The sequence below is a fragment of the Rhipicephalus microplus genome, chromosome X (genome assembly GCF_043290135.1).
Source record: "Rhipicephalus microplus isolate Deutch F79 chromosome X, USDA_Rmic, whole genome shotgun sequence".
Lineage (NCBI taxonomy): Eukaryota > Metazoa > Arthropoda > Arachnida > Ixodida > Ixodidae > Rhipicephalus > Rhipicephalus microplus.
Window position 1 is genome coordinate 256,492,430 of NC_134710.1, and position 72,089 is coordinate 256,564,518.

Consider the following 72,089-nt stretch of genomic DNA (forward strand, 5'->3'; position numbering starts at 1 on the left):
TTGAGATCATGAAGGATGAAGGAGTGTCGGCTGAGGAAGTTGATGAGGCTTGGGTGGATATCAAAGCACGCCGCGAGGAGGCCGAAAGGCGAGAAGCTCGCGAACGTGAAGAAGCTGAAAGGCGATAAGCTCGCGAACGTGAAGAAGCTGAAAGGCGATAAGCTCGCGAACGTCAAGAAGCTGAAAGGCGAGAAGCTCGCGAACGTGAAGAAGCTGAAAGGCGAAAAGCTCGCGAACGTGAAGAAGCTGAAAGGCGAGAACGCCGCGAGGAGGCCGAAAGACAGGAGCGCCTCGAGTTGAAACGAATAGAATTGGCAATCCTACAGTGTTCGCAGGCGCCTAGCGTAGCTTCTCCGACGATTCAGGTCAGTGGTTATAGAATTCGGGACCAATTGCCACCGTTCATAGTAGGCGAGCACATGGCGAAGTATCTCGTCAAGTTTGAACACGTCTGTGAGCGAAATGCTTTGGAGCGGTCTCTTTGGGCGCGGAACCTGTTAGCTCTTCTTCGCGGCGAAGTGTCCGACGCGATAACTTGCTTGTCGAGGGAAGCGTTTGAGAGCTTTGACAAGGTTAAGGAAGTGCTCTTGAGACGTTATAAGTTGTCACCCGAGGCTTTCAGGCAAAGGTTCCGGTATGCTAAAAAGGGGAATGAGTCACACGTTGACTTCGCGATTCGTCTTACAGCTGATTTAATTGAATGGCTCAAGGGCGAAGGTGTTTGTGACGACCGCGATAAAGTGGTGGAATGCGTTGCATTGGAGCAATTGTACCACTGCATCGAGGAGGATGTCAAACTTTGGCTGCAGGACAAACTTGGTGAAGTACAGCTAAACAAGGCAGCAGAGTTAGCTGAGGAGTAATATACTCGCCGAAAGTTGCATAGCAGGGCAGTTCGCGTTGAAAAGGATGAAAGGAAAGAGGGCTTTTCAAAGAAACCTGATCAACGGAAACCCGCTCCGCACCGTAATTTCAAGAAGGACCCGTCTCTTACGAAGGATACTGTAGGGGAAGGGCAAAAGGAAGCGGAGAAATGGAGTGAGGTTCCTAAACAACGCACTGATACCACACGGGTGTTTGAATCACGGAAGCCGCTAATCGGCTACAACTGCAAAAAGAAAGGGCACATCGCGATAAACTGTAAGCAAAAGTTTGCTTTTGCAATAATCCGAGAATCGGAAAAGAACATGCGGTTGTTGGAGCCGTATATCCAAGAAATTAGTGTGAATTGGAAAACGTGTCGAGCATTTCGTGACTCAGCGGCAACCATGGACGTTGTCCATCCTTCATTGGTGTCTCCGGATGACTTTACAGGAGACTGCGCGTGGATCAGGCAAGTCGCCGAGGAGCAGAGTGCTTGCTTACCAATCGCCACGGTTGTCATTGAAGGCCCATTTGGTAAGCTTCGCACCGAAGTGGCTGTGTCTGCCGCACTTCCCGATCCTTTTCCTTATCTTTTCTCTAACAACTCAGAGCAGCTTCTCAAAGAGCAAGGTAAATCGTTCTTCCCCAACTTAGCGTACATGGCCTTCACGCGATCGCAAGCGCGGAAGCTTTCGCAGGAGCTTGATTTTGTTCAATGCGGTGAACTCTCAAGTGACCTTGTCGGCGGGTCGACGGAACCTCCGAGAGGAAATTTTCCGCGTGAGTGATGTGAGCAGTCACTCGAGCAGCCCGTCGCCGAAGCGACCGGCGCGGTTTACGTAGCACGGGGAGACGACATGGCACCATTGACCCAGAGCGAGAGGGCTGCAACGCTCTCGCCTGTAGAGGAAAGTTGGAGTGAGCTGTCGAGGGTGGATCGAGAAATGCTCATTCTAGAGCAGCGTGATGACCTCTAGATTAAAGCGCTAATGGAAAGTGTAAACTTGGGAAAAAAGAAAAAGAATGTTTCTTTTTTTGAGAAAGCAGGGCTTTTGTATCGGAGCTACACAAATGCGCAAGGTCGCAAGTATGAGCAGCTCTTGGTGCCACAAAAGTATCGTCGCCAACTATTGGAACTGGCGCATGAAAACGCATGGGCAGGGCATCTCGGCATAAGAAAGACCAAGGCTAGAGTTTCCCTTGAGTTTTATTGGCCGAAATGCTGTAAGGATATCGAAAACTTTGTACGCTCATGCGACACTTGTCAGAGAGCGGGGAAATCCACGGACAAGTGGAAGGCACCCATGAAGCTTGTGCCAAATATCACAGAATCTTTTCGACGCCTAGTAATTGATATAGTCGGGCCATTGCCAGAGTCAAGGCAACGTTGCCGGTACATCCTGACGGCTCTCTGTGTAGCCACAAAATTTCCGGTAGCGATACCACTTAAGGAGCTCAATTCTCCTCATGTCATGGATGCACTGCTATCTATATTTGCACGCGTCGGATGTCCTTCTGAAATCCAATGCGACAATGGTAGTGTCTTCACCAGCTGCCTTACCTCTACCTTTATGGATAAATGTGGAATAAAAGTAGTGCACAGCTCGATCCATCACCCGCAATCTAATCCGGTAGAGCGTATGCATTCGTTCTGAAACAGATACTGAGAGCTCTCTGCTACGAGCACAAATGCGACTCGGAAGCGTGTATTCCTCCCGCTATGTTCGCTTTGAGATCAGCTCCTCATGAGTGCACTGGTTTTAGCCCTGCAGAGCTTGTGTATGGCAGGAGTTTGAGAACATCATTGCGAATGCTACGCGAGTCCTGGGAGGGATTCGATGAGGACCCTAATGTAGTTGCGTATGTTTTAGACCTCCTTCAAAGGCTTGGAAAAACGTAAGATCTTGTGGAAAGCCACATGAAGGCTGCACAAAAGTTGTCGAAGGAGTACTACGACAAATCGGCGAAGAAGCGCACATTTGAAGTTGGTAGTCAAGTAATGCTGCTGTGGCCGTCCAAAAAGAACAAGCTTGAGGTTCAGTGGGAAGAGCCCGCCAAAGTAATATTGAAGCTTTCGGGTACCAATTATGAAGTGAAAGTAGGAAGGCGGCCAAACAAAATTTACCACAGTAACTTGATGAAACCATTCGTTCAACGTCAAGTGGTCGTAAATCTGCTGTTGAATACTTCAGAGGAAGAGGGAGAAGAAATTTTGAGTTCTAGTGATGTAATCGAAAGGGGATCGGAGGTAATCTTGAAGCAGTTGAACCTAGAGCTTAGGTTAAGTGAAGTCCAGAAGGAGGACCTGATAAGAATAGTTTCCGAGTTTCAAGACGTGTTTTCGGACCGTCCCTGAAACACGACGATGATCGAACACGATATAGAGCTAACTTGTGAGGAGCCAGTCCGTAGCAAGCCGTATCGTTGTTACCCCGTGCAAAAGCAGATCATGAAAGAGGAGATCGATAAAATGCTGGAGTTGGGAGTCATAGTACCGGGCGAGAGTGACTATACATCCCCTCTAATATTGTTTCAGGTGCCAGGAAAAGATTCGAGGCCATGCATCGATTAGCGGCGTCTTAACGCCATAACTCGAGACCAAACCTACCCGATACCAAACCTAGAGGAGAGGGTGGAAACTGTGTCACAGTCCAGCTATATTTCCACGTTAGACCTCGAGCGAGGGTATTGGCAAGTCCCCCTTACAGAGCGTGCTAGCCGCTATGCCGCATTTCTTTCTCCATTTGAAACGTATAGTCCACTTAAGCTGAGCTTTGGATTGAAAAATGTACCCTTTTGTTTTTCAGGCTTAATGGACCGCGTTCTTAAGGGCCTCTCCGAGTTCACCCTGCCGTATCTTGACAATGTCGCCATCTTCTCCAACAACTGGGAAGAACATGTCGAGCAAGTACACATCGTGCTGAACAGGTTGAAAGAGGCCAGCCTTACCGTGAAACCTACTAAATGTCACCTAGGGTGTGGCGAGGTGTCTTACCTGGGGCACGTTGTGGGGCGTGGCCGGCGTAGACCTTCAAAAAATAAGGTAGCCACCGTCGTGAACTATCCACGACCAACCACAAAATCTGAGATAAGAGCATTCTTGGGCCTGGCTGGATACTATCAGCATTACGTGCAAAATTACTCTAGCATTGCCAGCCCTCTAACTGACGCACTTCGAAAATCCGAGCCGGTTAAAGTAGTATGGGACTCAGAAAAGGAGAATGCGTTTTGCCAGCTGAAACATGCCCTAAGCGAAAAGCCCGTTCTCATGGCACCCGATTTCTCTAAGAGATTTGTCATTCAATCCGACGCGAGTGATCGCGGCATGGGAGCTGTATTGTGCCAAGAAGACAGTGCTGGTAACGAAAGGCCAGTTTTGTGTTTAAGTCGAAAACTCAGCGGCAGGGAAGAGGCGTACAGTACCTCTGAAAAGGAATGCGCTTGCCTCGTGTGGGCCGTTCAAAAGCTAGCTTGTTATGTCTCCGGTTCGAGGTTTGTGGTTGAAACGGACCACTGTCCTCTAACCTGGTTAAATAACATGTCGCCTTAAAGTGGCCGGTTACTGAGGTGGAGCATGATACTCCAACAGCACAACTTTGACGTTCGCTACAAAAAAGGAAAGCTAAACGCTAATACAGACGCATTGAGCTGTGCATTTAGTTAGTACCTTCTCCACCTTTCGGTTTCTCGCTGGCGATTCGGGGCAAAATTTTGTCCTCATCACGGCCTTAGCTGAGCGCTCTCGTCCAGAATGAGCTCAAGGAGCTAACTTTATGTTCTATTCTATTTCGTTACGTTGTTGTACGTTAAAAAAAATTGAGTTCTCATTTTAAGAGTCTTGTGTCCCACATGTGCCTCTTGATGTAGAGGGAACGAAATTCCGGTAGACACGTAGCTATGTATATGTTGTACTATACTTTGTCTGGTGTTCTGTCGGGTGACTGAGGGCACTTGCTTGTGTCGTGTGTTGTCTGTTGTCGAACCGTTCTTGACAAGTTGCAGAACCATCGACAAGTGCTGAAACCAAGGATCGTCAGAAGAGACGAGCGAAGCTGGTCGACAAGTTGGGGCGACAAGCCAGTGGAGCTGGGATCTGTCCTCAAGAATGGGATGTGTTCCCAGAACAGAGTCTGGAGGTGCATTCTCCCCATGGCCCTGGAGGCGAACCTGGAGGGACCTGGCGAACGAGCGCACCTGACATCCGAGCCACGTGGAAGCAGCTCGTCTTTCCGGCGCATTGTCTGGCGGCGGGGGTGCTGTTATGCCTGCGAGTCCACAGCGAACGTCCATGCCTCTGAAAAAGGCAATCTGTGTCAAGGCCAGCCCGCGAGCCTGCCTAACGCGAACAACTCAACGGCGTCAACACGCGGCGGTGCCTCTCTGCCGCGCACGCACAGTGAGTCACCTCAGCCAGCGAGTCCGTCGAGCAAGCAACCGGCGCCTTCCTGTCTGGCGGGTCTGACGCAATGCCTGGCGACGTCACTCGTCCTTGGGTGAAGCCACCTGCAGCGCAGCCTCTCCAGATTCGATGAGAATGACGCGGCCCAGCGGCAACCCCATTGGAGGAGTCTGACCTCACGACCAGCATTGCTTCTGGTTGGACATTTGGTTACTCAAAGAATCCACTCGGTGCATATAAAAGAAGCCCTGCGGCGCGTCGCGACCAGCAGACCCATTTGAGAGCAGACCTATGTGTTAGAGAGGAGAGCTCGGCTCTTCGGGTCTGCTGTCGGCCCCAGTGCCGAATTCGTGATGCATCTGTGTATATGCTGTACATAAACCTTGTTTAACTCACCGTCGTCTCGTCCGCTCGTCTATCAGCTCTACGCAGAAGCAGTCGCGAGCTGAGAAACCTACGCTACAAAACGGCTGGTGACCTTCCCGGCGGAGTTCGAAGCAGGGGCGCCTTCGGGACCGTGTTGGCGTCGCCGTCTTTCGAAACAGTGGTTGCAGCGGTGAGATTCGTGGCGCCTTTCGTAACGTCGTCGGAGGCACGCTTCGCGACAGTAGGCAAAGTTATGGAGAGGATGATCCTGGGACGCCTGGAGTGGTTCTTGGAGTGTAAGAACATCTACCCAGGTGCCATGGCAGGATTTTGGCGTGGTCGGATGTATCGCTGGATACGTAGTTATTTGTCAATGCGATCCTTCTTTGTGAGCACTGAAGACGGTCCAACCTCTCCACATTACAGCCACCGTGGCGTCCCCCAGGGTGGCGTACTCAGCCCTGTGCTGTTCAATCTTACGTTAATTGCTCTCACTGAGCATCTGCCAAGCACCGTCAGGCTATCAATGTACGCAGATGATATCTGCGTTTGGGCATCGGCTGTAACACGCCTGCAGTTACGAGGGAGAATTCAAAAAGCTGCCACTGAAACATTACGCTACCTACAAAATCGAGGCTTGGAAATTTCTTCCGAGAAATGCGCCCTCGTAGCTTTTACACGAAAGCCTATGAATAAGTACCCTATAAGCATCAATGGTCAAACTGTACCATACGTTTGATCGCACAAGTTTTTGGGCGTCATAATTGACAGGAATCTATCATGGAGCGATCACGTTTCGTACATGAAGAAACGGTTAATGGACATCTGTATTATACTGAAGTTCTTTGCAGGAAAGACTTGGGGAATGTCTCCCAGTGCAATGCTACAGCTGTACAGAGTACTTTTTCTCGGTTTCCTGCGGTACAGTTTACCGGCATTGACCAATGCAAGCAAAACAAGCCTTCGAACGCTACAGAGTGTTCAGTCCCAGGCACTCCGGATTTGCCTCGGCTTGCCTCGTAGTGCGTCGACAATGGCTACTATAGCTATCGCCGGTGACCACCTCATCACGACACATATCGACGTTGAGGCACTCAGGACACATATAAGGCATATTGCTCGGACACCCTGCCACCACCTAGCCTCTTTACCAGCAGACAGACCACGTTCGTCATTTGGCCAAACGGTCACCACATACCGCGTTTCTTTGCCAACATGCTTCACACCCGCTGCCAGGCCTTCGACTCCTCCCTTGTGCCTGACTCAGGCTAATATCAGGCTAACTATACCTGGCATCAAGAAAAAAGCAGATATGTCGTCACCTGCTCTTAGACAGCTTGCTCTGCTCTTGTTATACGAAACGTATCAAGGCTGTATACACGTATACACCGACGGCTCTGTTTTACAGAATAGTTCAACGGCATCATTTGTTATTCCGATAAAAGACACGACAAGAAACTTCAAGACCTCCCACCTTACGACATCAACGGGAGCGGAGCTCACAGCTCTTCGTGCTGCATTGCAATTCATTAGAGATCAACAGCCACAAAAAATGGACAATTTTCAGTGACTCAAAGATGGCACTGCAATCCCTTCTATCACATTTACGCCACGGTGCGTACGAACAGCTGGTATTTGAGATTGCAGAAAAAACTCACCAATTCATTGAGGAAGGACATGAAATTGCCTTTCAATGGCTTCCAAGTCATTGTGGAATAACTGGCAATGAACGGGCCGATCGAGCTGCCCGTTCTGCCCATGCTGAAAGCGATGAAATATCAATTCCGCTTTCCAGAACTGACGCTGCACGGAAACTCCGCATGCTTGCTCGCAAGCGCACCACGTCACAATGGAACGAGTCACATTTTATTCATTCATGGTTAGGTACTTTAGACCCAACCCTCAGTCTTCGAATTCCTGCGGAATTACGCCGACGAAACGCTACTATGTTGTGCAAATTATGGTTGGGCGTCGCATTTACCAATGCGTACGCGTTCCGCATAGGAATGGCTGACACTGCTGCATGCGACCATTGTGCCAGTGATGAAACAACTTGGCACATTTTGTGTGAATTCCCACAATACTGCTCGCAGAGACAGTCACTCTGCAATGCACTAGATGAACTGGACAACCAGCCTCTTTCGGAAGAAAGAATTCTGCGCTGCCGACAGGACTTTATGTCGCAGAAGAAGGCTGTGAAGGCGCTCCTGCGCTTCTTGCGTTCAACCGGTCTGTCCAAACGACTGTGATCGGAACTCCCTGAATGTGTGCGCATGTGTTTTTTCTTTTATATCTCTCTATAACTATCCTCTTTCCGACCCTTTTCCCTACCCCCGTACAGGGTAGCAAACCAGTTCGTCTAGGTTAACCTCCCTGTGTCTTCCTTTTAATTATTTCTCTCTCTTTTTCTTTCGAAACAAGTGTGAGTGATGAAATTCCAATTCTCATTCCAACTTATGAAATATAAGCATGTGTACATTTAAAAAAGTACACATCATGCAGCTTGGCTACCCTGATTATCATACAGGCATATTCTTCCTTGGTCAGTTTTGCGCAGGGTGGCTACAGTATTTCACAGTATTTTTTTCGTCGATTCCCCAGGACGTGAGCAACAAGCCTTATAGAACCTCTCAAGTTAAATTTTCGTTCACGGTTTTACCACACATATATCAGCACCTTCTCTCTCGGTAAGGGAGAATAGCGCGTCCACAAATAAAAGTAAGAGTTTCTGCGCAAGCAATGAATGCGATAGTAAGAAATTGGATTGTTAGCGAAGAACAAGTAGCTTGCTGCTTTCAGCATATCGCTGAAGCACAAAGAAAGACGCTCGAAAAGCACGCATGCAGAGGGATAGACGGGACGAGCATGAGCTAAGAACTGTGTGAGCTTTTACGCCTTTGTGTTGGAGCAACGCGCTTGAGGTGTCTACAATGCAAAATCCGATGCCCTTAGATATTCCTTCTTTTAAACTGTGGCGCTTGGAGCGACTTCTCTGCGTCTTCTTTCACTTGGTAGCATCCGACGCAAATGGTGCCTGGTGTTTTTTTTCTTTTGTTCCACATTACGAGTGGGTACAGAAAGGGGCGACTTTTTCATACGCCTCTCAACGACAGTTTTCAATTAGCAGGAAAATGTGGGAGCATTGGATGAAAGCAAGCACGCTCAAGCTCCTCCGAGATCTGCATACCACCCGCGATAAATGGTGCACATGCCCGCCATAGCTACGCGAACGCATGCATGGCGCACGGTTGAATTGTTTATTGCAGCGCGCTTCGGAGCGAGGGGTCGCTGGAATCCAGTGCTTCGAATTTTTTTAGATGCGAAGCCGCTTTTTGGCTAGCCTGTGGAACGCTTCTCCTCCGTCCGCACTCCTCCAATCACTGCAGCTGTTGGAGCGGTGCCAAGTAGGTCACGCTCTTCTAGCAATGCCCGGTGGCGTTTCTCTCCCTCGCCTGCCGTACGCTCGCCACGTGTCAGCTCCCTCTCACTTCACTCTCTCAAACGCTCGCAACGCTTGAGCCCACTCCTCACCGGGGGGTCATCACACCCACGCCACCTGTTCCTTTCTGTCAGTGAAAAGCGAGTGTGCCAGACATGCCCCTGCAAAGTGGGGGCTATATATACCCCACGCTTACTTTATACTACGCGTATGCGTACAAAATGGTGAACTTGTTAGGTCTATGTATTATTCGCGTTCATAGCACACTACGCTTCATTACCCGAAGTTGTCTAGTAATGACACATTGATTGACCAATATTAGTAGTGGAGAAATAACATGCCAGAATGAATAAACAAGGTAATTTCGGTTACTACTTTCTTCTTGAAACCTTTAAATGTTACTACCGATGGGTGGTAACGGCTACAGTAACAGTAACGAAATGCTGGTCGTAACAGAAAGGTACTAATAGTTACCCCCTCGCCCTTGCTAACTGCGCTTACTACCAGGGTTGTAACATATGTGACGAATCATTATAACCCTAAAGTTAGCAAGTACTACAACCTTTTTTTTTCTGAGAGTGCATACCTTGTTACTTCGTGTGCAGCTAATGAACTTGTTTTGGGGGTTGTACTGTTGTGCATCTTGATGCTGCTGATGACAGATGCACACGCGCGCGACCTGTATGGCTTCCTCGGCGCGCTGAGTGAAATCTTCGGCGTCTACATGGATGTCGTCACACGCACGTGGCAACATGGCGTTTAATGTTGTGACTTCGCGACCATGGATCAGACTGAATGGTGTCATTTCAGCGGTTTCTTGTCGAGCAGTTTGTAAGCAAAGGTAAACGGCAATATCTGATCCCAGTTCTTATGTCCATGTCCACGTGCATGCAGATCATGTCTGTGAGGGTCCTATTAAGCCGATTCGTCAGTCCGTTTGTCTGCGGATGGTATCCAGTTGTTCTCCTGTCTGAGAACCGACTCCAAAAGCTCGGCGGTGAATCCAGGTCCTTTGTAATCACTGCTGTAGGAGCGCCATGCCGAAGGACGATGTTCTCGATGAGGAACTGAGCGGCTTCTGCTGCTGTGCCACACTGCATAGGTTTAGTCTCTGCACAACGGAAGAGGTAATCGGAGGCCACAATTATCCATCTGTTCCCATTTGCGGAAATTCAAAAGGGACCCAGTAAATCCGTTCCAATCGGGGTGAACGCCTTTGCTGGTGCTTCGACTGAATGTAAAAGACCGGCTGGCTTGCTGAAAGGCAATTTGCGTCTTTGACAGTCGGTGCAAGTTTGCACGTGATGTTTAACCGCAGCAGGTAGCTTTGGCCAGTAGTACTTGCATCGTAGTCGGCACAATGTTCGGGTGTAGCCTAGATGACCACAAGTGGCTTCATCATGGCACGCTTCCATAATATATTTTCGAAGGAATACAAGAACGACGAGAAAGTGCCTGTTGCAGGTTTGAGAGAAGTTTTTATTGTAGAGAACATCGTTCCACAAGCAAAAAGATGGCAGCTGTCCTCTATAGCAAATAACCGCGGCACGTATTTACGTCGTCCTTATAAATAATCAATTATTTGATTGATATGTGGGGTTTAACGTCCCAAAACCACCATATGATTATGAGAGACGCCGTAGTGGAGGGCTCTGAAAATTTCTACCACCTGGGGTTCTTTAACATGCACCCAAATCTGACCTAATAAATAGTCAATGAGTGGTAACAGCTCGTGGTCAGTGCGCTGCTCCCGTGCAACTGTGGCCGTGCTGACAACTTCTAAGAATGCCGCATCGATGTTTTCGTTATCAGAAGTGACAGGCGCGACTGGCGACCGTGAGAGACTGTCGGCGTCGGTGTGCCTCTTCCCAGATTCATAGATGATGGTCATGTTGAACTCTTGAAGCTTTAAACTACAGTATGCCAAACAGCCAGATAAATTGTCAAGGTTGGTGAGCCAACACAGAGAGTGGTGATCGCTAACAACCTCGAATGAGTGGCCGTACGAATACGGACGAAATTTGATGATGTCCACACCGCGGTGAGGCACCCCTTCTCAGTAGTCGAATAGTTCTCCTCATGTGAGAGAGAGTTCTGCTGGTGTAGGCAATTACTTTTTCACAGCTGTTTTGCCACTGCACCAGAACGGCACCCAGACCCACACTGCTGGCGTCAGTTTGAAGTGCTGTAGGGGCTTCCTGGTCGAAGTGCGTGAGGACTGGAGGTGTTTGCAAGCGTTGCCGTAGTTCATTGAATGCCACTTGCTCCTGTTCACCCCAATGAAATGGGGGTCCTCACGTGCGAGTCGTGTCAATGACGCCGCAATCTACGAAAAATCCTCGTTAAATCATCAGTAACAAGCGCACAACTGCACGAAGTGCCTCACGGCCTTTTTGTCGCGTGGTGCAGGAAATTTCGCTACGGCGTCTACATTGGCCGAGTCAGGCTGAAAAACCCTCGCGACTGATGACGTGGCCTAGAAAGCCGAGTTTGTTGAAACTAAAATGACATTTTTCCAGTTTTAAAGGAAGACCGGCCGAACGTGTGGCTTGGGGGACAGATAATAAACGGCTTAGATGTTGCTAGAATGTTGCCGAGAATGCAATAACATCGTCTAGATAGACCAAGCATGTTTGTCACTACAGGCCTGATATAGCACGGTTTATGAGGCGCTAAAAATTGGCTGGTGCCGAGCACTACCCAAAAGGAAGCACCTTAAATTCGTGAAGGTCATCGGGCGTCAGAAAGGTCATTTTTTCATGATCTCTTTCGCCGACCTCTATCTGTAAGTAGCCGCTTCGTAGGTTAATTGATGAGAAAGAGCACGCATGGCGCGGCTGATTGAGCGAATCGTCTATACGAGACAGTGGATATACGTCTTTCGTTATGACTTGGTTTAACTTGCGATAATCGATGCAGAAGCGCAAGCTGCCGTCTTTTTTCTCGACCAAAACCATGGGGGACCCCTAAGGAGTTTCTGAAGGCTGTATGGCGCCATCCTCAAGCATCTTCTGTACTTTCTTCTGAATCTCCTCGCGTTCTTTTGAAGCCACATGGTAGGGGTTCTGCCGAATTGGTAGCGTGTTGTCTTAAATAATGATGCGGTGCTTGGTCAATGGTGTTTGCTGGACCTTTGACGTACAAGAAAAGCAGTCTTCTAATTGGTGTATATTAGTTTAAGCAGGCGCTTCCTATCAGAGGGCGGCAGCGTAGAGCAGATGTCCACTGACAAAGTTGCCGAGCCCCCGCCAGGCAAGGCGAAACAATCTCCGACTTGATCCAAATCATCGAAGCAGGCAATTGCGGTGCCCTTCTGAATTGGACGGCACTCGTAGCTGAAGTTTGTGAGGAGCACTTTTGCCTGTCCATCAGTAAGCGCCAGGACGCCTCACGCGATAGAAATGCCTTGCGTGAGCAAAAGCACAACTACGTACTCCGCTATCACATACTTATAGCAAGGCCACCTACAAGACACCGACAAAAAGCAGCAGGATCTCGGTGGGAGTGTCACGTCGTCGGCTATTCGCAAACGGCCGTGTGGTTCGTCACTGCTGTTGTCGACATACGGATGTGCGCAAAACGTCAGCATACGTTCAGGAATGTTGAGAACAGCGCCATGATCTTTAAGAAAATCCATGCCCAAAATTAGATCTCAACTGCAGTCTGACAACAGGACAAAAGTGGCGACGAAGCTGCAATCCCCAATTTGAAGTAGAGCATTTCATTTACCAGTCGGAGTCATCAGCTGGCCACCAGCACTCCTTAAGTGTGGCCCTGTCTACGGTGTCTTGACCTTTCTTAGGTGGTCGGCGAGCTCTTGTCGCATGATCGAGATGTCAGCGCCAGTATCAACCAGCGCTCTGACGTGACGTCCTTCTCTGAAAACGCCTAGATTGCCACGTAACACTTCATCGGCATAACTATTCGTCATCAAATCCATCGTTGTTGTCGTCGTCATATTTTCTTGCGGTGGTAGGGAGGACTTTTCGGTGCCTCGACGATTGGCAACGTTGCCCTCGGAGGTCGCAGCAGTTAGTTTTTCCGGCACGGGCTAGGCGAACGGCCTCTAGTGACATCCACGTAGCTCTGATGGTTCGGGGAAGTGTGACGGTCAGGTTGCCAGCGACGCGGTGGAGTGGCTTGGCTGGTCAGTATTGGCGTCGTGGGCACTATGGTCTTCAAAGTGGAAAGAAGCGGGACAATAAAACTTGCTGAACCCGGAATCGCCATGACGGCAATAGCAAGAAATTTGACCTGGTTTTCCGCAGCGGAAGCAAATAGGCCGACAGTCAGCCGTGCGCCATTAATCAGTTCAATGAACTGGTGGTCCTCTCACAGAATCCTGTTGACACACACGGAAGTGAGTCGTGCCTGGAAGGGCGGCGCCTCAAATGACGGTGGAGGACGACGGACCACATCAGCATAGCTGGTTGGATGTTGCTCAGGACTTGGCGCGGGTGGTGTACAAGGGCTTGCCTCAACTCCTGGCGGACGACTTCGGCAACAGATGCGACAGGTGGTTGGGTAGGAGGAACACAGAGGGCCCGAAGCTCCTCCCGCAGTATTTCCCTGATCATTTGTCGCAGAAAAATTTCGCAGACGGCTGTGTTCTGAGCAGCAGAACTTACTGCCGTGCGGTTCGGCAGGTGGTCAAAGTGTCGGCACCATTGTTGCAGTGCGCGCTCGATGACAGTCGCCTCTCTTATGAATAATCTACTGTTGTCGGTGGATTTCGCACGATCTAAGCTCGCGAATACTGGCTCCTTAAAGCCTCGCATTATGTGACGCACCTTCTTCGCCTCGGGCATGTCAGGGTAAGCTCGTCGAAAAAGACGGATCATGCCCTCTGTGCACATGGCGGTTGTTTCGTTAGGTTTTTGCATACGGGCCTCAAAAAGTTGCTTTGCACGATACCATCGTTTCAAGTTCAACAATGTGTCGAGGAGCTTTCGACGAAAATCTTCCCAAGGTCCGAAATTAGCCTCGTGGTTTTCATGCCACGTGCGAATGCTATTTTTTAGTGGAAAATATGTACGGCCTTTTTTATGTTGTTCACTCCAGTGATTGGATACAGCGACCCGTTAAAACTGTTCAATCCCGTCTTCTACACCTTCATACTCTTCCCCACGGAAAATTTCAGGAACGCGAGTATGTTCCACAGTCACCTGCGAAGGAAGGGCTGTCTGCGATGGAAACATAACTGTGGATGTGGTAGGAGCTGTCATGCCGGTAAGAGGCAGAACGGGTCTGGATATGGGATTTAGGCCTTGTAGGTGCCTTCTGAAGTGGTGCGCTGGTGTCGTGACGAGGGGCTGAGTCTACGGACTAGGTGAACGGGTCCGAGCAAGGCTGTCCTCTATCAAGTTGTAGGCTCCAGCACCTCTACCAGTGTCACGACGTAAAAACAGAGGTCTTGCCACAGAGATCAAGATACCACAAACAGGTCACTCTCTTGTTTAATAGAACGCACAAGCGAGTTCTTCTTCCTCATCCTTTCTTTTATCCTTATAGCACACGCATACCTGTCATGGTATTTTTTGCCGCAAGCATGTGACAATATGAGTGAGGGATGTTTCTGTTGTGGTGTTGATTCACAGGCCAGACGCTAATTTCTCGGAAAGCATTGCCGAGCTTTAAGAATAAAGGTTCTTTGCTAAAGAGCGTTAGCTCTAATTTGCTTAAATGAGCACGCCGCTACTTGTATTTGTCCCTCTATAGGTTGTATTCACGTGACGTTAGCTTGGCTGGCATGGCAGCGAAAAGTGCGCCAGCTGTGCTGGCAACCACGTGGCCACCATTTTGAAGGCCACCATACCGGTGGCCGGCAGCATACCGGAAGTTCAGTCCGACGGTTCCAACAGGTGCACACAAGTTACTGCAGGCACGTTGCTTTTGTTTTATTTTATTTGGATTAAGAAGGTGCGAGATTTACCATTTGTGAGAAATGGTAAGGTGAAATTGGTTGAAGCTGCTGCAGCCATGTGTGATGCATGCTCGCCTCGCTTGAGCATGTACGACTAGAAATTGAACGCCGATGCTGAACAGCGATACACGGACAAGGTGGCTCCCTGCAGTGTGCGTTGACCCACTCAAACTGACGATCAAGGAGGCCGCTTTTGACACCAGACTTGTTTCGAAGGTGGAACTCTAAGACATAAAGGACTGCTCAGTGCATATACGACAAGTTTTGTGACGCTCAACGACTAAAAGCCAAGAAATTGTTGAATGCTTGAAGAGTGGTTTGTCCACGAACATTCGCTGAAAAGTCACGGTGACTACGTCATTGTGGGTGCTAAGGTAAGATAATCTGAAGCTATATTCTATCTGTAAGCGCTAAAGTCGGGTTTATCCATAAATTTGATACTAGTGGGATGTTTCACGAATCTAGTTTATTTTTTGGATACCCTAAGGGCCCGAGGGGCATTATATAGAGGGGGGATTTATAAGACATGAAATACAATCACATTTCAGGAATACATCAATTGAAAAAGTAAACTAGAAAGATATTGAAGAAACAATAAAATTTCACAAACAACTAGTAACATTTCACGAATAAACCTTAACATTTCACAAATGAACACAATCAAAGATCAATACAAAATGCAATTAGGTGACCTATTGAAAAGTGTCATTGCCCTCGACAAACGAGTGGAGCGCAACTTGAAAAGACTGATGATCGTTGATAGTGGTAATGTTACATGACAGTGCATTCCATTGTTGTGTTGCTAGTGAAACAGGTGAATTCTGGTACTTTTCAGTGTGCGCAAAAAATGGTTTGACACTATAGGCGTGGTCCAATCTAGATGAGATGTGGTGGGCGGGCATAATATATGAGATCGCGAAAAAGACGTGGTGCTATGGTAAAGGGTGTGAAAGAAAGATAACCGGGCGAGTGTTCGACGCAAGGTGAGTGAATGCATATTAAGAGGGCTTTTTAGTTTGGTGACACTTTGAAATCGAGAATAAGATGATAGGATGAACCGGGCTGCTTTGCTTTGAACCACTTCGAGGTAATTAGACCAAGTGACATGATGTGGATGCCAAATAATAGATGCGTATTCTAATGAAGGATGAATGAGTGAACTATATATCTTAAAAAAATGGAGTGACGTACTCTCCATTTAGGGAGGAACGGCGATGTCTCCAATGTTCGTCTTCAAATAGAGAAACGTTGCTCCCTCATCCACGGAGAAACACGTTCCTCCTTATGAAAATCAACATGGCTGCCCCCCGGCCAAGCGAGTAGGCTTAGCAAATGCAATGATTCTCGACTGGTAAGGAGTAAACGGCACTGAAAGTTACAAAAAGCGGTCCCGCTGAGCTTGATATTGAACGAAATGATTATAAAAACAAGCAGACGAACCTGTGGCGGTGAACACATCGTGAAAGAGAACGATGGAGCAAGTACGTTTCGTTCGGCCAGCGAAGCCACGTTCACTCCGAAAGACACGGTTTCTGCAGAGCCCTCACCTGAAGAGTGCATGCTAGGCTTGCTGTATTTATTTCTCGCAGATTCACATAGTGTAGCGACGTTATCCATGCGCTTACGGGTCCGCAGGTCACGAGATGTGCCTCCAAACCGTACACTCGATCGCAGCGAAACCATTCCGAATCCGTAGTGCAGCTTTGATAGATAGATGTTCAACAATATATAAATGGCTGGAGGTGTGAGAGCGTCATAGCAATGAAGTAGGTGGTATGTGGTGCCGTCTGGAGGGATTGAACAAAATTAAAAAAAAGTTGACTGCCGCGACGGTTGTTGTTATTACCCACTATCACGGCTCCCTTGCGGATTGTTCACGCATCAACCCATTCAAGACCACTTACGGACACCAAAAGCCTATTAAGTGCTGATGCAATCCATATAACTACACATGCACACATGGTCACATAGTACACAAATAGTACGCAACCAACAAGTACACTAGCGTATACGCTAACAAATAGGCAACAAAAGCACAATCGACCATTCAAACCGACGGCTCACACCTCGACGTGTTTACTCACACTCTACTATGAAAGCGCGCCAGCTTATATAGCGATGAATTTCAACTGACCTGAGTGGCACAAGTTACAAGTAGGTTTTCTTACACTTTTTTTACGTTTTTTATCAATACCACAACATGCGCACACGTAAATATATTGTATCTGATGCTTAGGCAAACCTTAGTTAATCAATGGTTGCACAATAATGAACGGAATAATTACTAGAGCTTATCAGGTTTTCACGAAGGCGGATGCCCCAAACCGTGCTTGGAATGCCCATGATGATGATGATGATGATGATGATGTGATGGCGGCCGGCCCCTTTGCAACGGGGGAACACACTCAGTGTCCTGGCCTCAAAAAGAAAAGTGGGAAAAGAAAAACAAAAAGCACAGAGAAAAAAGAAAGGACCAAGAAAAGGATCCACACTCTTGAACGACACAGGCAAGAGACGCGCACACAGTGGTCTAGGTCCTAAGTCCGCCGTATAGTTGCCCACCACTCAGTAAGCCGCCTTTTCGTGGCTGCGACCGCGTACCGTCCCCCCCCATTGTCGCTGCTTCCATCTTCATCAAGCCTTTGAAACCCGAGCGCCTGTGGGAGGGTTGCACCCTCCACCTGAGAAGTTGGGAGACTCCTGCAGTGAAGGACGAGATGCTCCTGTGTCTCACTCGCTACGCCGCAAACTCTGCACAGGTTGCTGACCACAGTGGCATCAAACTTTCTGCGGTACTCCAGAGTGCGAAGAGCCCCAGCTCTCGCCTCGAACAGGAGGCTGCTGCCAATGCTATTGTCATAGAGGCGCGACCCACAGATGCTGTCCTGGTGTTTCCTGTAGCACTCGAGAGTGGACTTCGCCTCCATAGCTTCTCGCCATCGGGTTTCTTCTGCTTCTCTGACTCGCATGCGGACCTCGACCGTCCACTTGGCTGCTGTTTCAATAGGACTGGCTTCTGCAAAGAAGCCATACTTCTTCTCCAGCTGGTAGAGTCGTCGTGTCCAGTCAGTCCTCATGCATGTTGCCGAAAGGTACTCGAACACGCGGCGCGCCCATCGAGTGCGTCGCATGAGCGTGAGACGACCCCGATAGGCAATCTTGCTGGCGGCTTCCCGAGCTTCAAAGCTGGACCATCCGACGTCTCCCTGAATCGCCTCGTTGGCCACTCGATAATGGCAACCGAGCGCTGCACGGCCGACCTCTCTCTGCTGACGCTCCAACCACTCCCGTGTCGTTGGCGATATGCACACTACCGCGTTTCCAAACGTCAGGCCCGGCACGTGAACCATCTTCCACAGGTCCCGGATCATCTGAAATCGGTTGCAACCCCATAGGCATCGGCGACGAAGGATTCGTTGAGCCTGCAACGCAGTCTGTCGAATCACAGTCTCGTGTAGACTATATTTTGCTGCATCCACACACAGGGTGACGCCCAGGTATCTGTAATCGTTGCGTGTGGCCAGCAGTTCTCCTCCTAAAGTCAACGCTGCTGCATCGGTACTCCCTCCAGTTAGACGGACAACCGCCGATTTCTTAGTGTTGAATCGAAGTCCAAGACTCGCGAGTTCCGTCTGGCAGATGTCGAGGAGGGATTGCAACTCCTGGTTACTCTCTGCCATAACCACCAGATCATCTGCAAATGCCAAACCAGGCAGGTGGAAGTTCTCTTCAGCACTAGTTGTGCTGAAACGCATGCTGAATCCGAGGTTGGAGTTCAACAAGGCCCGCTCTATTCTGGATGCGTATAGAATGTACAGCAATGGTGACAGTGGGCAGCCCTGCCTCAGACCCTTATTTACATGAATTGGGCCAGTAGTTATGGCACCCAACTGCACACTCACTACATTGTCACTGTACAACCGTTGTATAGTGGAGATTAGCAGCCGGGGCAGTCCAAGGTCAGACAGGCATGCAAAGAGAGGACCGTGCGGCACGCTATCGTACGCTTTTTCAACATCGAGGAAGCAGCACAACAGCGTTCTCCCTTCCCTGCGAGCTATTTCTGCACACTGTGTGACGACGAACAGATTGTCATCCAGACGTCTGCCTGGCCTGAAGCCATTCTGAAGCTCGGTCAGTAGTCCCTTGGTTTCCGCCCAGCCACTCATCCATGCTTTGATGACCCCCGCGAACAAGCGATACATAACACTGGTGACCGTTATTGGTCTGTAGTCCTCTATGTTCCTCGCATCTCCGCCCCTTTTGGGGATAAGAATCACCTTCCCTTCATGCCATTCTTTAGGGATGGGCTCGCCTTCGATGATGGCCGTGAGGATCTCTGCGAGCTGTTCCCTCGAGTCTTCTCCCAAGCACTTTAGTACGCGCGCTGGCATGCCGTCCAGACCAGTGGCCGTTCCAGCCCTAATCCGCTTCAACGCCCGTTCAACTGTGAACCTTGAGAGGGCCCAGGGTGGTTCTGTTTGGCTTGGGGGGCGTTCGGTATTAGGACTGATTGCCTCCTCTTTACTAAGGGTGGTGTCTGTATTCAAGTCTGAGGTCCCGAAAATCCGGGAGAAGTGCTGTGCAATGTATTCACAGGGCTCTCCGACTGGTTGCCCCGTTGCCGCATCTATGAGAGGAGGTGGCGGGGGGGCGGCTCTGTCCAAGGACCTAATGTATGTCCAAAATTTGTGTGCTGCAGATCTTCCTTCCTGTCTGATGGACTGGATCAGCCTAAGGTTGTAGTCTGCTATCTTGCACTGAATCAGGGTCTGTACCTTGTGTTTACGGTCCAGATACACAGCCCACTTCTCTGCACATACCTCAGTGTCAAGGCCTTTGACAAATCTTCGATGTTCCCGATTTGCTTGGCGGCGCTCCTTCCACGCCACCTCCACTTCTTTGTCCCACCATGGGTTCTGTGGCCTGCGTCCCGGCCTCTCCTGGACCATCTGGGTACGCATTACAGCGTCCAGTGCGCGCATGAACTCACTGTACGAGCGGGATTCCCGCCGTTGAGGACTACTTTCAAAATCCTTGGCGACCCTCTCCACGGACTTGCTCGGCAAGTACATGCCACGCCTGGGTGGAGGTGACATGCAGCCTGTTCGAAAGCCGCCCTTAGAGAACAACAGCCGTATGCGATTATGGTCACTTCCAAGGCTGAACTGGCCCTCTTCATCAATATGCACTTGTGCTATGCGAGCGGCCAGTTTTGCAGTCACCAGAGCATAGTCTATGGTAGAGCGGCTGGTACGAGCGCACCATGTGAAGCATCCCTCACAGTCAGTGCGAAGGTTAACGATTTCCAAAGAGAGCTGCTCCGCACATTGCAACAACAGCTTCCCATTGTAATCCAAGTACCCGTCAGTGGCCGGGATGTGTCCGTTAAAGTCTCCCATCAACAACACCTCGCGGTCTGCACCCCACCGTTTCACATCTTCAATGATACACTGTAGGACTTTGTCGTTACCGTCATGTGGTCCACTAGCCACCGTTAAATACACCACACCAAAGAGAACTGGCTCACCAAGAATAGTCCCAGAAACCCAAATGTGCTCGGCACAAGGACCCTTCATTGGCATCCAGGCTGTATTGCTGCGCCACAGCACACCAGCGCCGCCTCCTTTGCGGCAATCCCCTGTACGATTGCAGCCCACCCACTGCCATTCGGGGTCAACTGGTGGCTCTTCCAACTCTCGTAGGTGAGTTTCCACCACACCATACAGAGCGATCTTTTCGCTATTCAGCGTCTTATACAGCTCAGCCCACTTAGCTGCCTTTCTCGCCCCATGAAGATTGAGAAAACCAACGTTTACATTGGTGGTTGTGCGTTTGCGGTGGTGGTGTCTTCGACGGCTCTTCAGAATCATTGGGTGGTTTGACTCGGCATTATTATTTGGCGCATCATTTGCTGGCGGACCATTTCCCCAACCATTTGATACAGCTCGGGGCTTGCGCTGAGCCTGAATGCTTGCCACGGGGTCTTCGTAGGGTGTGCAGTGCCCAGATGTGGCCCCCATGTTGGCGGAGCCAAACTCGTCCCCGGTGGACGGGGTGTGCTCAAAGGTGCTAGCTGTGCCATGTTTGCTGCGTAAACCGGCTGGGTGTGTTCGCGGAGGGTTTGCCCTGGGGTGGTCCGTACATCGGCCCTGATTTCCCCCTGGTGGGTGGTCACGCTTGTGGTCTTGGGTGGTTCCGGGGATGGGGAATGTATCTCCAGGGCGGGCATGGGGACTCTCGATCCTATATTTGGAGGTGGTCTGCGAGTTGGCTTGCCCCTGTTCCCGTGAGGCTCGCGTAGTCCTAAAAAATTTCGTGTCTCCTGGACCAGCTGGGTCGCAACTTCACGTGTTGTATGTGCCAGGTAGTGAATGCCGTCCTGGGCTAGTCGTCCTTCTCCTGCCAGCATCCTAGAGAGGTCGACAAACTTTGCCTTTACGGCTCCACTCATCTTCCTTAGCTCTGCGTTTAGGAGCATTGCTCTTGCCTGCGTTGCCTTGCCTCTCGTGTTAACTTCAGGGACGGAGCAGATGACCAGCCTCTTCGCATACGGTGTCACCGCCTGCCGGATGTTCTGGGCAATATCTCCATGTTGCACTCCTTTGAGAACATCGTGGACCCCTACGTGCACGACCACCAGCTGTGCGCTGTGGCCTTCCCCTTCACTGCGGCTCTGAAGCAGGTGCTGCAGTTTGTCCGCCGTCATCCTGCGCTCCGAGACCTGCCTCACGAGCACACTGTTGCCCCAGATTCTTCGGAGCTCACCCGCGATTCTTGGAGCATTGCCATCACCAACGACTAGGACCTCGGGTGTGTAGCGGCAAGCAGCCTTTTTGTTTTTCTTCCACTTTCCCGGTCTTTGTTCATTATTTTGAGCGTTTGTGAGAGACTGGTCGTCAGCTTTGCTCCCGTCGAGTCCAGCAGCAGTCCCGTGCTTCAGATTCATTGTCTCGCCGACGCCACCCGTCTCGTGGGTCCGTTCGGGAAGACCCTGCGCCTCGCCGGTGGTATGAGAGGAGCTGCCGCCACCCCGCTGCGCACCCTCGCCGCTCTGTTCACCAACGACCGCATAGCTCAACTGCTCCTGCACCGACTGCAGTGGCCGGCCACCCTCCGACTCCACCACCGCTTGATCCCTTTCCTGCAGGACATCCACCGAATGCGTCTGCGCTGCTGTGGATGCAGTCAGTACCGGCCGGGAAGGACAGCTGTGCTCGGCAGCTCTCAGCGGTTCTCGCAATTGCTCCTTTACCGCCAAGATCACTCCTCGAAGTGTGTCAATCTCAGTCTCCGAAGCACGCATCCTTGCCTGAAGCACTTCTATCGTGCTGCAGAGGTTGCATACAAACTCTGCGGCATCTGCTGCTTCCATTGATGGAAAGCTCGTCTCATCTAGGTAAGCCCATCTCCGACACTTCTCACACTGTACCATTGGTTCCTCCCGCTCTTTCCTCTTCGCCCTCTTCGCCATCGCACCCAGGTGTAGAAGGGGGGCGCCACCTTTCGTCCACAGCTGGTACTACTACGCGTCCGCGCTGGTGCTGTTTGAGCAGCTACGACGAGAGCGGCCAGTTAGGCCTCATTTCAACACAGACAACACATCGCGACGATGCACTGACATCGCACATGGCATTTGAACGCTGCGCCATCTGTCGACCACTACAACAGTTACTTTTTTTTTCTTGAAGCCTCTGAGAGTGCAAACACTTGCCACGCGTTAGCCATTTCGGAGGTCACGTTTTTTTTTTCTTCTTGTTACTTGGAGAGGGCGCAGCATGCAGACCAAACTTTGTCTCCGTCGTGGTAGGTGTTCTGTGGTCACGTCGACCTCGTTTAGTTGTTTCGTCTTAACGTTGGCTTATATTCTTTTTACGTGCGTACCACAAGTGTGATCGTTAGCCATGGATATAGTAGGTACACCACTAGCCCTTCAATGACAATGTTTTTGATGCGGTAACGACCGTCCTAGCAGTGTATACGTACGTTACAACGCGGGTCTTGCGAGATAAATAAGCGATGACCTCGCATCCGACGGTATTTTTTCGTGAGCCATGACAGTGGCTGTTGGCGTCGCGGCAGCTCTCATACTTGAGTGGAGGAACTATCGCTGCAGTGCGCAAGTTTACTATAACTTTATAGAATGTTGTGCCTGCATACTTTTCTGCTTCAAATGCCTCTCGCGATTCGCCTCGCGTGTCAACTTGCAATCATAGTGCGTGCCACAATTTTGTTGTTAGCGCTGTGGCTGTGGTGGTTATACTCTGGATTCGGAATACTTTTTTCACAAAGGTGAGTGAGCGTTAGTACTTACTTGCTGTGCACAGCTGCTACTAGAAGTGCATTTTGTGTTGAGTTTCGCTCCGTCGGACGCTCCCTGGATTTCTTGCCGACCGGTTGTGCGCCCGCGCGCTCGCGACCTTCGGCGTCATCGTAGCGCTGGCCGACTGGGCTCGTCCTACGTCATCTCCTGTCGCCGACGACCTTCGACGACAGCGCAGCTCTGATTTACTGGTCCTGCTCTACGCCATCTACAGACGCCGACACCATCTCTCGCAAGTGTACCCCGTCCTCGGACTCCAGTGACCGTTCTTCCATCTTTCCTGTCTCTCCTATCCCCTCAGTTTGTTGTTGCTTCTTCTTCCTCTTTCCTATACCTTTACTTCTACCCTTTTATCCCTCCTTACCCCCATCCCTTTGTGAGCTCTGTGGCGGTGTCGCTCACTGAAGCAGACAATAACGGGGCTCACTTTTCTCTTCCTTTCTCTCAAGAACCACTTCAGTTTCTCACGACAAAGGAGAATCATGGACAAGAAAGACATACTGCTCGCGTGCATAATTTCTTCCTACTTCTCAGTGCTGGCATGGGCAATTCAAAACGAATGCGATTGAGAATTCGGTTTAACCTACAGAAGTCATTGGTTCACTTTTCACAAAAGTTTAGTTATGATGATGTTTAAAAAGTTTCTGATGGTTGTAATCTAGTCTGGCGAATAAACGCTCGGTGAAACTTCGCAGCCTGTTTCCCTTTGTGCTTTCACCTGCCGTGGTAGCATAGCCTTATTGGGTGTCGTGTGACTATGCTGATGGACGCAGGTTCGACTTCCGGCCACGGCGGCCGTATTCGAATGGGGGTAAACTGCAAAGAACATCCATATGGTGGTAGTGGCACGTATAACTCTATCAATTGTATATGATCGTACTTTCACGCATGGACTGTAGAGTGGTATCAGGTTTCCTACACTATTGAAAAAATAAGTGTGATGCTTTTTTACGCGCCTCGTTGAATTCATGAGTGCTGTTGGTGCCGTGCGAAACTAAAAATGCGTGGGCTTACCAAGTATGTCGACACCGAAAAAAATCATTATTTTTTTACACTCTAAGGTAATCGATAAAGCAAGACTGCTTGGGAAGCAGAGCTCCTTGTATTCGTGACAAATTGGTAGTATGAAACAACACGAGACACACATGCAAGTGTGCGGAGCATCGTGCGAGTGCCTGACGATAAAAAAAAGAGATGCTTTTACTCTATACTAATAAAACAAAAGAAAACGTCATTCCTGCATTGCTTACAACAATCTTAGGTAAAAGCAATCGCTCGCGACTGGCCGCGGCCGGCTATAGGCTTGGCGTGCGCATGCGCGCGAGCAAGACCGCCGTGATTGAGGATAAACTTGAACGCTGAAGGAGGAACGCTGCTCCTTCGGTCCTTGCCGCGAGAGGGCGCGACAGGTAAAGCGTCCGAAAGGGAGGAAGTCGCTGCGCCGAAGGAGGAACGGAGCCCGTTTCTCCATTCTCGCTCCCCTTTTTTTTTTTAGAGTGTATAGGCTAATAATCTGGTGTTCCAGTTCGCGAGAAGTAAGCGTCGTTTCAAGAAGCTGGCCCCGCTGCGGTGGTCTAGTGCCTAAAGTACTCGGCTGCTGACCCGCAGGTCGCGGGATCGAATCTCGGCTGTGGTGGCTGTATTTTCAATGGAGGTGGAAATGCTGAGGCCCACGTGCTCAGATTTGGGTGCACGTTAAAGAAACGCAGGTGATCAAAATTTTCGGAGCCCTCCACTTCAGCGTCTCCCACAATCATATGGTAGTTTTGTGACGTTAAACCCCACATAACAATCAACAAATCTAGCTGAAGCAGCGGACTTCACAGCGCTTACGAACTTGCACGTGAAAACACCATTGCATGGGGCAGATTAGATTGTGGTAAAGTGTACACGAAGCTTTAATCAATCTAATGAGAAGTATCAGGAGCATTAAATTATTCGCTAGAACAAGGTACAAACCACCTCTGCTTAGACGCAAGTGTACTGAGCCAGGTCACTTTTGCGAGAAAAACGAAACGCGTGCCTCTCATTTAGGCTCGTGGTGTACTGCGCATGTATTAATATGAATAGTCCTACATTGAGTACTCCGCCTTATTGTGCTTTTCGCAGTCGTATCTGCCAGATCATTAAAACTAACTGCATTTACTGTGTTATTGTGATTTCTTTATTTTCGTGTTTCGTTCGCATCTCAATTACTCAAATATGTGAGAATTCGAACTCAACTGAGTTGAATTTCGTAGGTGAACCATTCTCAAGCAGTCATCCCACCACCTTGTTAAAATCAGCCTGGCCAAGACGGCTGAATCATTCGCCATGACGCTTCGCCACGAAGAAATTTCAGCAAGCAATAAAATTAACCCGATTTTGAGTTTTCAGGCTCATAGCCCTTCCATTTTGTGCAATGACTGCACACAAATACGGCGCAATAAAACGTGATAACGGATGGCGGGCGCAAAAAACTGTTCAACTTTAGTATCACGCAGAGGCACACACTTGTGTACATTTCTGTAGTTATGGCGGCCGGAAGTACTAATTTTTCCGCATTGCTCTTGCGCTGTGCAAATAGCCGATGCATAGGCTGCGGTAGCACAGGGTAGCTCAGACGTGAATACCACCTATACTCTGGCGTTATTGGCCGACCAGAGAAATTTTTTGGGGGGAGGGGGGAGGGGGTCTGCTAATGACACGTTTTGCAATGATTTACTCATCAATAAAAATTTAAATGGTTAAATGCAGTAGACTACGAAGGTATACGGCCTGAAGCGATTACTCTAAATCCAAGTATTTGACATCTCCGCTAAAGCCGAGTTTACCGTTGTACCTCTTGGCTGAAATAAAGAGATATATTTTGGTATAAAACAAATTATGGCTGATGTGGATGACATATGGTAGCTACATAGAAAAATTGCTGTGCTTTTGTCCCGATGTAAGGCTTTCGTATGCTGAACACATGACCCACCTGAAGAGTATACTTGATGGGCAAAAAGCAAAAAGGAGAGCGTGTACAGACAGAGAGAGTCGGTAATAGACTAAAGGATACACGATGTGCCCCCGCCGCGGTGGTCTAGTGGCTAAGGTACTCGGCGGCTGACCCACAGGTCGCGGGATCAAATCCCGGCTGCGGCGGCTGCATTTTCGATGTCGGCGAAAATGCTGTAGGCCCGTGTGCTCAGATTTCGGCGCACGTCAATGAACCTCAGGTGGTTGAAATTTCCGAATCCCTCCACTCATAATCTCGTCTCTCAAAATCATAGTGTGGTTTCGTAACGTTAAACCCAACATATCAATCATTAATAAAATCCACCATGGGCGATTCTGACAAACTATGCAAGTCTTCGATATTGTTTCATGCTGTTGCATTGGCCATATGTGCACTGGAAGATTTCCGACTGAGATATATCGTTAGCTGTATGATGACGATAAAATTTCAAGTGCAACGTGGTTTGAATTATTTTTGTGAGCAGAATTCCGAACTTCTTATATCACCTCACAATCTAGCAGATAGTGAAGATAGGGGACGTTACTTGTATTGTTTTTTATTCTATTGTAGTATATAATGTGAAGAAAGTGAACTGGAAGAAAAGACAACTTGCCACCAGCAGCGGCTCAACCTGCCATCTGCACACGCGCTCAGGTTCCGCACGTACCGAACCTGCGTACATGCACTCTGTATACATGCACTGCGCTGGCGTTGCGTGCAGAGGCATGCGTAAAGTTTGGTAGGGAGGTTGGCGTCACTAGTCGCTACCTAAAGAAACATTACTCGCGATCGAAAAGGAAAATCAGTACTAAAAATACGGAAATTCACGTCTCGCATATTCAGAACACACGAGTATCCCTTAATGTATAAGAGCGAGAGATGGAAAAGGACTACTGCGACAAACGTGCAGCTAAATAAAAAAAGAATGTTATATGCGTGATTGTTAAAGAGTAATGAGCCCGTTAACAGCACTTTTTTTCTCCTTTCTAATGAGGGGGCGTTGCTGCGAAAAGTAAAATGCTAAAGCTGGAGGGTTCTATGTTTTGAGTAGACACAGTGATCGATTTTGAAAGATAAAACTGCCGGGAAAAGTTGCACTGAGCCGATTGGTCTGCTGTCATAAGCGCAACTGTTCAATTTATTTATTTATTTATTTATTTATTTATTTATGTATTTATTTATTTATTTATTTATTTATTTATTTATTTATTTATTTATTTTTACAATTATTTATTTACTTTTTTATTTATTTATTTATTTATTTATTTATTTATTTATTTATTTATTTATTTATTTATTTATTTATTTATTTATTAGTCCAACCTACATCACCCAAGTGGGCAGTATTGTAGGGGGGCAAGGAAAAAAAGCAGTTTTACAGTCGAACAAAGCGCGCGTATGTGCCGTTGCGCAGCAGCTCCTGCGCATTCAGAAGAAGAACACATTTTGTACCAACGCCTCCTAGATTTCCCGTGCCTGCCGGTTGAGCGTGAAACACCGGTCATCTATGGCAGTGCTTCCTACGTAGGAGTAAGGGTCTTTGTACTTGGCTTTTGAGATCGGCAATTTTGGCGTTTGCTACTATTTTCAGAGGATGCCTGGTATTAAAAAAGTTGTTTGCTGAACGATGGCGTCACCTACGTATGGTTAATTTTATTTACGTTTACGCCTTTTAAAACTTTTTTACGTTATTTTTGTTGCATATAAGCTCCACAAACCTAAAAACTTATTTGAAGACACTCCTACTTGAGTGGTGCCACTACCATAGTTCCGACGATCGCCGCTTCCCAAGTGACCGCCGATAATCCGGCAATCACGGGAAATCTAAGAGGCGTTGCTTGTAGTGACGAACAAAACGCATCTGCTGTAAGATCAACAACACACGCATCTAACTTATTCCGTTCGCGAATAGTAAAAGGAAAAAAAGAAAGGGCACCAGTGCGGCAATTGATCTCACGAATTTCTGATTTTTTAGCGATCATTTCTGTGGGACACGTAGTGTAGGCACATCATGTATTAACTATTGTTATAGCGAATTTTATCATAGAATATAAGATAGAAAATTTTTAATCACCAGAATTTCTTGCGCTGATCAAGAGACTTCCATCCTAAGTTATCTTTAATGCATGTAACACTGGAGTTAAAGTTGTAATTGTCACTGACAAAGCACGCCACACGGTTTTGTAAGCGTTCAAGTTTATAGATTAGAGTTTGGCCATGAGGATCCCATACTGCACAGGCATATTCAAGGATTGGTTGGACATTGGTAACATACAAAGCCTCTTCCAGACCTTTTGGTGCAACCATTAACATGTGCTTAATAAAGTTTAACACTCCGTTGGCCTTGCAAGTTACGTAACTTATATGCTTATTCCAAGATAAGTCGGCAGACAAGTATGCATCAAAGTAATTAAAATGTTCAACACGGTCAAGTTGTGCTCCCGACGAGGTGTAGGACGATTGAGCAGGTTTGCATTTTCTGGTAAAACAGGAATCCACATTTTTTAAACATTCAAACGCATTTTTCGTTTCTCACACTACCTTACGACAGAGCTAGCCAGCCAGCCAGCCACTTCATTCGCCACTGCCCTCCCTCGGCCCCAGTCAGTCAGTCAGTCAGTCAGTCAGTCAGTCAGTCAGTCAGTCAGTCAGTCAGTCAGTCAGTCAGCCAGTCCCTTTGCCACTGCCCTCCCTCGATCGGCCCCAGTCAGTCAGTCAGTCAGTCAGCCAGTCAGTCAGCCAGTCAGTCCCTTTGCCACTGTCCTCCCTCGATCGGCCCCAGTCAGTCAGTCAGTCAGTCAGCCAGCCAGTCCCTCGGAAACTGCCCTCCCTCGATCGGCTCAAGTCAGTCAGTCAGTCAGTCAGTCAGCCAGCCAGCCAGTCCTTCTGCCACTGCCCTTCCTCGATCGGCCCCAGTCAGTCAGTCAGTCAGTCAGTCAGTCAGTCAGTCAGTCAGTCAGTCAGTCAGTCAGTCAGTCAGTCAGCCAGCCAGCCAGCCAGTCCCTTTGCCACTGCCTTCCCTCGATCGGCCCCAGTCAGTCAGTCAGTCAGTCAGTCAGTCAGTCAGTCAGTGAGGCAGCCAGCCAGCCAGCCAGTCCCTTTGCCACTGCCCTCCCTCGATCGGCCCCAGTCAGTCAGTCAGTCAGTCAATGAGTCAGCCAGCCAGCCAGCCAGCCAGCCAGCCAGTCCCTTTGCCACTGCCCTCCCTCGAATGGCCCCAGTCAGTCAGTCAGGTCAGTCAGTCAGTCAGTCAGCCAGTCCTTTGGCACTACCCTCCCTCGATAGGCCCCAGTCAGTCAGTCAGTCAGTCAGTCAGCCAGCCAGTCACCTTGCCCCTGCCCTCCCTCGATCGGCCCCAGTCAGTCAGTCAGTCAGTCAGTCAGTCAGTCAGTCAGTCAGTCAGTCAGTCAGTCAGTCAGTCAGTCAGTCAGTCCCTTCGACACTGCCCCCCTCGGCCTTCGAGTGCCCACTTCCGGCGTGGTGAGTTAGACTTTGTGCCTGGGAGTGTGCAAGTTCGTTGGCGTTTGGGATGGTTTCGTGAGCATCACTACCCGCGTGACCAAGAAACCAAACTAGATGCTTTCTGTCTGTCCAAGATGCAGCAGAGAATACGCGAGCAGTTTCTTTGCACATGTTGTAAAATACAAATATTGTCTATAGAGTGTATTGATTTAAAAAATAACACATTTATTCGCATACAGTCTCACGTTTGATGTTAACGTCTCTGACAAATCATTATTATAGACCAAAAATAGTAAAGGACTCAATACCGAACCCCGTGGCACCTCGGAAGTTACACTGATGTATGAAGAAGATGAACCATTTACTCGGACGCACTGTTTTCTAAAAGTTAAATCATTTCTGAACCAACCAAGAAGAGACGCAGGCATAACTAAAAAAAGATAATTTATGCAATAAAAGGACATGTTGAACAGTATCAAATGCAATCTGAAAGTCTAGAATCGACAAATCGACTTGATAACTTTTATCATATTAACCTAAAACATCAAGAGAAAATTTGCACAGTTGTGTAACACATGAAAAACCAGACCTAAAACCATGCTGATATGTGCACAAAAAATTATTTATTTCTAAGTGCTTTATAATACCACTATATATAACGCGTTCGAAAAGTTTTACAACATACGCTGATCAAAGAAATTGGCCGGCAGTTGGCAACAGTTTTTTTTTTTCAGACTTTGGTATTGGCGCACCATTTGCTAGCTTCCATTCAGACGGCAGTTTCTGATCTTCAAGCGATTTCGAAAATAAGACGGCTAGAAATGGTGCTAGAGCGTTTGGACACCTTTTCAATACGTGATTAGAAATGGCATTCGGTCCTGGAATCGAGTTTGGTTGAAGTCGTTCAAGCAGAGTGCACACACCACTAGCGGAAATAACAATGTTGTTCATAGGTTGAAATTCCTGGAGTGTGGTATATGGGATTTAGCCTTGAAATGATTTGGAAACCACAGAGTGAAAATGTTGGTTTAAGCAGGCTGCCTTTTCTGCATCTTCCGCAAAGGTTGTTGCACCATTATTTATATCTGGAATGCCAACAGAGTCCATCTTATTTGATTTCACATATTTCCATACTTTCTTGGGATTAGTAATCAGCTTTCTTTCCAGGGAAGCAAAAAAGCTATATTTCGCTTCTGTTAATTGTTTTTTTAACAGTCGACTTAACTCAGTGAGATTTTCTTGAATATCAGCAGTCCCTGAAGAACGGAAACGCTTGAAAGTGCAATTTTTAAATTAAATTCCTTAGGCTGGCGGTAATGTAAAGTTTGTCAGCTCTCCGTTTCCCGGAAATAACTTTGGAAGGTACATGACTACTGACAAAACTAGCAAGCTCAGTTTCAAAAAGATCCCAAAGACTGGTGATATTTATGCATGATCGAAGAACACTTTTGGAACTCAGTAAGAAACAAAACAAGCTTGAAGGATACCGTTTTCGTAAAAGTAAATGGTTCACGGCGACATTTTCTTTAACTTTAGGTTGGGGCGAACCAAACTTCCAACAACTACCTCATGAACACTAATCCCGGTCATAGTGGTAACTGACTGGTCTTATAAGGCGGGATGTACTTTTTCACCTCGACGAAGGATGACAGTTCATAGTGACGCAGTCGTATTAGCGCATTTACAAGTGGATTCACTGTGTGCTGTGTGCTCTTAGAAAGAGCATACTATATACCGGTGGTGTTTATAGTCACCGCTATGCACATCTGGAAAGTAACCAGAACCATGATATCGCTAAGAGGAGTGCCGTAGTAGAGAGCTCTAGAAATTTCGACAATCTGGAGCTCTTTAACGCACGCTGAGATCACACAGAGCACGGGCCTCTAAAATTTTGCCTCCATCTAAATGCGACCGCGTCCCCATCGCGGTGGTCTAGTGGCTAAGGTACTCGGCTGCTGACCCGCAGGTCACGGGTTCTAATCACGGCGGTGGCGGCTGCATTTCCGATGGAGGTGGAAATGTTGTTGGCCTGTGTCCTCAGATTTGGGTGCACGTTAAAGAACCCCAGGTGGTCGAAATTTCTGGAGCCCTCCAGTGCGGCGTCTCTCATAATCATATGGTGATTTTGGGACGTTACACCACATATCAATAAATCAATTAAATGCGACCGCCACGTTTGGGACCAAACCCGCGACCTTTAGGCCATCAAGCCAGCACCGCAACCGCTAAGGCACCGCGGTGGACCAGATGACAAGTTAAAAGTAGCCAAAGTAGCTATGTCACCTATGCTCAGCGCCAAGTTTATAGTACATAGAACAGAAGCATATTATGAACAGTGTTTCTATCAATAACTAATATTATTTAAAATTGGCCAAAACAACATAAACGCCACCTTTCTGTTCTTCCTTGGGCTTTGATCAATACGTCAGTTGCAAATAAATGAAGAGGTAAATAAATAAATAAATAAATAAATAATTGGTAAGTTAAGGGCACATGTGCATCGCCTATTTAAAAGAGCGGAGTTACTTTGCCCGGTTTATTTGTGAAATACTCTAGCTAACAGCTCAAGATAGGTGTCAAAGATTCAAGCAGGTTTTCTTTCTTTTTTTAGCCGTAGACGAAGTTATTTATCAGAGTTACCAGTTCGCCTTTGAGTAGGCAAATATGATAGACGATCGATTTTGTTCCGCATATCTGTGCCGAGTGTGTACTAGAACAATCAGCATTAGGGACTGACACATACCATCAGCATACATTCTGAACTGCGTGAGCTGCGCATATAGCCACGCGTTTTCTTACCTGCATTCGCGCGAATTCGTCGCTCTGTTTTGCAGTCACGCGGTGCGTAGGAATGGCTCGATGAGCACCAGCTGGGTGGGGTAGGGGCCTATCCACAAATTTTTGTCGGAAGGGGGGGGGGGCACGGGCTCGGTATGCCACCTTTAGCTACGCCCCTGGTTCAGTGAGGGGGGTGAAACGACATGCGCACACATCGAGGCACACTGTTAAAAAAATTGGAAACCAGGGCTAGTGTTTAGGCCTGCTTGCTACTGCATCTGCTGGTAGACGCGCCAAAATAAAATATCAAAATAAACAGAAAGTCGCCATGAAGCCTATTTGAAGTTTTTATCGCGATACGTGTACGTAAAGTCACCAATATGTCACAAATTAGCCCCCAGCTGCAACCCTGGCGGTGGTGGCAATAGGCGCAATCAGCCTAAACTACTTGAGCTGTCTCATGTGAGAGCGCAGTTTGCTTTCTCGCGTACCTTTTATCACAATTTTAGGCACCATCTTGAAAACTTTCATCCTTCAGGCCGAAGTACGGGTGTAATTCACACATGCGGACAAAATCTCCCTTTAATCCTGTTCAGTAGCATATTCCTTTCAATAGAACAAAAAGTATATAGGACGAGATTAATGTTGGTCACTTGGTTTGACACTGTCATCCTGTTAATTACTGAATACCCGTACTACCGCCGGCTTCTATAGATAGCCGAGTACTCCAGACATTTATTGAAATACTTACACGACTTCTTGCACGCTCACCAGGAAGGTATTCACCATAGCGGCAGTGAAAAGGCTCCTCACCATTCTGCAAGTGAATCGCTGCTTTTAATTCACAACAATAGAATGAACCGAGAATTGGCCATTATAGTGTAAAAGATAGGCAGAGAGAAGGGAAAACAATGAGGTCCTTATACATGCACAAGGCAAATTAAAGCAGCTGGAAGCAGTCACTGTGTAAAGAAAACACAGGACGTCACACCTCTGTGTGTGACAAGAAATGGCTGTTGCGGTATACGCATAGTGTCAGGCTCACGCTCAAGCATGACGGCTGGCGTATTTGACACGTGTAAGCTGAGGTGAAAGGAGTGAAAGGGGAGAGCTTGATGACTTTTGGGGCTACTTTCGCTGGCATCTAGCCGCTCGCTGGATTGAAGCTATACAAGCACGGCACGATGCTCTTGTCCGAACAGGGTCAGCCATGACGCCCAAGGATCGTATTTTTAATTTACCCTCGTAAGGGTAGAGTTTACAACAGCCACAAAATGTCTTCGTGGATTCAGTGCCTCGCCCATTACTCGTGCATCGATGGCTTTTACTTTCCGGTTGCGCACCTCTCGCCACCACTTAATAAAGATGTGAAAACTGGAGGAAGACAGAAGATTGTAGTTGGGGCAACAGCAAAACGGCTACGGACTCTGAATTGCGTACGGCTTTGGCGCGACAGTGTCGAAGCTAATGAGCCCGGAAATCTTCACGGAAAAAAAAACAACTATCCCGGTGGTGCACATCGTAATGCTTCCTAACCTGAGGTAGCCATGAGCCACTAAGATGTAGGAGGAGCAGCAGCATGATCATAATAAAGAACCAAAGAAAGAAGAGAAGGAAGGATGAAAGAAAGAAAAAAAAGAGAAAGAAAAGAAGAAAAAAGAAAGAAATGAAAAGAAAGGTAACTGTTGTGAAGAATAACCCAGGACGATGTCCAAAAAAGCGTTCTGCATGCGTTTGGAGGTCGTTATATGTGAAATTACTTTGCACTATGAGTGGTCCTTACCACTATGGCAAGGATCCTATCACTTACCACTGTCCTTAACATTATGCCGAGGACCCTAAATGAAAGCGCTATCATGCATTGGGAAGGTAGAATAAATTATTATTATTGGTATTCACCGATAGTATTCGCGAAAAAAATTACTGTCGTGGTTTGCTTGAGCCATGTTTGGAGTGCTTATACTCTGCTATGTACAAATTGGCATAATGAGTGCTTGGCCCAGGCGAAATAAGTTTATTGAAAATGAGACCAAAGAAAAAGCAAGGATATATTAACGAATTCTTTACAGCGCAATGAATTTCAATGTACGTCACGGAAGCTCATAATTGTCTTTGCCACAAAGTACAACATTACATGATCGGGACCGGTCATGTAATGCGAAGGACAAACAATGTTTATCGGAGTGCCGAAATGCATACCAAGATATTGAAAATCTGGCCCTGGGCAGTGATGGGTCAAGGTCAGCTACATATTCAAGAAATTAGGAGACCATCGTGGGGCAGAGTGGGGCAGAGTGAATTCGAAATAATTCCAATATGTTTTCGTGCTGCAGGGCGCATAAACGTAAACTGATCATCCTGATGTGAACAATGGAAGTTATATTTTACATTATACTTAGCTCTTCTTTATTCAAACCCAATTAGGTTTCTCGAATGATTCGAACAGTACTTATTGTTCGCTTACCTTGGTAGTCTGGCTGCGTACTTAACCAACACGATTAAACGAACACAGAGGAAACAAAATGATAAAAAGGTGCATTTGTTCTTGGACCTAGCTTTGTTTTTTTTCTGTGCGCGTTTTTTATGCGGCCTTTTGCCTCTCTCATCGCACATTGGAAGCTTGCGGATTCAGTGCAATCACTAAATTATGTGCTCTGTCCTCTCTCTCTCGCACACACACACACACACACACACACACACACACACACACACACACACACACATATATATATATATATATATATATATATATATATATATATATATATATATATATATATATATATATATATATATATATATATATATATATATATATATATATATATATATATATATATATATATGAGGGAAAGAAGTGTATACCTAAGGGCTCGTTTTTCCGTGTTTTGACACAATAATAATGAGATATAACAGACAATAATGCCAAGGAATGTATAGGGGAAGTTATTAGAACAAATTGAATGTAAATAAGAAGAAAGAAAAGTGGGTGAAAAAATAACCGGCCGTGAGCAGGAATTCCTGCTCACGGCTGGTTATTCACGACAAGCAATACAGGTGGGATTAGACGCTTATGCTGGCCAACATCATCTTTTACCTGCGAGGTACTGCACGCGCCTGCTACGAGACGCACGAGGAAGACCTGACGAGTTGGGACGTGTGCAAGCAGAAGCTCCGTGACTTGTTAGGCTGGTCAGTTGCTCGACTAATGGCAGCCAGGCAGGAACTCGCGTCACGAGCTCAATCTTCCACCGAGTCGTACGTCACCTATATCCAAGACGTGCTCGCCTTGTGTCGGAAGGCCGACAAAGGCATGAGCGAACCAGACAAGGTCAGCAGTGTGTTGAAGAGCATAGCTGATGATGCCTTCAACATTCTGATCTGCAACAACTGTACCACCATTGACTCAATTGTCAGTGAATGTCGGTGGTTCGAACAAGCCAAAAGCAGGAGAATCACTCAACGCTTTTCCCAACTCCCGAACACCGCTGCGACTTCTTTCTGCGAAGATCCTGTGGCGCCACGTCCATTCGTGAATACTCGCAACATCGCAAGAATTGTCCGCCAGGAGCTGGAAGCCATGCCCCCTTCCGCTTATAAACCCCTTGTGCCTGACAACTTGTCCCCAATATCGCTTATTCAGGCTATTGTGCGACAATAGTTTGCCAACATGGGCGTCTTAGTTCCCCAAAACTCCAGCCACACACTGCAGCCCATAAATCTTAACGCTTATAACGCTCGCTACCACGCCGCCTCACTTGTTGCTGCTGCCGCGTCGGTCCCGCGGTTCTCATCGCGCTACCGACATTCATCCGAGAGGCGCACACAAGATGATCGACCGATATGCTTCTCTTGCCATCATGTCGGCCACATTTCCCGCCACTGCCGAAACAGATGGTCTTTCCGGCAACGTTTTCTAGACGACCACCAACAGGGTCGTGGGCAGTATTCGCCACCTCGTATTGCCGATGACCTCCTTCAGGACCTCCCACCTAGCCGTTCTACGCTATGCTCCGAACCATTCTACGCCGATGCCATTGCCCAGAGAACCTGGTCCAGCCGCTGGCCGTCGCCACAGGGTCGCCAGCCGTGCTCCTATCAAAACCCTCACTCCCCGTCACTGGCGTATTCTGGGGTGTTCTCGGGAAACTAACAAACTCAGCTCCTAAAGGTGGCGCTGCATTGACAACTCGGACCGAAAAACCTCTACCGACCACTAATTTCAGACGAAGTTTACTTGGTATTCTTATCGATGGCCTAGCTGTTACAGCTCTAATAAACACTGCCCCGATAGGGAGAATGCGAGAATCCTCTCCTTGCCACCATGCACAACATCGCGGCATTACCACATCAATACCATCCGTCCGGCCACTGCTATAGCACTACCAGTAACAGCGTCCGTCACGCTGGATCCATGACTACGAAGCTCGGCTGCTGACCAGAAGGTTTCGGGTTCGATTCCGGCCACGGCAGCCGCACTTCGGTGAAGGCGAAATGATAGAGGCCCGTGTACCTATAGCGATGTCAGTGAATGTTAAAGAACACTGGATGGTCGAAATTTCCGGAGCCCTTCACTACGGCGTCCCTCAAAACCATATCGTAGTTTTGGGTCTCAAAGCCCCAAATATATTATTATTACCAGTAACTTCGGTAGCGCACACAAGCAGTGGCAAATGCATGATGGCGTCGTGCCACCATGTAGATCAAGGGTCTCAACATCACCTCAGCCAGCGGGCCCCAGTAACGCAATTATACCTCTCCAGCCCCGCAAGGGCCGTGGGGTGATGAAGGAGTTAGGAGCAGAGGGTGGGGTCTGGGGGCACCGTTTGCTGAGAAACGCTGCCATTTGAAAAAAAAACACAAAGGAAACTTCATATGTTGATTTATATGTGTGGTTTAACGTCCCAAAACCATGATATGATTATGAGAGACGCCGTAGTGAAAGGCTACGGGAATTTTGACCAGCAGGGGTTTTTTAACGTGCACCCAAATCTGAGCACACGGGCCTACAACATTTTCACCTCCATCGGAAATGCAGCCGCCGCAGCCAGGATTCGATCCCGCAACCTGCGGGTCAGCAGTCGAGTACCTTAGCCAATAGACAACCGCGGCGGGGCAAAACTTCATATTGTAACGATGTTGAAGGACTCGGGGTGTAATAAAACGTATTTATTAAAGGGCGAACCTGTGCCCACAACTCAAAGGGACTATGGTCGTAGAACGTTACAGCAGAACACCAAAGATGTCTGCCTTCGTCTACTTCTTCAAGAGGAGTCCCAAGCGTGTGGCGCACATCAGCCAGTGCCAGCTGCGTTCTCGTGCTATCATCATCGTCCCTGCGCAACACTAGACGGCGCGCATGTATCCCTGTGCCCTGTGCGCGGGGTGATGGGCGTGTTATTTGAATGCAGGCAATATGTCGCGGCATAATCCCCCTCCTCATACGCATCGTCCCGATGCGTCAGGCAATGAATAGATTCGTGGTAGGCGTCACTGGTTTTTCAATGATCTTTCATAGTAAGGCTTCATCCGGACTACATGTATAACCTCTGTAGGGTTGCGGCGCTTTGAGCTCCCGTGTATAGTGGATCTGACTTGGTACGTTACATCGCTTACACGATGGAGTACTTCGTAAGGCGTTACACGATGGAGTACTTCGTAAGAAGTTTTTCAGAAAATCCATGGCGATGCACTGGGATCCATATCCATACTTTGTCACCTGGTTGAAAATGCGCTTCGATACGACGCTGATTGTACCGATAGGAGTCGATACACTACTGGCGGCGTATTCTGTATCTCGCCATCTGTCGTGCTTCCTCAGCTCTTTGCAAGAAGTCGTCTAGGTCGTGTGGATTGCTGCTTTCATCATTCAGTGGTAACATGGCATTCAGTGAAGGGGTGACTGTTCAGCCGAATACAAGTTCAAGTGGTGTCACTCGCGTTGTTTCTTGAACGGCTGTATTATATGCGAACGTGATGTAGGGCAATATTTCATCCCACAGTTTATGTTCGACGTCGACATTCATTGAAAGCATATCAGTCAGTGTTCTGTTCAGGCGCTCCATTAGGCCATTTGTCGGAGGATGGTATGCTGTAGTTCTTCTCTGGTCTGTATGGGTCATTCGCATCAGATATTTCATTAGGTCTGCAGTAAAAGCTGGGCCACGTTCTGTAATTACGACGCTGGGTGCACCATGTCTGAGGACTATGCTGTTGATGAAGAACTTGGCAACATCAAGAGCTGTTGCACTGTACAGCGAACCAATCTCAGTGTAACGAGTGAGATTGTCCGTGGCGACAACTATCCACTTCTTGCGTGCAGTCGATGTCGGAAACGGGCCTAGGAGATCCGTACCGATTTGTTGAAATGGGGCATGCGGTGCTTCTATTGGCTGTAGGAGGCCTGCAGGTTTCACGGATGGAGTTTTGCGTCTTTGACACTCACGGCAAGTTTTCACATAGCGCTGAACTGATGATAACAGTTTTGGCCAGTAGTATTTTAGATGAATTCTGGCGAATGTAGGTTGACAATCATGTGTTCAGACGTTGGCTCATCATGACATGCGTGCAGAATCTCGTTTTGTAAAGGTGTAGGTACAACGAGTAAAAACTTGTTACCATGAGGCTTGAAGTTCCTCTTGTAAATGACCCCTTCTCGAAGACAGTACGAAGTGAGCCCTCTGGATAAAGTGCGCGGGACTTTAACGTTGAGTACTTGGAGACGCTGTATAAGCGGCAGCAAATCGTGGTCATTTTGTTGTTGTTGAGTGATTTCTGATACCTGGACGATGCCTAGAAACAGGAAGTCTTCTTCCTCCGGCTCACTCGTCTCCCCTGGTGCGCGTGACAGGCAGTCGGCACCGCTGTGCTTTTTCCCAGATATGTATACCACAGTAACATCGTACTCTTGTAGCCTAAGGCTCCATCTTGCTAGTCGGCCGGAGGAATCGCCAGCCAACACAGGCAATGGTGGTCACTGACTGCTCGGAATGGTCTACCGTAGAGGTACGGCTGAAATTTACTTATGGCCCAGATGACTGCGACACACTCTTTTTCGGTTGCAGAGTAAATTGTCTCAGCTTTCGAAAGCTTGCGGCTGGCATACGCTAGCACTTTTTCTTGGCCGCTTTGCCGCTGGAGTAGAATGGCTCTGAGGCCGACGTTACTCGCATCAGTGTGAACTTCAGTTTCAGCTGTCTCATCCAAGTGTGCAAGAATTGGAGAAGCTTGCACGCGTGTTCTTAACTCATCAAGTGCTTCCTGTTGTTCACTTTCCCACATAAAGGGCACCTCGTCTTTTGTTAGATTAGTAAGTGGTTCAGCAATCTTTGAAAAATTTTCCACAAATCGCCTATAGTACGCGCGTAAACCCAGGAATCGACGTATTGACTTCTTGTATTTGGTTGTCGGGAACTTTGCGATAGCAGCTGTCTTTTCGGGATCTGGACGAATGCCTTCGAAGCTGACGACGTGTCCGAGGAATCGAAGTTCTTCAAAACCGAAGTGGCAATTTTCTGAATTGATGGTCAAATCTGCTGAACGAATGGCTTCTAATACTGTGCGGAGTCGCTCTAGATGTTGGTCGAATGTAGCGGAAAATACGACAACGTCATCCAAGTACACCAAGCAGGACTGCCATTTCAGTCCCGCGAGGACAGCGTCCATCATTTTCTGGAACGTCACCTGCGTTGTGCACAGGCCGAATGGAAGCGCTTTAAATTCATAGAGGCTGTCTGGGGCTATGAATGCCGTCTTTTCACGGTCGTGCTCATCCACCTCAATTTGCCGATATCTGCTCTTGAGATCAAGGAACGAGAAGTATTTCGCACTCCGTAGTCGATCGAGTGTATCATCGATACGCGACACAGGGTATACATCCCGTTTCGTTGCGCTGTTCAGTTTCCGATAGTCGACGCAGAATGGAAGTCTGTTATGTTTCTTTTTAACAAGCACCACGGAAGACACCTGTGGACCGCTGGAAGGCTGGATCACGTCATCTGAAAGCATCTCCTCCACTTGTTTCTTGATGACGTCTCTTTCTTTTTGCGATACTCGATATGGGTGTTGGTAAATTGGTCTCGTGGCTTCTTCTGTTATAATCCTGTGTTTTGCAATAGCCGTGCGTCGCACCTTAGAGGACGTTGAAGAGCAGTCCGAAATTTTTTTTATAAGGGCGAACAATCGTTTCTTTTGATATTCTGGGAGCCTATGGTTGACGTTAACTGATGCGTCGACGTTGCAGGTCTCTTGTAGAGTTGTTGGCGTTGTCGCTGAACTGCATAGTTCAGTCGCCATGCAGAACTCGTGGAAATAGGCGATAGCCATACCTTGCGCAGTGTGCTGGCATTCATTCCCAACATTCGTAAAGAGGACAACTGAGCGGCCATTCCTTAGGTGAACAACACCCCTAGCCACGCAAATTCTTTTATTTAAAAAGAGCCCCACGTTTCCATCCGCTATTCCTTCGTGGTCACAAAATGCCTTATTTTCAACAAGCACCATTACACTACAGCGTGGTGGCACTGTGACGTCATCATCAACAACGCGCAAAGCAGTAAGGCGTCGCTTCTCCGATTCCTCCACCGACATAGCTTGTTCGGCCGAAACCTTACACTGGATCTGCGCAGATTAATTATGGCTCCATTGGCTTGCGGAAAATTCATTCCTAGTATAAGCTCCCTTGAACAGTCCGGCAGTACGATGAAGTCAGCAACGTAAGTAAAGCCTCTTATTTCGAGCCTTGAGGGGCATCTGTCAAGCGGCGTAATACGTGTCCGAGGACACGTATTACGCCAGATGTCACTTTTCCGGGGCCACCTGCCGTCTGTATCTGGCCCCACTCCATTTCGTCACAACCTTTTCAGTTTCTTAGCCAATTTGTGACTCATTACCGAATAATCAGCGCCGGTGTCAACTAAAGCATTTAGCTTGTATCCGTCTGTTTTCAAGCGCAAATCTGAAGTAATCTTCGCACTGTTGCGCTTATCCTCTGTAAATATAGCATCGTCACCTTGAAGCTGTGATGGAGGTTCTTCCCAACTGTAGTTATCAGGGCCTCACCTCCACAGGTCGCTTGCTTCAGTTTTCCGGGTGTGGGCTTGTAGAACGGTGCCCAGACCATGTGGAAGAAGCACGTGGGCTGGGTGATCGATAACGCCTGGGTGACGGTGATCTTGGCAGATGTTGGCGTGGAGTGAGTGGGCTCTGGCGCCTGGACAAGTACTCTTAGATGCCCGTTCGCCGTTCACTGTTTCGAGGGCATGGTGCGTACAACGGAAAGCCCCTTAATCCTGCTTGTCGGCAAGGGCAGAAACTATACAGGTGACCTGCTTCCCCGCAATGGAAATACAAAAAGGCCTGCGCTCATGGTCACGCCAGATGTCACTTTTTTAGGGCCTTTGATCCACGTAGCGAGCTACACCACGGACTCGTGGCAGGTGGGTAGCCGTCGGTTCCAGTGGACGAGGTGCGCTGCGTACTGTCTGTGGGCAAGGAGAGGCCATCGCAACTGCTGCACTGGTGTGCGCCGCGGGTTGTCTGAGTATTTCAGAGTACGTTGGGATGCGTTGGATCGACTGTGGTGCACGCTCCGGCTCACGTATTATCTGTCTCAGTTCATCTCGTACTACGTCGACGACAGACAGTGTTGCTGTAGTGTGAGGTGCTTGCAACTTGCTGAGCTCTTCCCTGATCACCGATTTGATGAGTTCTCGCAGGGCGTCCATGTCACTTTGCTGGCCTCCAGAGAAGACATTGGCAGGTGCGTAGTTTGTCTCCATTGTACTGTCGAGCCCGCTGTTCTAGCGTTTTCTCGATGGCTGTCGCTTCCGTATGAAACTCCGCAACTGCTCGTGGTGGGTTGTGGACGAGAACCGCGAATAGCTTTTGCTTCACCCCACGCATGAGGTGGCGTAGCTTCTTATCTTCAGTAATGTCCAGGCGGATCATGAATCAAGAACAGGCGGATCATGTCCTCGATACATTGCGACACTTTCGTTGGTGAGTTGGTTTCTGAATTCAAGCGCAGCCTGCGCCTTTTCTTTGCGATCCGCGCTGGCATAAGTCGCCAGAGCTTGTCGCCGAAATTCATCCCAGTCTGTAAAGGAGATTTCATGGTTCTCATACCACGTCTTTGTGAAGTCCTCCAAAGCAAACTGTACGCGGCGGAGATTCTCTCTTTCGTACCAACCGTTCAAACTTGCCACTCTCTAAAAGAGGTTCAGCTAATCTTCTACGTCTTAATACGAGTCGCCATGAAATACTGGTGGCTGGTGAGGCTGATTTATCACCACTTGGGCCGGTGTTACATAAGTCTTCATGGTGGTGGCGCCCCTTGACTGAGTTCCCCTTGGCGTGAAGTGGAGTGGACTGAATTTTGGTGAACCACCTCGAAGACGGCGACTGGTCCTCCGATTCACAGGTGTCAGCTCCCCAGGATCAACTCGCTTGTGGTCGATGCTACGCTGTCTTGCGTTCGTAGGGCTTTGATTCATTACCCAGCACCTCCACCAGAAATGTAACGATGTTGAGGGACTCGGGGTGTAATAAAACGTATTTCTTAAAGGGCGAACCTGTGCCCACAACTCAAAGGGACTATGGTCGTAGAACGTTACAGCAGAACACCAAAGATGTCTGCCTTCTTCTACTTCTTCAAGAGGAGTCCCAAGCGCATGGCGCACATCAGCTGGGGCCAGCTGCGTTCTCGTGCTGTCATCATCGTCTCTGCGCAACACTAGATGGCGCGCATGTATGTCCCTGTGCGCGCGGTGAGTGGCGTGTTGTTTGAATGCAGGCAACATGTCGCGGCAATATGTCATATGCATGTAATTTCTGTAGGAGATTTCTTGTGTCGGCATTCCAACAATATGTCGATACCAAACGACAAAATTACGGAAACCTGAACGAAGTTAGCACAGCGCCAACCAAGGTAATATATATATATAGATATATATATATATATATATATATATATATATATATATATATATATATATATATATATATATATATATATATATATATATATATATATATATATATATATATATACGTCGTCTTGTGAAGACCATGCAACATGCAAGAACACAGCCGCCACCTCTAGTTCCATCGGATCAGGTGACACGAGTTGTACGGCGTGAACTTGAAGCCATTGCCCCTGCTCCGGCTCACACTGCTGCAAGTGACACGACCCCACTGACAACTAACATGGTTCAAGCCTTCGTCTACCAAAAACTAGCCAGCATAGGTATTCTCTCGGTGTGTGCTTTGCCCAGCCCGCAGCGAGCTCCATGGCGTCCACCCTCGTCCTATCACGAGCAGCAGTTTAGGCCCGATCTCGTGACCCCTCTTAGTGGTGAACCGCCGAAAATAGAACAATTTGTTTTCATTGTCACCGTATTCGTCATGTCGTCCGCTACCGCAATTACCGCTGGTTTTCGCCACCTCGGACGTCATCTGAACCTCACTACCGACAGGACAGCACCCGCATCTGCCATGCAGCCTTCTTCGCCAAAGAACTACAGAAGATTGAACAGCCGATCTCCGTCACCGCATGGTCGTTAGTCGCGTTCGCCTCCAGGACGTCGCCAGTCGTCTCGCTCACCGCAGCTTCGCAGGCCATCGTCCCCATTCAACCGCGCTCCTGCCTACCCGGAAAACTAAACGGTGCAGCGCCCGGAGGTGACGCTGCATTTTCGACTCCCTCCACAAATCCTCTCTTGAAGCTTCCGACGAGACAAAGTTTGTTAGATGTTGACGTTGATGGTGTGGCTATTTCTGCCATTATAGATACTGGAGCGATATTTCTGTAATGAGCGCGAACCTTCGCAGACGCCTACATAAAGTTCTCACGCCTGCTGCTTTCCCCTCAATCCAATTCGCTGATGGGAGGACCCCTTCCATTCAAGGGATGTGCACGGCCCGTGTGTCCATTGCCGGTCATCCTACATTAGTTCAGTGTGCCGTCATTGAAATGTGTTCTCATGACCGAATACTTGGCTTGGACTTCCTGTCACGTCATTCTGCGCTCATCGATTGTGCCACTTGTGCTCTTCACCTTGAGCTGCCACAGCTTGCCCATTTTCCAGCTGACCATTCTCCACGTTTACGCTCTGGTCACCACGTTCGCTTGCTTCGGCAAGCTGCTACATATGTCACTTTGTCGTGCTCACGTGATGTGCCTGATGGTGACCACCTCGTCACTCCTATAGTCGACGTACTGATGGTTTGAGACCTCGCCCTTGCTAACACTGTTGTCTCCGTCGCTGATAATACAGTGGTTATACTCCTACTCAACGTCAGTCTCTTGACTCAAGTTATACCGCAAGACATGTTTTTGGCCACCTTATCTCTGCTTGACAGCTGCAACGTTACTGGTTTGGACACCGATGCTACATCCACCTGTCTTGGCCGCAATTACACTCTGCCCAGCAATGACATTAACAAGATGATTGCTCCCGATCTAACTCCAGCGCAAGCTGCCGGCCTCCGTCGTCTGCTAACATTATATAGAGACATTTTTGACTTTGACCACCGCCCTCTCAGCCAAACAACTGCAGTGACTTCACGGATATACACTGGTGATGCCAGTCCTACACGGTGGCGTCCGTATCACGTATCTCACAAAGAACGCCAAGTAATTCAGAATGAAGTGGACAAAATTATTACTAAAAACGTCATAGAACCATCATCGAGCCCCTGGGCCTCCCCAGCCGTGCTCGTCAAGAAGAAGAATGGCAGCTGGTGCTTTTGCTTAGACTATCGCCATTTAAACAATGTCACTCATAAAGATGTCTACCCTTTGCCTCGGATTGAGGACGCCCTCGATTGCCTCCATGGTGCCCAACACATTTCGTCTATCGACCTTCGGTCCGGCAACTGGCAAATTTCTGTCGACACCATGGATCGCGAAAAAACCACTTTCGTTACGCCCGATGGCTTCTAATAGTTCAAAGTCATGCTGTTCGGACTATGTAATGCACCGGCAGCTTTCTAGCGCATGATGGATTCCCTTCTCCGAGGATATAAGTGGTCCATATGCTTATGTTACTTAGACGATGTCACCGTCTTTTCACCTACCTTTTACAGCCATATCACACGTCTGTCAGCCGTTCTGGATGTTTTTCGAAGAGCTGCCATCCAGCTCAAGTCTGGGAAATGCCATTTCGGACGTCGCCAAATCACCTTACTTGGCCACCTTGTCAGTGTCGCTGGTGTTCAACCGGATCCCAACAAGGTGCGAGCAGTACAAGAATTTCCTGAACCACGTTCAAACAAGGATGTCCGAAGTTTCGTAGGGCTATGTTCCTACTTTCGTCGATTTGTCCGCAACTTCGTCGACATCACTCGACCGCTTACTGATCTCTTGAAGAAGGACGTTTTCTTCGCATGTGGCGTAGAGCAAGCGGACGCCTTTTCGGCTCTTATCCATCTGCTGACTACGCCACCAATACTGACCCATTTAGACCCTGCATCACCTACAGAGCTTCGGACCGATGCCAGTGGTCATGGAATCACGGCGGTCCTCGGCAATGACAGCACGGGAAGGACCATGTGATTGCTTACGCCAGTCGTCTTCTTTCATCTGCCGAACAGAAGTTATCCATCACTGAGCGTGAATGCCTAGCTTTAGTGTGGGCCGTAACAAAATTCAGGCCTTACCTGCATGACTGAACTTTTTCCGTTGTTACTGACCATCACGCTCTCTGCTGGCTCTCATCCAGAAAAGACCCATCTGGACGTCTCGGTCGCTGGACGCTGCGTCTGCAAGAATACTCGTTTCTAGTCTACTACAAGTCGAGACTCCTGCACACAGACGCAGACTGTTTGTCATGTCATCTGATTGAAACGCCTGACTTTACAGATCTTGAATCAGACCCCTGCGTGCTCTCCATCCACGCATTTGTTGATATATCCAAAGAACAATGACGTGACCAATCGTTACTCTCCATCATCAAGCGCCTGACCCTTCCGTTCGCCTGTTCGAACTCCACGATACCATTCTGTACCATCGCAACTTCAACGCCGATGGCCCGGAATTACTACTCGTGCTTCCCCATGACCTGCGTACCAGCGTTCTTGAACAACTACACGACGTACCTACAGCCGGTCACCTAGGCGTCTCTCGTACCTACGATCGTGTGCGACGTCGCTTTTTCTGGCCCGGACTGCATCGTTCTGTGGTTCACTACGTCACTGCTTGCGACCGCTGCTAACGCCGTAAGCGCCCCTCTGTCCTACCGTCTGGCCTCCTACAGCCAATTGACATACCGACGGAACTATTCTTCCGTGTTGGCCTTGACCTTTTGGGCCCGTTTCCTACGTCCACCTCCGGAAATAAATGGGTTGCAGTCACCACAGATTACGCCACACGCTTTGCCATCACTCAAGCACTGCCGACAAGCTGTTTCACAGACGTCGCTGACTTCCTCTTGTATAAAGTCATTCTTCATCATGGCGCTCCACAGCTGCTGCTTACTGATCGAGGAAGGTACTTCCTTACATGTGTTGTAGATGACATTCTCCGCGCCTGCTCCACTGAGCACAAGCTTACCACCACTTACCATCCACAGACAAATAGATGGATTGAGCGTCTGAACCGAACGCTGACGCAGATGCTGTCTATGTACGTTTCACCAGATCACCGTGACTGGGAAAAAGCACTCCCCTTTGTCACCTTTGCGTACAAGTCTTCACTAATAATAGGTTAATAGGTTTTCTAGCCCATACACACAGCCAACGAGCTATTTCCATGCGAGCAGGTATAGTCTGGTCTTAGGTGCATTTTTCATTGAGAACAAGTGAACATTTCTCAGCAATGATTTTCTTGCCCTCGCCGATTACACAATAAAACTTCTCCAATTGGAGTACTTCGTTGATGTCACGGTGCTACTGTAATATCAACCAAGGTTGCGATGAAGTCTGCCCGAAAAATAACGCATGCGAAATCGTGTTGCCTACAAGCAGCATAACTTACGAAAAAAAAATTACTTATTGCGTATCGCAAGCATGTTTCGATGCGCGCTGTAAAGTAACAGAATGCGGACTAAAAGCCATCCCAGTGACAAGGCCTGCTAGACATATGGAGCTTAACATAAATTCATTTCCATAGGCATGCAGTCACAAACATCGACAGTAAGAAATTCACTCAGCAAAGTAAGCAAATCCGAAATGCATTTATGAATGTACAAAAACATGCAAACCTTTCATTCCATGTTGCAAGCGGAGCCATCCTTGACTTGTGAAACCCATTTCGTCCTGATGAGCACTATGCCAGTTACGTTTAACAGAAATTAAAGATTAATGATGTCTTCTCCGATTGGGCGGGTCGTCGCAGGAATGTGTTTTTGAAGACTACAGTCCATGCAATGGTGCGACGAGAAGCCGTTGCTCCAAACGGTCGCTCCTCTCATTTACTTTATATTTTACTGTGAATAAATACTTTTACTTAATCTCTTTACAAGCATACGTATGGGGAAGGGGAATCACATGACTGGGATATACAAGTACACAATCCGCTCAAACTACCGCCGATAGTCACACGTGACAGAGAAAAGCTGATGTCAGTGCCCCCTACCCCAGCCGAGTTGGTTGTGAACCCACCGAAAAAACTTTCTGTGTACGCCCTTGTTGGGCAATAAATGCAATGGACGTAGAACAGCTAGATAATCAGTGGACGACAATTGCGTACAGTAAATAGTAAACTGCATACCGGTAGAAAAAATCAACGCAGTCGCGGACGACAGAAGATTCAGTGTATAGGGTGGAGTTTAGGGCAGTAGCTTGTGCATGTATATGACAGAGTCGGCTAAAGTTTAACAGCATTCAGTGTCATTAACAATGGGAGAGGCCTTTGTTTTATGGTAAACATAAGGACCATAATGGCGCAGCTTCATTTTCTATCGTCTTCTTTTTTTTGCCGTGGACGTAGCTATTTTTCAAGTAAAGCAGGTCCCAGTCCTATACTTTCGCAATCCTGTTGGCCCGTGTGCTCAGATTAGGATGCACATGCATCCAAATCTGAGAACACAGGCCTACAGATTGGATGCACATAAAGATTGGATGCACATGCATCCAATCTTTTTTCTTGATTTTTCACATGCACATACAAAGTGTTTATGTTCGCCTACCACTTGATGACCATTGAAGGGAAACGGACGAAGATTAAAGGTAAAGAGCCGACCAACCCATTAACGGGAAACCCTTTCTTTACGCACGCCGCACGCCGACCGACCCAATACAGGGAAACCCTTTCTTTACGCACGCCGTCACGGACCCTCCCGGCACCACGGCGACAATCTTGGGTGGCCCGACACACGTCGAGAACTGAACAGCACGTGATAAGAACCGTATGTGGACGTACACGGACAGTTGGTCTCGTTCTCAGTGTTGACAGTGGTTCTTCCTCTTTTTTACGTTCTTTCTTTTCTTTCTTTTTCGTCTTTTTTCTCCCCTCTTCTTGTTTTTTTGTTTTTTTTCTTTTTTTAGTTCCTTCTCACTTTCGCAAACATCTTTCCAGGCGAGAGGGACGCGGCAGCAACGAAGTTTGGAAGTTCATGTCAGTATAACTCATCCCCTGATGAAGGGAGGACCCCTCCCGAAACTGTTGGGAAATAAATATATTTATCCTTGTTGACAACGCTCCCGTTGTGCCATATATATATATATATATATATATATATATATATATATATATATATATATATATATATATATATATATATATATTGTGACGGGGCGAGATCTAGGGTTATAGTATAGCGTGCACAGAGAATCGGCAGCTGAACAAGATGGCTGGTCTCACGCAAGCGTCCAACGCACAGGCGTCTTCGTCGTCTTCGCGTAGTGCCATGCTTGCTCCTATCGATGATGCACCGTAACATCACTCCCCTGTGGCGGAAGCGCCGTCACGGCGCTTAGTACGGCGGCGACGAACTAGCAGGGTAATAACGGTTTGAGTCTGGAAACGTCGACAACGTCCGTCTGTTGTGAGGGGCTCAAAGAGGCATTGTTTAGGGGTGTGATCTCGTAGCTCACGTCACTGAGTTATCCTAACACTTTGTAGGGGCCATGGTATTGTGGTCGTAGCTTCTCTGATAAGCCAACTTGGCAGTTTGGTGTCCAGAGGAGTACCAGAGACCCCGGAGAAAAGTTCACACTTTGGTGGCGCCTGTCATAACGGTCTTTTTGGTGCTCCTGCGACAAGTACAGCCGATCATGGGCAAGCTGGCGGGCTGCGTGGGCTCGAAGAACGGCATCGCTGCCGTACTCAGTAGACAAGGGGGCAGCCGAAGGAAGGAGCGTGTCAAATGGTAACACCGGATGTCGGCCAAATATCAAATAAAACAGAGAATAACTAGCTGTGTCGTGCCGTGAAGAGTTGTACGCAAAGGTGACAAAGGGGAGTGCTTTGTCCCAGTCACGGTGATCTGGTGAAACGTACATAGACAGCATCTGCGTCAGCGTTCGGTTCAGACGCTCAATCCATCTATTTGTCTGTGGATGGTAAGTGGTGGTAAGCTTGTGCTCAGTGGAGCAGGCGCGGAGAATGTCATCCACAACACATGTAAGGAAGTACCTTCTTCGATCAGTAAGCAGCAGCCGTGGAGCGCCATGATGAAGAATGACTTTATACAAGAGAAAGTCAGCGACGTCTGTGAAACAGCTTGTCGGCAGTGCTTGAGTGATGGCAAAGCGTGTGGCGAAATCTGTGGTGACTGCAACCTATTTATTTCCGGAGGTGGACGTAGGAAACGGGCCCAAAAGGTCAAGGCCAACACGGAAGAATAGTTCCGTCGGTATGTCAATGGGCTGTAGGAGGCCTGACGGTAGGACACAGGGGCGCTTACGGCGTTAGCAGCGGTCGCAAGCAGTGACGTAGCGAACCACAGAATGATGCAGTCCGGGCCAGAAAAAGCGACGTCGCACACGATCGTAGGTACGAGAGACGCCTAGGTGACCGGCTGTAGGTACGTCGTGTAGTTGTTCAAGAACGCTGGTACGCAGGTCATGGGGAAGCACGAGTAGTAATTCCGGGTCATCGGCGTTGAAGTTGCGATGGTACAGAATGGTATCGTGCAGTTCGAACAGGCGAAAGGAAGGGTCAGGCGCTTGATGATGGAGAGCAACGATTGGTCACGTCATTGTTCTTTGGATATATCAACAAATGCGTGGATGGAGAGCACGCAGGGGTCTGATTCAAGATCTGTAAAGTCAGGCGTTTCAATCAGACGACATGACAAACAGTCTGCGTCTGTGTACAGGTGTCTCGACTTGTAGTAGACTAGGAACGACTATTCTTGCAGACGCAGCGTCCAGCGACCGAGACGTCCAGATGGGTCTTTTCTGGATGAGAGCCAGCAGAGAGCGTGGTGGTCAGTAACAACGGAAAAAGTTCAGTCATGCAGGTAAGGCCTGAATTTTGTTACGGCCCACACTAAAGCTAGGCATTCACGCTCAGTGATGGATAACTTCTGTTCGGCAGATGAAAGAAGACGACTGGCGTAAGCAATCACATGGTCCTTCCCGTGCTGTCATTGCCGAGGACCGCCGTGATTCCATGACCACTGGCATCGGTCCGAAGCTCTGTAGGTGATGCAGGGTCTAAATGGGTCAGTATTGATGGCGTAGTCAGCAGATGGATAAGAGCCGAAAAGGCGTCCGCTTGCTCTACGCCACATGCGAAGAAAACGTCTTTCTTCAAGAGATCAGTAAGCGGTCGAGTGATGTCGGCGAAGTTGTGGACAAATCGACGAAAGTAGGAACATAGCCCTACGAAACTTCGGACATCCTTGTTTGAACGTGGTTCAGGTAATTCTTGTAGTGCTCGCACCTTGTGGGGATCCGGTTGAACACCAGCGACACTGACAAGGTGGCCAAGTAAGGTGATTTGGCGACGTCCGAAATGGCATTTCCCAGACTTGAGCTGGATGGCAGCTCTTCGCAAAACATCCAGAACGGCTGACAGACGTGTGATATGGCTGTCTAAGGTAGGTGAATAGATGGTGACATCGTCTAAGTAACATAAGCATATGGACCACTTATATCCTCGGAGAAGGGAGTCCATCATGCGCTAGAAAGCTGCCGGAGCATTACATAGTTCAAACAGCATGACTTTGAACTATTAGAAGCCATCGGGCGTAACGAAAGTGGTTTTTTCGCGATTCATGGTGTCGACAGAAATTTGCCAGTTTCTGGACCGAAGGTCGATAGACGAAATGTGTTGGGCACCATGGAGGCAATCGAGGGCGTCCTCAATCCGAGGCAAAGGGTAGACATCTTTATGAGTGACATTGTTTAAATGGCGATAGTCTAAGCAAAAGCACCAGCTGCCATTCTTCTTCTCGACGAGCACGGCTGGGGAGGTCCAGGGGCTGGATGATGGTTCCATGACGTTTTTAGTAATAATTTTGTCCACTTCATTCTGAATTACTTGGCGTTCTTTGTGAGATACGTGATACGGACGCCACCGTGTAGGACTGGCATCACCAGTGTTGATACGGTGAGTCACTGCAGTTGTTTGGCCGAGAGGGTGGTGGTCAAAGTCAAAAATGTCTCTATATAATGTTAGCAGACGACGGAGGCCGGCAGCTTGCGCTGGAGTTAGATCGGGAGCAATCATCTTGTTAATGTCATTGCTGGGCAGAGTGTAATTGCGGCCAAGACAGGTGGATGTAGCATTGGTGTCCAAACCAGTAATGTTGCAGCTGTCAAGCAGAGATAAGGTGGCCAAAAACATGTCTTGCGGAATAACTTGAGTCAAGAGACTGACGTTGAGTAGGAGTATAACCACTGTATTATCAGCGACGGAGACAACAGTGTGAGCAAGGGCGAGGTCTCAAACCATCAGTACGTCGACTATAGGAGTGACGAGGTGGTCACCATCGGGCACATCACGTGAGCACGACAAAGTGACATATGTAGCAGCTTGCCGAAGCAAGCGAACGTGGTGACCAGAGCGTAAACGTGGAGAATGGTCAGCTGGAAAATGGGCAAGCTGTGGCAGCTCAAGGTGAAGAGCACCAGTGGCACAATCGATGAGCGCAGAATGACGTGACAGGAAGTCCAAGCCAAGTATTCGGTCATGAGAACACATTTCAATGACGGCACACTGAACTAATGTAGGACGACCGGCAATGGACACACGGGCCGTGCACATCCCTTGAATGGAAGGGGTCCTTCCATAAGCAAATTGGATTGTGGGGAAAGCAGCAGGCGTGAGAACTTTATGTAGGCGTCTGCGAAGGTTCGCGCTCATTACAGAAATTGCGCTCCAGTATCCATAAGGGCAGAAATAGCCACACCATCAACGTCAACATCTAACAAACTTTGTCTCGTCGGAAGCTTCAAGAGAGGATTTGTGGAGGGAGTCGAAAATGCAGCGTCACCTCCGGGCGCTGCACCGTTTAGTTTTCCGGGTAGGCAGGAGCGCGGTTGAATGGGGACGATGGCCTGCGAAGCTGCGGGGAGCGAGACGACTGGCGACGTCCTGGAGGCGAACGCGACTAACGACCATGCGGTGACGGAGATCGGCTGTTCAATCTTTTGTAGTTCTTTGGCGAAGAAGGCTGCATGGCAGATGCGGGTGCTGTCCTGTCGGTAGTGAGGTTCAGATGACGTCCGAGGTGGCGAAAACCAGCGGTAATTGCAGTAGCGGACGACATGACGAATACAGTGACAATGAAAACAAATTGTTCTATTTTCGGCGGTTCACCACTAAGAGGGGTCACGAGATCGGGCCTAAACTGCTGCTCCTGATAGGACGAGGGTGGACGCCATGGAGCTCGCTGCGGGTTGGGCAAAGCACACACCGAGAGAATACCTATGCTGGCTAGTTTTTGGTAGACGAAGGCTTGAACCATGTTAGTTGTGAGTGGGGTCGTGTCACTTGCAGCAGTGTGAGCCGGAGCAGGGGCAATGGCTTCAAGTTCACGCCGTACAATTCGTGTCACCTGATCCGATGGAACTAGAGGTGGCGGCTGTGTTCTTGCATGTTGCATGGTCTTCACAAGACGACGTATATATATATATATATATATATATATATATATATATATATATATATATATATATATATATATATATATATATATATATATATATATATATATTGTTGCGGGTTCGCGGCTATGCAGCTATGCGGGCGGTGCGAAGAAGAAGACGACGACGTTTTTGGGCTGTTCGAAATACACAACGGCTGCCATCTTGACTGCTGGAGTACTTTTCTACTCTAAAGTAGTAAATACATTCGCAACATTTTGGTGGAGGTGCTGGGTATATATATAATATATATACAGCACCTATATACAGGGTATATACAATATATATAAATACACATATATATATATATATATATATTACCTTGGTTGGCGCTGTGTTAATTTTGTTCAGGTTTCCGTAATTTTGTCGTTTGGTATCGACATATTGTTGGAATGCCGACACAAGAAATCTCCTACAGAAATTACATGCATATGACATATTGCCGCGACATGTTGCCTGCATTCAAACAACGCGCCACTCACCGCGCGCACAGGGACATACATGCGCGCCATCTAGTGTTGCGCAGAGATGATGATGATAGCACGAGAACGCAGCTGGCCCCAGCTGATGTGCGCCATGCGCTTGGGACTCCTCTTGAAGAAGTAGAAGAAGGCAGACATCTTTGGTGTTCTGCTGTAACGTTCTACGACCATAGTCCATTTGAGGACCACTTATCCTAATCTGAGCACACGGGCCTACAGGATTGCGAAAGTATAGGACTGGGACCTGTTTTACTTGAAAAATAGCTACGTGCACGGCTAAAAAAAAGAAGACGATAGAAAATGAAGCTGCTCCATTATGGTCCTTATGTTTACCATAAAACAAAGGCCTCTCCCATTGTTAATGACAGTAAATGCTGTTAAACTATAGCCGACTCTGTCATATACATGCACAAGCTACTGCCCTAAACTCCACCCTATATATATATATATATATATATATAAAGTATATGGCACAACGGGAGCGTTGTCAACAAGGATAAATATATTTATTTCCCAACAGTTTCGGGAGGGGTCCTCCCTTCATCAGGGGATGAGTTATACTGACATGAACTTCCAAACTTCGTTGCTGCCGCGTCCCTCTCGCCTGGAAAGATGTTTGCGAAAGTGAGAAGGAACTAAAAAAAGAAAAAAACAAAAAACAAAAAGAGGGGAGAAAAAAGACGAAAAAGAAAAAGAAAGAAAAGAAAGAACGTAAAAAAGAGGAAGAACCACTGTCAACACTGAGAACGAGACCAACTGACCGTGTACGTCCACATACGGTTCTTATCACGTGCTGTTCAGTTCTCGACGTGCGTCGGGCCACCCAAGATTGTCGCCGTGGTGCCGGGAGGGTCCGTGACGGCGTGCGTAAAGAAAGGGTTTCCCTGTATTGGGTCGGTCGGCGTGCGGCGTGCGTAAAGGAAGGGTTTCCCGTTAATGGGTTGGTCGGCTCTTTACCTTTAATCTTCGTCCGTTTCCCTTCAATGGTCCTCAAGTGGTAGGCGAACATAAACACTTTGTATGTGCATGTGAAAAATCAAGAAAAAAGATTGGGTGCATGTGCATCCAATCTTTATGTGCATCCAATCTGTAGGCCTGTGTTCTCAGATTTGGATGCATGTGCATCCTAATCTGAGCACACGGGCCAACAGGATTGCGAAAGTATAGGACTGGGACCTGTTTTACTTGAAAAATAGCTACGTCCACGGCTAAAGAAAAGAAGACGATAGAAAATGAAGCTGCTCCATTATGGTCCTTATGTTTACCATAAAACAAAGGCCTCTCCCATAGTTAATGACAGCGAATGCTGTTAAACTATAGCCGACTCTGTCATATACATGCACAAGCTACTGCCCTAAACTCCACCCTATACACTGAATCTTCTGTCGTCCACGACTGCGTTGATTTTTTCTACTGGTATGCAGTTTACTATTTACTGTACGCAATTGTCGTCCACTGATTATCTAGCTGTTCTATGTCCATTGCATTTATTGCCCAACAAGGGCGTACACAGAAAGTTTTTTCGGTGGGTTCACAACCAACTCGGCTGGGGTAGGGGGGCACTGACATCAGCTTTTCTCTGTCACGTGTGACTATCAGCGGTAGTTTGAGCGGATTGTGTACTTGTATATCCCAGTCATGTGATTCCCCTTCCCCATACGTATGCTTGTAAAGAGATTAAGTAAAAGTATTTATTCACAGTATAATATTGCTACCTGTAGGCTGCCACAAACCATAGTGCGAATGCGCGTGTGCGCCCGACGAAGAAGATGAGGCTCGCTGGCTGCTCGAGCTCGGAGCCAGACTGGCCAGTGCTGCAACCGCTCTTGCCAATATATTTTTCGAATATATTCGCAATACTTTGTCTCGTTACTCACGTAACATATTTGGTGGAGGTGGAACGATCCCCGTCCTCACCACGCAGCTCCGCAGTGGCCGCATCCTCCAGCTTCCCGCCATGGCTTCCAGTGACAACGCGTCCGCTTCATCATCTGCGGCTTCTCCGACAACCTTTGTCGCCGTCCAAACACCACGTGATCCCGGGACATTTTCTGCGCAACCTGGCCTCGACGTCGACAAATGGCTTCGCCTTTATGAACGGGTCAGTCAAACTCACCGTTGGGACCCTACCATGATGCTCGCTAATGTTCTCTTCTACTTGGACGGAACCCCGCGTGTCTGGTACGAGACAAATGAGTCCGAACTCACCAGCTGGGACACGTTCAAGGAGAAGCTACGTGACATCTTTGGGGACCCGACCGGTCGCCACGCAGCTGCACGACAGGAGCTGGCTACCCGTGTCCAGTCGCCAACTGAATCGTATGTGTCATACATCCAAGAAGTTCTCGCTCTTTGCCGAAAAGTGGACGAGGCGATGTCTGAGGCTGAAAAGGTTGGACACGTTTTGAAGGGGATCGCGGACGACGCCTTCAATTTGCTGGTGTACACTAACGTCTCGACCATCGACCGTGTAATTCAAGAATGCCGCCGTTTCGAAACAGCAAAAAGCCGTCGGGTGCGCCCTCCTTTTTCTCGGTTGCCAAACACGGCGGCTACGTCCACCTGCTCCGATTCTACCGTCACACCGCCCTTTGAGCAGAGTGTAACGCGTATCGTTCGACGGGAACTTGAAGCAGCAAGTCCAGCGCCGCTTCAGCCCACTTCTTTCGAACATACGATACCGACAACCCCCGCGATCTCCGTTATTCAGGCGGTCGTACGACAAGAATTCGCCAACCGCGGGTTCCCTGATGCTTGCCCCATCTCTTGCCCCTCCTCCAGACCAATTCCCATTAATGCACCTCGACGTGACCCATTTGTTGCTCCACGATCTCGCAACCCGGCGGAATGGCGAACTCCTGACGACAAACCGATCTGCTTCCGGTGCCACCGCGTCGGACATGTCTCCCGCTACTGCCGTGCCTCCTGGACGCCGCCACATAGGAGCCAGTTTTTCGCACCTTATAGCCCATATGAAGATCTTCGCCGGTATTCGTCCAGCCGTACCGCCCCTGCTTTCGACACGTCTAACAGCCGCCTTCCTGCTCGTTCTCCGTCCCCTCAACGCCGTCGTTCCCCGTCGCCCCAGCCACGCCGCCATCACTCGCCGCCTAACTTTTCATCGTACCCGACGGAAAACTAGACAGTGCAGCCCCTGGAGGTAGTGCTGCATCATCCCTGTCTGAACCAAACCCTCCATTGACGCTTCATACGAACAAAAATCTTGTCGATGTACACGTGGACGGTATTTCTCTGTCGGCACTAGTCGATACTGGCGCTCATGTGTCCATAATCAGCGTTCATCTTTGTCGCCGCTTAAGAAAAGTACTCACGCCCCCTGCTACCGAAGCTGTACGTGTGGCCGATGGCGGCACTGTTCCTGTCATTGGCATGTGTACGGCTCGCATACGCATCGCCGACCGTTACATCCCTGTTCTATTCACGGTGCTCCAGAACTGTCCTCATGACCTCATCTTAGGGATGGACTTCCTGTCGACCCATTCTGCTCTGATCGACTGTTCCGCTGGTACTCTTTGCTTAGACCTTCCTCTTCAGCCGGATATTCACCCTGAACCTCAACACGGCCTTTCTGCCACAGACTTCCTCCGCTTACCGCCTAAAGCCCTCACATTCACCGAATTCGCCACGACCTCACCCGTATTGGATGGGAATTACATCGTCACGCCGATTCCTGATGTCCTACTGGCACGTGACGTCACCGTCCCTCACTGCATCGTAACTGTAGCCTCCAACCGGACCCGTCTACCCGTCATAAATTTCGGCTTCACAAAGCAAGTCCTCCCTGAAGGCATCCTAATTGCCACGTTGCGGTCCTTAGCCGATGATCACGTCACCACTTTCGCAGCCGACGCATGCCCCAATTTTCCTTGTCGCCCACTCGATGCCACATGCCTCGACATGTCAATACGTCCCATGATCGACCCTGACCTTCCCCCAGCGCAATCAGCCGCTCTCGCACGCCTTCTAGCTTCCTACCGTGACATCTTCGACCTTGACGACCGCCCACTCGGCCAAACTTCTCTTGTAAAGCACCGCATCAACACCGGTGATGCTGCTCCCATTCACCGTCGACCGTATCGCGTGTCCGCGTCGGAGCGCCAGATTATTCAAGCTGAAGTGAATAAGATGTTAACTAAAGGCATTATTGAGCCCTCATCAAGCCCATGGGCGTCACCCGTCGTCCTGGTTAAAAAGAAGGACAACACATGGCGTTTTTGCATCGATTACCGGCATCTAAATCGAATCACCAAAAAGGACGTGTATCCTTTACCACGTATTGATGACGCCCTCGATTGTCTCCACGGCGCACGCTACTTTTCATCCATCGACCTTCGTTCTGGTTATTGGCAGATTGCCGTAGACGAGAAAGACCAAGAAAAGACCGCCTTTATCACTCCAGATGGCCTATACCAATTCAAGGTTATGCCCTTCGGCCTATGCAATGCCCCCGCCACGTTCGAACGTATGATGGACTCTCTGCTACACGGGTTCAAATGGTCAACATGCCTGTGTTACCTAGACGACGTCCTCGTATTTGCACCTACGTTTGAGACCCACCTTGAGCGTCTGTCGGCCATTCTCGACGTCTTCCGCAAAGCTGGCCTCCAGTTGAACTCCTCGAAGTGTCACTTCGGCCGCCGACAGATTACCGTGCTGGGCCACCTTGTCGATGCTTCTGGTGTGAGACCGGACCCTGAGAAAATTCGTGCCGTCACGAATTTCCCAGTACCCCAATCCGCCAAAGATGTCCGGAGCTTTGTGGGACTTTGCTCCTACTTTAGGCGGTTCGTGAAAGATTTTGCGGCAATCGCCCAACCACTTACCGATCTTTTGAAGAAAGGCGTTCCATTTTCGTGGGGGTCCACTCAAGCTGCCGCCTTCTCTCACCTCATAACACTTTTGACGACGCCCCCTATCCTCGCCCACTTTGACCCATCTGCCCGAACTGAGGTCCGAACTGATGCCAGTGGTCACGGTATCGGAGCCGTTCTCGCCCAATGCCAACAGGGACACGACCGCGTTATCGCGTATGCTAGCCGCCTCCTTACACCTGCAGAGCGTAACTATTCGATCACAGAGCGAGAATGCCTTGCTCTTGTCTGGGCGGTCTCAAAATTCCGTCCATATTTATATGGCACTCACTTTTCCGTCGTCACCGACCACCACGCGCTCTGCTGGCTTTCATCCTTAAGAGATCCTACAGGTCGACTTGGTCGCTGGGCTCTGCGACTGCAAGAATACACCTTTTCTGTGATATACAAGTCTGGACGCCTGCACCAGGACGCCGATTGCCTTTCTCGCTATCCAGTTGACCCATCGGCCACCATACCTGACAACGACGCCTGCGTGTGCTCCGTTTCTCAACTGAACCACATAGCCGACGAGCAACGCCGTGATGCAGCCCTACGAGCTATCATTGAGCGCCTCGACTCCTCCCCATCGAACCGATCCTATCGCTCGTTCGTACTCCAGAATGGCACATTATACCGGCATAACTTCCATCCAGACGGCCCATCTCTGCTGCTTGCCATACCCAAACACCTCCGCTTGGCTGTACTCCACGAACTTCATGACGTTCCTACTGCCGGTCACCTGGGTGTGTCCCGCACATACGACCGGATTCGCCGTCGCTTCTATTGGCCAGGTCTGGCACGGTCCGTCAGAAGATACGTCGCGGCGTGTGAGGAATGTCAGCGCCGCAAAACACCATCGACGCTTCCGGCTGGGCGCCTTCAACCACTCGATATTTCTACTGAACCTTTCTTTCGCGTCGGCTTGGACTTACTCGGCCCTTTTCCTCTGTCTTCTGCTGGCAACAGGTGGATAGCTGTGGCCACAGACTACGCCACACGCTACGCAATCACACGCGCCCTTCCAACAAGTTGCGCCACTGACGTCGCCGATTTTCTTCTACACGACGTGATCTTGCAACATGGTGCTCCACGCCAGCTGCTCACGGACCGAGGCCGCACATTTCTATCGAAAGTCATAGCGGACATTCTACGCTCTTGTGCAACACGCCACAAGCTCACTACGTCGTACCATCCGCAAACAAATGGCCTCACAGAACGCCTGAACCGAACCCTAACTGACATGCTTGCAAAGTACGTTTCCTCAGATCACTCTGACTGGGACATCGCTTTACCATACGTGACATTTGCCTACAATTCTTCGCGCCACGACACGGCTGGTTACTCCCCTTTTTTCTTGCTGTTCGGCCGCGAACCCACATTACCCCTCGATACGACGATTCCGTTACCAGCAGCTCCAACTTCACAATATGCTCTGGACGCCATCAGCCGGGCCGCCCACGCACGCGAAACCGCTCGTGCTCGCCTTCTGACCTCCCAAGCAAACCAACGGCGTCGGTACGACCAACGACACCGCGATGTGCACTTTTCGCCCGGTTCGTTGGTTCTGCTGTGGTCTCCGACCAGGCACGTTGGCCTGTCTGACAAGCTGCTCTCTCGGTACACAGGGCCCTACAGAGTGCTTCGTGAGGTGACTCCCGTCACTTATGAAATCACTCCTGCTGCCTCGCCGTCTTCATCCACCCCTAGGGCCAGCGACATCGTACACGTCGCACGCCTGAAGCAGTACCACTCGCCCAATGATCTTGACATCTAGATGCGCCGAGACGGCGCCTTTGCCGACGGGGGTTATGCTACCTGTAGGCTGCCACAAACCATAGTGCGAATGCGCGTGTGCGCCCGACGAAGAAGATGAGGCTCGCTGGCTGCTCGAGCTCGGAGCCAGACTGGCCAGTGCTGCAACCGCTCTTGCCAATATATTTTTCGAATATATTCGCAATACTTTGTCTCGTTACTCACGTAACAATATAAAGTAAACGAGAGGAGCGACCGTTTGGAGCAACGGCTTCTCGTCGCACCATTGCATGGACTGTAGTCTTCAAAAACACATTCCTGCGACGACCCGCCCGATCGGAGAAGACATCATTAATCTTTAATTTCTGTTAAACGTAAATGGCATAGTGCTCATCACGACGAAATGGGTTTCACAAGTCAATGATTGCTCCGCTTGCAACATGGAATGAAAGGTTTGCATGTTTTTGTACATTCATAAATGCATTTCGGATTTGCTTACTTTGCTGAGTGAATTTCTTACTGTCGATGTTTGTGACTGCATGCCTATGGAAATGAATTTATGTTAAGCTCCATATGTCAAGCAGGCCTTGTCACTGTGATGGCTTTTAGTCCGCATTCTGTTACTTTACAGCGCGCATCCAAACATGCTTGCGATACGCAATAAGTAATTTTTTTTTCGTAAGTTATGCTGCTTGTAGGCAACACGATTTCGCATGCGTTATTTTTCGGGCAGACTTCATCGCAACCTTGGTTGATATTACAGTAGCACCGTGACATCAACGAAGTACTCCAATTGGAGAAGTTTTATTGTGTAATCTGCGAGGGCAAGAAAATCATTGCTGAGAAATGTTCACTTGTTCTCAATGAAAAATGCACCTAAAACCATACTATACCTGCTCGCATGGAAATAGCTTGTTGGCTGTGTGTATGGGCTAGAAAACCTATTACGCGCAAAAACGTGAAATTTTCTCATTCATTCTGTTGCGATAACAATTATATAGACACAGTCGGCTGGATTTTGCCACCAGCGCTACCGTCACTCGCCATATATGTTTACGTATCAACATATATGAAGTACACAAGAAAAGAATTATCCAGAAAAAAACTGTGGCGCGTGGAATCGAACGTCGGACCTCTGATTTGTGAGTGCGAAGCGTTACCTCCGGGCCACGTTTAAACACCTACTTGAATGTTCAAACGGCAAGCTGTTTATGTCTACCACTTACCGCTGATGATGGGCATCTCACAGGAAAACTATTGTGTTTTCATTATTATCAGGAAGATGCCGCAATGAGCGCGTGTCGCCTCATTGTCACGACGCGTTGGCGAGCGCTCTCATATCCCACGCGCACTTTGCCCCACGGAGAGGGGGCAGGGTGGATGCTCACGCGTGCACTTGCATATCTCATGGTGGGGACAATCGTATGGCTTGGCTGGTCTTGGGCTTTCACCGGGGTGATTCTGTTGTTACCGGGCGCACAAAGGTCACCGCAACTGTTGCACGGTCTCCGTTCGCTTTTCAGACACAGCGAAGTAACAACTGAGACGCGTATTCACGTTCATCTGTATACCCTGGAGTAAGTTTCGTGCGTAATTTGGGGGTGAGAATTGCGGGCCACGTTTCGATCTGCTTGCCATTCTGCACGTGGCCTTACAATGTGTTTCTATCGCGTTCACCACTTCGCATTTGCGGCAAAGCTGTGTCTGTTTTGGTTAAAATGTATATTGTTCTTGTATTTTACATGATAACAGGTCCAACATTTCTCTTAATTCTGTGCAATATGTCGTTTGTCGCAGAAATAGTTCAGTAACCCTCCTATAGTCATGTGAAATGTAAAAAATACAAACAGTTGAAGCAAATCAATATATATATATATATATATATATATATATATATATATATATATATATATATATATATATTGATTTATATATATATATAGATGATCAGAGTTTCTTCCGTCTACCGTAATAAAAGTTATAAACTTCGAGAATAGTGCACTATAGGAAACAAAACAATAAAATATTTATTTAATCCTAACAGTTTCGGCTGGTGGACCAGCCTTCTTCGGAGGATGTAAGTGAAATGATACAAGTTCCCGTAGCAGAGGGTCACCCTCACAGTTTAAAGACCCTCCAAAAAAAAGAGAGAGAGAAAAAGACAAGCGGGCGAACGAGGTAGCAACAGACAACAAGAAGCAGACGAAGGAGAGGAACTAGAAAGGAGCGACGGAGAGCCGCCGGAAACGAGCGGGTAATTCTGGCATTGTTACTGGGTATAGGTAAGACGCGCCGCCAGCGGAGGCGACCAAGAAAAACGGAAAAATGTGGAACATGTTGCCCCTTACTCGCATCCCACACATGGATCGAGTTTAAGTTCACGTGGTTCGGCGGCTGGCCCGTGGCATCGGGCCACACACATACACAAGAAGCATACGACCCGCTCCAGCTTTCGGTATATAATGGCCACGTTGGAAAGCTAATGTGCCCTCTCCCCCTCCCTCCACCTGCCCTCTCTTGCAGAAAAATGTACAACCAGTCATACTGAAAATAAATCAATGGGTATTCTTGTAAAGGATGAAAATATATAAAAATAAATAATACTAAAAAAGTACTCAGAAATGAAAATAAAGTCTAATAATACTAACACAATCCGTTTGGTTCACGTAGCATCGAATTCGTTTAGTTTCGCTATATTGACCAACTTGCGTGTGCGACTTCACGTATGTATAAATAAACTAATTGAGTAATTCAATTTCTGTGTTTCACGAAACGTCGCGGAGACACGTCAGTCGCCCAGGGCTCTCGTTGATTCCGTGGGTAAGTGATCTGAATTTCTTTATACAGTATGACTCCCGCTGTTCGCGCTCCCGTGTGTTCTGGAAGCCGGATTGTAGGAGTATGACACTTACGCGTTCGAAAGAGTGACCAGGAAGATTGATATGTTTGGAGAACGGCAAATTGGGGAGGCCCTTTCGTGTGCCCTGTGGTTGTTGAAACGCAAACGGAACGCGGTTTCCATGTGTCCAATATATTCCTGTTTGCACACCTCACAGCGAATTTTGTATACCACATTGGCTGAGTCACAGTTAAGGTCGTCTTTAATTTTGTACACATAGTCTGAACAGGAGGCTTCGGCCGTATCTGTGGTCACCATGTGTGTGCACACCCTGCAGCGAGGTTTCCCGCACGGTCTACAGCCCTGATGGTGGTCAGATTTGTGTGTTTTCGCCCTGACCAGTAAGTCTCTCAGGTTTTTATTTCTTCGGTAAACCACCTTGGGCGGAGTCTGGAAAATGGCAGAGAGGCGACTACTCTGTTTAAGTATGTTGAAGTGGCGGTTTAGTATAGAATTCACCCGAGGGGCGGCGGCGCAGTATGTGAGGATTAAATTTGCCCCTGAAGTTATATCATGTTTATTCCCACCTTTTTCCCCCATTATTGATTCTCGGTCCAAAGAGCGAGCGCGCTCAATTGCATTGTCAATTATTTTTTCGGGGTACTTTTGACGCAAGAAGGCTGTTCTCAATTCCTGTGCGTGGGTGTCAAATTGCGTGATTTCTTGCGTGACATGTATTCGCAGAAGAGTGTTCACTTTCTGGATGTCACTGTATCACTCAGTGGCACCACCATATCTACTTCCCTGTATAAAAAACCAGCAGACCGCCAACAGTATCTGCATTTCCATAGCAGTCACCCCCATCACTGCAAAACAGGTGTTCCTTACTCTCAAGCCCACAGATACAGAAAAATTTGCTCTGAAATCACGCAATCACGAAATCACGTTCGTTTCAAGGCAGTGTATAGACCGAGATATCGATGAAGAAATTTTTTGCAGAGCCCAGGTGCACGAACAGGTGTTCACAAAAGGACTTCGTCACTTGGGTGGAGCAGAACAACTCGACGCTTCTCATCAGTGTCGATTTTTCTATTGTCCTGAATGGTAGCAGTGTTGTGGCGTGGGCAATTTCACGGCAGCAGGCGACGCGAGTGGCGAATTCTTCCGGGAGAGATGAAGATGGAACAGAAGATGTGGACAAAAAGGTGGTGTCCACAACAAAAGTTGGTGCATGGCCATACACGAAAGAAATGGGCTGTAATTTACCGTACGCTTTATGGCGGTATTATATGCGAACGTGATGAAGTGAAGTATAGTGTCCCAGTTTTTTGATGCGGTTGAACGTACATGGAGATTATGTTAGACAAAGTTATGTGAAAACGCTTGGTCAAACCATTAGTTTCTGGATGATACGCTGACGTGGTGTTGTGGATAGTGTTAGAGGCCTGAATGACTTCAGCAAGGACAAGCAAAAGAAATACCTTGCCCCAGTCAATAAGGATCACACGGGGGGTGCCATGTCGTAAAATAATGGCGCAAAAGACAAAATTGGCGACTTCAGAAGTAGCACCAGACGGAAGAGCTGCTGTCTCCGCGTAGCGATTAACGTGGTCCACGGCAGTAACATCCAGCGGTGACCGGCGGGCTTAAGTGGAAGAGGTCCGTATACGTCTATGCCCACAAATTCAAAGGGAGTGGACAGGCACGGAAGTGGTTGCAGTGGCCCTGCAGAAAGAGACGTGGTACGTTTTCGTGTTGGCATGACGCGCAGGAAGCGACGTACTTGGCGACAAAAGTGGAGAGGCCAGACCAAAAGCAGTAAGTCTTGTGGAACCCTAAGTGGCCAGCTGTCACGTAGTCATGAAATGTTTGTAAAACTTCCAGACGAAGTGACTGAGGAATGACGGGAACTCATTGGTTACCGAGAGTATGGTAAATTTGCCGACATAATGTTCCATCTTGAAGCTTGAAACGGGCAAGTTCTCGTCTTAGGCGGCTGTTTGGAGCACGCGATAAGCCAGTGAGCCGATCTACGATTGTGGGACAGTAGGTATCGGCATGTTGAAGCGAAACGAAATCTGTGGACGAAAGAAGGTCCGCCAAGGCAAAGAACTCTTTCGAACGAGCAGCTATTTGCTTGGTCACTTGGCTGGTCCGTGACGAACAAATTGAAAGTGGCACTTGGGGGCTTGGTGAGAGCGGGCAACGCGACAAAGCGTAGGCATCTTGGTGCTGCTGACCCGACCCATATGTGATGGTGTAATCATACTCTTGCAATCATAACACCCAACGGCCAAGCTGTCCTGAATAGTTTCTGAGAGACGATAACCAACACAGAGCATGAAGGTCAGTCACGATTGTGAAATGCTGGCCGTATAAATAAGGGCGAAACTTTTGTACGGACCACACGATGACGGGACACTCTTGTTCGGTGATGCTGTAATTTCGCTCAGCAGGTGAAAGAGTACGGCTCGCGTATGCCAGGACTTGTTCTTCGAAAGCGTGGTGCCACTGAAGAGGGACAGCACTGATGCCAAGTCCACTTGCGTCAGTGTGTAGCACAGTGGGTGCTGCAGGGTTGAAAGGGCGAAGCACTGGCCACGATGCGAGGCATCGCTTGAGACTGAAAAGTGGTTTCGCAGTCATCTGACCCGACAAAGAGTGCGCTCGTGGTCAGAAGTTTGTACAGAAGAGCCGCAATAGTCGCGAAATCACGTAAAAAGCGGCGCAAGTACGACGCCAAGCCAAGGAAGCTGCGGAGGTCTTTCTGTGTGGTTGGTGTAGGTAAGTGCAGTACCGCGGCATCCTTGTCGGGATCGGGCTCAACGCCATGTTTACTGACGACGTGACCTAATACCTTGATGCTGTGACTTGCAAACCGACACTTCTTAGTGTTGAGCCGGGGACCAGCATTAGCTAAACATGTGAGGACTTCGTATAGCCGCTCCAGGTGCTGTAAGAAGTTAGACGGAAAAATGACAATGTCGTCCAGGTAGCAAAGGAAGGTCTTCCATTTTAATCCCCGCAGTACCGTGTCTATCATCCGTTCGAATGTGGCTGGGGCATTGCACAGGCCGAAAGGCATTACATTGAATTCAAAGAGCCCATCTGGCGTAGCAAACGCAGTCTTCTCTTTATCAGACTCGTGCATTGGAATCTGCCAATAACCGGAGCGCAAGTCGAGACTTGAAAAGTACTCGGCACCTTGTAAAGTATCAAGAGCGTCGTCAATGCGAGGCATTGGGTAGACGTCCTTACAAGTAATTTTCTTGAATGCTCTGTAATCAATGTAAAACTGTACCGAGCCATCTTTTTTTTCACTAGCACGACAGGAGAAGACAATGCGCTTGTTGAATGTCTGATGACGTTGCGCGCGAGCATGTCGTTGACTTGCTCTTCTGTGAGCTTGCGTTGAGAAGCTGACACATTGTAAGGACAGCGGCGAATGACACAATATCCGTTGGTGTCGATACGATGAGCGGCCATTGTTGTTTGGCCCAGACCTTCGAGAAAAACGTCAAAGCAAGTTTGTGGTTCATTAATAACGCAAGCAAGGGATCAACTTGTGTTGGGTTGAGATGTTTACACAAAGTGGTTTTGAGAGCAGATGGTGAACCTTCCGCTGGCATGAATTTTGAGAATGACGAAGCTTATGAACCAGTGACAACACAAACAGAAGCTTCTTCGGTAATGCTGGCAAAAGTGGTTCCCTCTGGCAGCAGTAGTTGTTCTGGCATCGTGTTACAGGTGGTGATGCTTGCATAACCACGTGAGAACCGCACTAGACAAGATTCGATGGCGATACTTCGGAAAATGCAGCGCTGGCAAGGAATAACCACTGCGTCACCATCTAGAATGTCTCGTGACTTGATCATAAGAACACGTTTTTGTCCGGAGGGCAGGAGAAAATCCGCAACTGTGACAAGGTTGGGCGACTAATTGTGGGTAGCAGAAAAAAGCTCAGTGTCTCTAATAAGAACGAAAGGCCGACCACACGAAATTACAGCAGACGCATCTGACAAAAAGCCCCAGCCTAAGATTATCTGATGAGCGCACGAAGACAGCCCAGCCAATTGTATGTGATGATGGATTCTATCGATCAGAATGCGAGCAGTACACTGTCCGGTCTGGCAAATCGGACTATCATTAGCGACGCCATAAGGACAGACATGAGGAGTTTGCCCTTTCACGATCGATTACAATTCACGATCGATTACCAAAATGGCGGCTCCAGTGTCTATAACGGCGTCAACAAAAACATCGTCCACACAAGCAGGCAGTAAATTAGCTGGACGAGATGGAGGAGTGGTAGCGTTTCGACAACAAGCAGTTTCCCCTCCAAAAACTGCACCTTCTAGTTTTCCGAGTGCCTGTCCGGATAGATCGGCGCGGGACTCAGGGTTGATGACGTACGCCAAAGCGGTGACGAGGAACAGCGGCGAGATGAACGAGAAGGATGAGGCCCAGCTTCAGACCGTGGAGTGGAGGGCGACCGACGGGAGGTGGACGGATACGGTGCGGGATCGTATTCATCGGGTCTCTGGGCAAAGTATCTTGCGTAAGCTGAATAACGATGTCGTTGATCCTGCTGAAGGCAGCGGCAGAAACAGTATATATGACCCTTTATGCCACAGTAGAAGCAACGGGGCGTGGAGGATGCCATGTAGAATAGCAAGATGGCCTTGGCGCCTGCGTTGCCACTGCATCCAAATGGTCGCATCCAACGTCCGCAGGCATGGTTGGAACTGGTGCAGGGGCCCGTGATGCAACTTCTGCGTACGAAGGTGCATGAAAGGGCACAGGAGACGGGGCATGTGCAGCGCTTGTCATCGATGACAGCTCGTTCTTGATTATCTCACGCAGGTTGGCAGGAAGAGTACGGACAACGCAATGGTTGGGTTGCCCGGAAGAATGCTGTGGAGTTCCATAAGGTATGTAACTGCGCAAAAAACTGACGGAAACAAGAAGGAGAGAAAAAGGACAGACAAGCGCAGACTATCAACTGACGCTTTATTGCAAGAACGAGGCAATATATATAATAGGCAGAAAAAAGCAAGAGGGGGAGAAAAAACCCGAGGGACCAAATCACCAACCTTAGGCACATCAAGCATAGCACACCCGTCATACAAAACCAAGATAGCTTAACTCCTTATCATGTATGGCCACAGAGGGAACACTAACACAAGACACAGATTTCTTGTGAATATGCGCAGCCTCAATAAGTTCGCGCACTCTTTGGTTCTTATGCCGGAACAACACAGAAGTATCACCGAACAGCGGAGCGCAGCCGCATTTCTTACAGTGGGCTGCCAGATGAAGGCCGGAGTGGCCTTTTAAAGAATTAAAATGTTCTCGAAGTCTAACATTTAGACAGCGACCTGTTTGTCCCACGTACACACGACCGCATGACAAGGGTATGGAGTAGACAACACCGGTGATACAAGATACATAATTATGAATATGACTAACATTGCATGTGTGTTGCTGGACATTTCGCTGATTCGCGACTCGTCTATCTACTTTGGCACATAAAGTGGATAACTTGTTCCTGGCAGAAATAACCACTTGGACATCATATCTTGATGCAACCTTTTTCAGGCGGTGGGTAAAACCATGAATATAAGGAAGAACAGCAAAAATTTTATGCTGCGCCTTCTCATCCAGGTCACAACCATTACCTGGACCTCCTTTATACTTCTTAATCAACTTCTCGCAAACCTTTACCAATAAGTCCCGTGGATATCCTGCCTGTCTCAGTTTTTGCACCTGCCCAGAAAAACTGTTACCGACTAAATGAGTGCAGGATTTCTTCAGTGCAGAGCTAAAACATGAGAGTGCAATGGCATTTTTAACCAGTTTCGTATGGCCGGATTTGTAGTTCAGCACAGGTTTTACGGACCTAGGGGCATAGCACCAACACACATGGGTGGGCGAGAACTGCAGCTGCAGATCCAAAAATTGGATACACTGGTCCTTTAGGTATTCTGAAGTAAACTTCAGGCCAAGACCACACTGCTCAAACCTCTTTAGAATACCTGCCGACATATCATCAGTTCCCTTACGGAAAAACACAATGTAGTCATCGACATAACGAAAAACTCTGATTACAGAAGCCTGCAAGACCGGTTGGAGCGCCCGATCAACTCTACTTAGAAAAATATCACTTAAAACCGGTGCCACCCTAGACCCTATACAAACACCCTTCCTCTGCAGGTACACCTCACCTTGGAAAAAAATGAATAAAGACCCCAGGTAAAAGAACAAAAGTTCCGTGAAAGATTCAACTGACATACCACTTAAACCTATGAAGGCAGGTTCATCATTGTGATACGTAATGCATTCTTTCACTGCGGTCAAAAGGTGATTATGGGGTAGAGAATAAAAAAGGTCCTCTACGTCAATGCTCACAGCGTCACAATCAACGGGGTTGTCATGACGTAGGAACTGGACAATCGTTTCCGAGTTAGGTGCAATGTACGGGTCGTCTATATATAGAGACGTTAAGCATGTTTGCAAGAAACCAGACACACAATACTGCCACGTGTCGCGTTCCGTGATTATTGCGCGAAAAGGCATCCCAATCTTATGCGTTTTTGCAGTGTAAAATACTTCAAGCTGCAATTTATCCGCCTTTTTTACAGACTGCGCAAGTTTCTGCAGGTTCATATCGAGCAACAAGGCAACAGCTTGTTTTTTCCTTTCCGCTGGCTTGACTGACGTGGTCCGGAAATTCTTTTGCACAGCTTGTAATGCCTTCTCGCAATACATGCCTTCCGGCAGAACAACGAACTGACCTTCTTTGTCAGAAACAAGTAATCTAAGTTCGTTGTTAGCTATAAAATCAACCATTCCTTTCCAGTTGAAAGTCGGCCCTATAGGCCTGCCTGGCGGCACACCCATAGCATCCATGCAGTCTCCAATACAACGTTGTTTTTCACACTCCGGTACATGGCGGGAAATATCGTGCACCAGACTGACCTTTTCAACATTCGACAGACGAGGCTCGAAAGCAAACTTGGGACCTAGCTCAAGAACCTGCCTGTGTTGGTCCGGAAGATGCACATTCCCCAACGTAACAACGTGTCCTTTTGAAGCAGAAGTCCTTTCACGAGGAGGCAATGTCGGGCGGACTAAATTCCAGAGCGCCTCAGTAGCAAGGTCGGCGGTAGCACACCAATGTCTGTGGAGTCGATTCCTGTAGAACTGGTGGGTCGGCGTACCACTCCTTACTCTACACCATACACTCAGGCAATCCTTGTAGTACCGGACCTGACGCCACCACTCCGAGCGCAAGATGCGGCAAAGCCGCCTCGAGTGGCCTGGGGACGGCTGCATCCACCCACACCAGGCTTGAAGCTCGGTAGGGCACGTGCCATGTCTGATGTGCCAAGAAGCCGTGCGAGCCTTCACAACGCCGACGGCGATGAGCGAGGTCAGAACGGCCGGGTCATTAACAGGAAAATTAACACAAGGAAAAGAGCCCGATGTACAAGAAATGAACTTCAGAAGAATGGTAAGTTGGGCTAGTTGGTACTGGTCCATAAGGTATGTAACTGCGCAAAAAACTGACGGAAACAAGAAGGAGAGAAAAAGGACAGACAGACGGTTTTAAGTGATATTTTTCTAAGTAGAGTTGATCGGGCGCTCCAACCGGTCTTGCAGGCTTCTGTAATCAGAGTTTTTCGTTATGTCGATGACTACATTGTGTTTTTCCGTAAGGGAACTGATGATATGTCGGCAGGTATTCTAAAGAGGTTTGAGCAGTGTGGTCTTGGCCTGAAGTTTACTTCAGAATACCTAAAGGACCAGTGTATCCAATTTTTGGATCTGCAGCTGCAGTTCTCGCCCACCCATGTGTGTTGGTGCTATGCCCCTAGGTCCGTAAAACCTGTGCTGAACTACAAATCCGGCCATACGAAACTGGTTAAAAATGCCATTGCACTCTCATGTTTTAGCTCTGCACTGAAGAAATCCTGCACTCATTTAGTCGGTAACAGTTTTTCTGGGCAGGTGCAAAAACTGAGACAGGCAGGATATCCACGGGACTTATTGGTAAAGGTTTGCGAGAAGTTGATTAAGAAGTATAAAGGAGGTCCAGGTAATGGTTGTGACCTGGATGAGAAGGCGCAGCATAAAATTTTTGCTGTTCTTCCTTATATTCATGGTTTTACCCACCGCCTGAAAAAGGTTGCATCAAGATATGATGTCCAAGTGGTTATTTCTGCCAGGAACAAGTTATCCACTTTATGTGCCAAAGTAGATAGACGAGTCGCGAATCAGCGAAATGTCCAGCAACACACATGCAATGTTAGTCATATTCATAATTATGTATCTTGTATCACCGGTGTTGTCTACTCCATACCCTTGTCATGCGGTCGTGTGTACGTGGGACAAACAGGTCGCTGTCTAAATGTTAGACTTCGAGAACATTTTAATTCTTTAAAAGGCCACTCCGGCCTTCATCTGGCAGCCCACTGTAAGAAATGCGGCTGCGCTCCGCTGTTCGGTGATACTTCTGTGTTGTTCCGGCATAAGAACCAAAGAGTGCGCGAACTTATTGAGGCTGCGCATA